Source organism: Schistocerca nitens, chromosome 2 (genome assembly GCF_023898315.1).
Source record: "Schistocerca nitens isolate TAMUIC-IGC-003100 chromosome 2, iqSchNite1.1, whole genome shotgun sequence".
NCBI lineage: Eukaryota > Metazoa > Arthropoda > Insecta > Orthoptera > Acrididae > Schistocerca > Schistocerca nitens.
In genome coordinates this window covers 82731172-82803260 of record NC_064615.1, presented here as the reverse complement: position 1 = coordinate 82803260, position 72089 = coordinate 82731172, and the positions used below count along the sequence as shown (strand labels likewise).

General features: G+C 42.1%; 1 long non-coding RNA gene across 1 annotated transcript; it reads left to right on the top strand.

Annotated features, from left to right (window-relative positions):
- The first annotated feature begins 12248 nt into the window (after positions 1-12248).
- Positions 12249-68175, top strand: LOC126235759 (uncharacterized). The gene is made up of 2 exons (XR_007544806.1): positions 12249-12576; positions 65572-68175. It is a non-coding gene; the product is annotated as an uncharacterized LOC126235759 (long non-coding RNA).
- The last annotated feature ends 3914 nt before the right edge of the window (positions 68176-72089 follow it).

Below are 72089 nucleotides of genomic sequence, written 5' to 3'. Positions count from 1 at the left end.
AACCAATGTATCATTTATTTTGATAAAAGCATGAAAACAGTCTTCCGATGAAATGTGAAAAATTCGTAACCAGTAAAGGTACTTTTTGAATCAAGTAACGAAAACCAATTTGTGGCTAGTTGCTGTACATCACCAAAAATTTATTTAATGTAATAGTCTCGGCCTCCAACCATGTCTTTATTTGACAAAATTACAAATACTTTTTTGTTTTTCCTTACAGGATCGAAAAAGTCCGCACCATAATTATCTACATACACTCGTGTGTCTTGTCAAAATCTGAGTGTCCTCATATGTGGGCAGGTTTGACAAGACAGTAGACTAACTGTAATAGTAAAAATGGTGTGGCGAGAACTGTTTCGAATATATAAGTAAAAACAAACACTGTATACATCTGAAAAAATTGCACTGAAGATGGCAGCAAGAAAATAGCGTTTTGAAGCTATGAAACGAATGTTTTTCAACGTACTGCAGAAAATGGTCACAGAAACAAATTTATGTCATACAATTATACGCGTTCTTGTCAATATAAACAGCAAAATGAACGTGACTGGAGCTGAAAAAGTGTTATTTCATAAATTAACAAAAATTACTCCTCCCGCGCATCATTTGCGACTGGGACAAGAAATAGACAATCTTCGTTGATCCATTATGGATCGTGGGACGACGGCTGGCACGAACTTCTTGATGCAATAATTTACCACCAGCCGTATGTGTTGTAGGAATTTATTTTATTTTATGAATTTCTATGTGCTACCAGTTTCGGCATTATATTGATGCCATCTTCAGGGCCCAGTACAATGAGTAGAAGAAATGTACTATTATAAAAAATATAGAACATACATTGACAACTGACAGGTATCATGTTAACTATCTAAGTGGCTCAAAAAACCTATTGTATATCACTAAAACTATATGTAGCATTAGGGCACATATGCCTCTGCCTCAGTTTTCACTGTTTTACTGGAATACATGATATATGGTTTTATGAATATTAGCGTATACATATGTTCATATATCATGCTATATTCGAGTAAAACAGTGAAAACTGTTAACAACAGCATGACATAGGCAGAGGCATATGTGCCCTAATGTTACATATAGTTTTAGTGATATACAATAAGTTTTTTGAGCCACTTAGATAGTTAACGTGATACCAGTCAGTTGTCAATGTATGTTCTATATTTTTTATAATAGTACATTTCTTCTACTCATTGTACTGGGGCCTGAAGATGGCATCAATGTAATGCCGAAACTGGTAGGACATAGAAGTTCATAAAATAAAATAAATTTCTACAATACATACGGCTGTTGGTAAATTATTGCATCAAGGAGAAATTGACAAAGTGACAGTGACACAGAGAGTTCCCTTCGCCACACTTGCGGAGTAGGGGCGTGTTAGATATATAACAAAAAAGATTGAAGGAACGTCTTGCGCCGGAACCGAGACGCGTACTGGAGCTGGGAAGGCGCCGCTGGTTGCGCTGGAGTGGAGTGCGTTACAGAGGATCGGTTACTTGCGTGTAGGCGCAGCGGCGTTCGGCGTTTACCCTGTGTGAGTGGCGAGGTGTGCACGGAACATGGGCGAGGCAGGAGCCCGCTGGCGGCCAACTGAGCCGGACCCCCGCGACCGTTAGGTTAGGCCCACAAAAACGCGGCCGCGGCCGGCCCGCCGCAAACAACAGCGGAGGTTCGGGCCGCCTCACCTCCCCTGCTATCCGCTTTAAGTCCCTCACCGACGGCTCCTAAGGACAGGTCGGCCACGGCCCTGCTACAGACCCGTGGAAACAGGTCGCAACCGACGGCTTGTTCTCGCCTTCCGCGATTCCACAGTGGCTTCGCGGCAGTAGAAGGCTGCACAATTTTATTTTGGGAGCTGCGTCGTGACCAGGCGCAGCAGTTGCTGTATTGTTGGTGAGTACGCCACGTCGGTTTACCGCAATGGAATTCCATTTCCATAGTTTCACTATACATTTCTAAATTATCAGTCGAAAGCCAAAAACTGAGACAAGTTCCGTTTCGTACAACAGTAAAACAGCTTTTACAGGATACACGGGGTGAGTCAGGAGGAAAGAGACATGCTTCGTGGGTGATCGTCATTCTCAACAAAAAAACTTCATATGGACATATGCCTATTCGGTTTCCTAGACAGAACACATATAATGTTCACTGTTTTTAATTTTCTGTATTATTCAAACGCTGTCGTTGTTTACTACTACGGCAGTGTAGCCGAACAATTTTATACAGGACATTTGTGGGCTATCAAGTCGGCAAACTACCTCCAGCTGACCTACGAAAACTACGTAAGGTACAGCGCATGCACGTCACGCGAGATCTTCAGTATTCTCACTTTTTATTCGAGCAAACGATTACTCACGCGGAAAAAAATGTGTTTTGTAGTAAATTTAGTGTAATTTAGTTCTGCAATGCGACACGTTTACATTGGATGGTCCGGTTTTCGAGTTATTCAAGAAAAACGTACAAAGGTGATATTAAACATGTTCAACCTTCGAAACCATTCGGAGGAGGGCATATGCCCATATGAAGTCGTTTGATCGTAACAAGGGAACCTCTCCATCGCACCCCCTTCAGATTTAGTTATAAGTTGGTACAGTGGATAGGCCTTGAAAAACTGAACACAGATCAATCGAGAAAACCGGAAGAAGTTGTGTGGAACTACGAAAAAACTAAGAAAAATATACAAACTGAGTAGTCTATGCGGAAGATACGCAACATCAAGGATAGTGTGAGCTCAGGAGCACCGTGGTCCCGTGGTTAGCGTGAGCAGCTGCGGAACGAGAGGTCCTTCGTTCAAGTCATCCCTCGTGTGAAAAGTTTAATTTTTTATATAATCAACATCGCTCTCCAAAATTCCGGGACATGTTCAGATTTGCTTGGACATATGCAGGATTTGACGGTCTACACGCGGAAAAATTTGAAAACGTTAAAAACATATGTTTTGACAGAGCACAGGGAAAACTGTGCGACTGTGAAACTGTTGCATTCATTTGTTGGAGTTTATGTGACGAACTCTTATGTTTTCATCACTTTTCTGAGAATGATTATCACATCCACAAGAAAACCTAAATCGGGCAAGGTAGAAGAATCTTTTTACCCATTCTCCAAGTGTACAAGTTAGGTGGCTCGACAACTTATTCCTGTCATGTGACGCACATGCCGTCACCAGTGTCGTATACAATATATCAGACGTGTTTTCCTGTGGTGGAATCGTTTGACGTATCACCTTGCGATCAAATCTTTTCGCTTCCCATTGGAGAGGCACGTCCTTTCATCTACTAATCGCACGGTTTTGCGGTGCGGTCGCAAAACACAGAAACTAAACTTATTACAGTGAACAGAGACGTCAATGAACGAACGGACAGATCATAACTTGCGAAAATAAAGAAAATAAACTTTTTACTCGAGGGAAGACTTCAACCAAGGACCTTTTGTTCCGTAGCTGCTCACGCTAACCACGGGAAAACGGCGCTCCTGAGCTCACAGCATCCTTGATGTTGCCTGTCTTGCGCATGGACTACTCAGTTTGCATATTTTGCTTATTTTTTTCATAGTTCCACGCAACTTCTTCCTGTTTTCTCGATTGATCTGTGTTCAGTTTTTCAAGGCCTATCCACTGTGCCAACTTATAATTAAATCTGAGGGGGGTCCGATGGGGAGGTTCCCTTGTAAGCATGTATTTTTCCTCTTGACTCACCCTGTCTGCATCTATTGCAACAACTCACATTTTTCTAAGGTTTTTGAATCTCAATTTATTAGTGACGCGTTTACAGACACTAGCGCACTCTTAATCGGGGATCAGGGAGCCTGCCAACACTAACAATATTTAAGTGCCGGAATGTAAGTTGCTCTCTGCAGCAGAGGGTGCGCTGACATGGCAGATCAACACTTCGTGCTGCGAGGAGACTCGAACTCGAGACCTTTGCTTAGGCAAAAATAGGCAACATTTAATATGTGGGCAATCAACACTTCGAGCTGCAAGGAGACTCCAACTCGAGACCCTTGCCTAGGAAAAGTAGGCAACATATAATATGTAGGCAGTATATAAGTGACCTGTAGGCCTTGATTCCTGACTTAAGCGTGGTTTTAAGCGCTAAAACCTCTAAACGGTAAAAAATTGATGTAGCAAGGTTAACATTCTTTAAAAAACTAGGCAAGATGCGGTACATGCCAATATCTCTTATTACAATGTAGGCACGCAAAACTAAGTTGCGAATATGGCTAATATTTGTGTTGATTGTTCGTTCTGTTCACTCTCAAAAATTATTACTGTTCAGATTTCGAAGACCTTTATCTTCAGATGGCACTATTCAATTTATTTACCAGTAACGAACAACATGTGTAGTCAAATGATCCTATAACATTATTGGTTGGAAAAATTAATTGTACAATGTACATACTGTTTCTATAGTGAGCAATGTTGTTCATTCAGTGCACATCTCGAAACATATTTTCATCGTCAGAATTTCAGCAGACTTCAGTACCAAATCACCACGACAGAAATGAGTACCTTTGGGAAATTATTGAGGATTTTAATGGAGAAATCGACGGAAATTGGATTGGATTGTATTACAATCATGGTTACTTGCATTTGAAGTAATGTCAACTTTAAAAAATAGTGCGTCTTGGTTAAAAACAGTATTGGTTGCAGTTTTAGTATTTTATTTTTGAACTACGCGTTTCGCCTTATTTAGGCATCTTCAGGTTATCTTAAATTGGTATTTCTTCGAAGGATCCTTTAGGGAGTGTAGCCAAAGGGCATCATCGAATACATCAGGCCAACATCGCCTTCGTTAAACTCAGTAAAAACTATGCTACACGGACGCGAGCGACACCAAGAGCTGCATAACGCGTTCCCGTTCACAGGAGCGAGTAACAGAATTAATCAAATTAAGATAACTTGAAGATGCCTAAATAAGGCGAAAAGCGTAGCTGAAAAATAAAAAACTAAAATTGCAACCAAGACTGTTTTTAAGCAATACTGTTAAGCACTGGTTTGCTGTATGCCACATTTGGATTGGAAGAATTTAAATAGTACGTATCTATTGAAAACAATATTCTTGTAGAAATAGTAAACAGCCAATCAATTGCAAATTGTAAGGTTTACGAAAACCACCTTACTATGATTTCAAGGTTTGTAAAAACGTCTTCAGAAGGAAAATATGGAAAACTGGATTACATGCTGTGGCAGAGGTATGTTAAAATGTAGACACCTTTCTGGTATATTTTAACGAACCCGTGCCACAGCATGTAATGCAGTTGTTCATATTTACCTTCTGAAGAAGACGTTTTTATAAACCTTGAAACTGCAGCATAGGGGTTTTAATAAATCTTCCAATATGCAACTGATTGGCTGCTTATTATTTCTACAAGAAGATTTCGTTCTACGGTTCTTGCTCCAGTCATACACATAATTCAATAAAAATAAAATAAAATGATGAAAATAACTCTACGGAGAAACTTCATTCTGATAACATATGCAAGAAAGTAACAACTTTTAAAATTCTCACTATGTTCGACAGTAATTTTTGCGCATTTATTCGTTGAAATTATTATAACCTTCCACTGATAAGTATATGCAGCGTTAACACTGCAGTGAAGGGCCTTTAATAGTCAGCAGAAAATTTGGAGGTAAATATCGTTGGCTGGTCGAAGGCTTCAAGTCGACGTAGGTTGCCGTAGTTATGCTGGAATGAAGAGGCTTGCACAGGCTAAAGTAACTTGGAGAGCTGCATCAAACCAGCCTTCAGACTGAAGACCACAACAACAGCGTCAAGAACAGCAGGCGTATTTTACTATTAATTTTCGTTCATTTCATTGACTCGGATTGCCAAGGAATGAGACTCGCTTCATTTGCCCAACTATTTCCAAATTTTGCGAAATTCCAGAAATAAACAACGGCGGCTGTGTGTTATAGGTGCCTATGGCCATTTGAGACTGTTCTGAAGGAGTTTAGACTGCGAAAAAAGTGAATTCAATCCCATGTAACTGAACAAAAAATTGCCACCTAAAACTGGAGACAATCAGTTTTTCAAAGAATCGCGGAATAAATTACTGAAGGGGACTGGTAGTTTTTTCATTGTTACACAACACAAATTTTTTTCTGAGTATTCATGTTACCATAAAAATCCACAAATAAAATTGTGGAACAATGGAACTGAACATTGTTCTCAAGTAAAAAAAAATTAGCATACAGTTATACAGCTCTCAGACAATTACATTGACATGTTACGCTGGCCAAGGGCGGCATTTTAATCTTAATTCTCCGAGCTTAGTTTTCCACTAAAGAAATATTTTCCCACTAAAAAAATGTTTAATACAAACGTTGACATGTAACTACAAAGCTGAAGTCTCAGTAAAGTGAACTTGCAGTAAATTCGTCATTTTTTTGTTTTCCGTTGTTCATTAGTTGCTTCTACATTCTTGAAGATGTAGTCCGTCTAATGCAGCTAAATGGAAGGCTGTTCGTATTGAGCCATATGCGTTTCGCATATTTTTATTTTTGAAGCATCTTCAGTGGTGATTTGTGATCTTATTAGTACGCATGTGCCGTCCTGAAGTTGTACTTAGTGGTTTTGCGTATCAAGGATGATTTTCAACTTCTGGCTGCAATTCCAATGTTCAGTGTGTTTTGGTTTGGTGGCAACGGCAGTGAATTCTTTATTTGTGTGGCTGTGGTGTCCATTGTTGCTGAATAATTATTTACGTTATCGGTAAAATAAATACACATTTTTACTTGCTTTGGCACTGTGGTTGGCAACGTAGCATAAATATGGTAGTTACTTATAAATCACGTTGAAATAAACGGATACTGCCGCAGTACCTTTAAAGTTCGCCTTCATTTAGAACATAGTCATCTCGGAAACTCTGACCGTCTTCAGATTGACGCATTGTTTTCCTTCGTCTTCCACGAAGTTAGCGACACATTGTCTGCTGATGTGTTTTATGAAAACTTATGTTACCCCTATTATCTAGAATAAAACCAATTTAAAAGACTTGTGTAGCGAATTTGTTTTACTATTGCTATGATGACAATTTTTGAAGCTATGGTAGGGGAATGTGTAAAGGCTGTGTAATTTCATTCACACACTACCCATCGTTTCAGACAACCGCTTAACAAGTAACTCAATGTCGCATGCCTATGTTTTCAGTAAAAGATTTTCAGTTCAGCAAAGATGTTAGTAAAATCTGGATACTACAACGTAAATATTAATGGAAAATTTAAAATAGTCAATATAAATTAACAAATTTCAGTGGCATTAACGCTCAGGATTAACTATTTAGGTTCGTTTTTCTTAAAAATATGCTTTTCTACAATAATCATCCTATTTTCGTTATTAAGCATTACATTAATTTGCTGAATGAAGACAAATTTTTAAGAAACACTTACTGTTCACTATTTACTTCAATATAGTACATGATTAATTAATTAGCGCAAGACAACACAATGAAAGAGGCAACTCTTTTGTACAAAGCTATTACATCGCTTTCACTAGCACGAAACATTTCTGATTGTCCTTTGCTGAACGTTTTATAGACAGTTTCGTAACGGGTTATTCGAATAATCATGCCTGCATCACCAAAAAAGTTTTTGTGGTACTTGAAATACGCTGCTTCCGATGATAATGCACTAATGCAAAAACAATATACAGCTGTTTCAGCTTAATATTTGCATTGCAAATAACAGAAAGTACATGCAAATGTATCAGATCACTGGTAAATTTTCTCAGTAAACAGCTTGTTTGTCTCGAGTGGACAATCTATAAACATGATGTGCAAAGTTCTCAATCCTGAAAAAGCCAGATATAGACCGGCTACCTAGAATCACCACTAGTCATCCGTTTATGTATTTAGTTCGGACTTTGTGCAGAGCATTAAACTCACACTGGCCTAATGCCAACTAATTTTTTGATACTCATTAAACTTTTCTGATGAAATTGTCTACAGCAGTGTTCGTGTTAGACCGTATCCACACGAGTGGATGCCCAGATTATAAACAAACGAGCAAACACCAAGTAAGCGAATGATGCTGCCGTGCATTTCAGTTATTCAGAAAGTCACACAGTCTTTTTTGACTACAAAAAAATTGAATAAAATTGGAAATATTCGCTAAATGTTTCATAATATTAGTAGCGAATTAAAAAAAATCCATCGTTACTATTTCGAGAGAAGCGAAGATGATTCTTTCATAAGTTCTAACTTAGAGGTCAAAGAAGAGAGTGCGTCTTCTTTAGCATTTCCTCATGATATTAACACAATATGAACGTTATTTGGTGTGTTGAAAGTGGCTCTTTTTTAAATAAGTGGCTGTGGCACTAACATATCAGCTAGAAAAATTATAAATTGTGGAACCTAAAGACGAAATAATGGTGCAACTTTAACTAAAAGAAAAATAGCTCTATCTTATACGTAGAAGACATTAATAATTGAAGTAGGTACTACTTTTTTATGAAGACAAACCTGGTAAATATCTGCATTCTTGGTATTGCTTTTTAACATAGTAATTTATAGGCTACACCATTAATGTTGTCATTTTCAGTTTCCCCAGTTCTCTCATTTAAAAACTATCATTTGTTTTGCCGCCTCAGTCGCACATTTAGTTTTAAGATATGACTAGTTTCGATCAGGGTTGATTATCTTCGGATCTATGTAGTCTGATGTGTAGTCCCATATGGATACGACGGATTGCTTATACAACTACATAGATCTAAAAACGATAAACTTGATCGAAATGGGTTATATCACGAAAGTGAATGTGCGACTGAGATGGCAAAATAAACGATAACTTTTAAATATCAGAACAGTTCCGCATCTTTCGCAACGAATATGTCGGCAATAGTAAAGTATGTCAATTGTATTAGGATTCAGATTCCGTCTCAAAAACTTACAGCCCGTGAGGACCAGCCGGCAGGATAGCATGTTATCTGCCAATACACTGGGGCACGTTTCTTGTGCATTGAGAATTAGGAAGTAAACATAGACCACCTGCCGATATCACTTGTACAAAGCGTGATGATGCTTTCTTATAAAACTCGTATCTCGATGTCGTGCATTACGCATAAACGGTGAGATGCTTAGTACAACATTAGGCTTAATTTGCCGGATAAACAGCGCTGCGGAATGTGTGAAAGAAGTTCAGCAAATGTTTAGGCATTTATTGTTTTTAATCAGCTGTATGTGATTTCTATAGGGTTCAAGCGCTGAAAAGATGGTACTGTAGAAAATTGAAACAATGCTATTGACAGGTATCAGCCTTTGCACTCTGTTGATAACACTAAAAAATAAAAGATGATAGTTCTCCTAATTACTACAGTAAAGACAGTGGAAAATTTAGCGGTGTCTGCCGCGAAAGCAACTGCCGATCACGCACATAATAAACAGCGATTAAATTCCTGCCTTCGAATGCCCTTTTTCGAGCAAATCTTTTTTTATCTTTGTTTCTATTTTGAAACTTTTTTAATTTAGTTTTGTAACTGACCAATAAAGCCAAGTACAAAACTCAGAAACATGAAGCAGAATTAAAACTTTGTTTTTTGTACGCAGGTCATCAACAAACTGAAATGTTAAAATCAATATTTGGAGACATTGTCTTCAAGAATATAAAACCAATGCACTTCGTATGAGTCAAGGTTAAATTTTCCCATAAACTTAGAAACTGAAGTAATAATTCATTTTTTTACGCTTCGCGTGATAAATATATTTCAGGAAATGAAATGGTGAAATGTTTGTTATTCCCATTCAACTGTTTCTTGTTCTGTACTACTGAAATCTTGTGCTCGATAGATCGTTGTAGCGTTGTAATATCTTTGGTGTGGTCAGATAAACCAGTGGAAGTACATCGGAACCACTGCCGTGTGTAGAAAACCCGGTCTTCGCTGCACTGTCAACTCGAAGAATCGCTGACAACGTACTTCCAGCTTTACTGGCTTCTGTGTTCTACGCTCAAGCGACACGGTTTTCAAATTTCTGTCCACAGGTGAACTCAATAACGAATTTAGCATCTAAAAAACCTAAGGATATATATATATATATATATATATATATATATATATATATATATTGTTGGAAAATCAGAAATTCCGAAGCACTATTCTTCTTTCAGGGGTTGTCAGTAGCTTAAATATAAAGAGAATCGGAAGACAACAAAATACGTAATAAGTTTTTTAGAGTTAGTTATTTAAATTATTAAAAGTTACTTAGCAATTTCCACTGATAAAAAGAAAACGTGCGTACAGGGAACTGCACTACGCGAAACAGAAATGTGAGAATAAAGACAACAAAAATTCGTCTTCAAACACAAATGAACAAGATATGTGTCTGCTTTTGATTATGCTTTTAGATACGGTTGTACTACTGTGCAGAGCAATGATTCAGAGAAGTGTACTGTTGAGCATTTTAAGTGTGTAGCATTGATTCAGATGTTTTCTTGACGTTCTCTGTTTGACCTTATTGGTGTTTTTCTACGACGTACAAATTCATAAATATGAATTTGTTTTGCGTTTATACAGATTCGCAGAGTACGTTGTGTCTTATGCATATCAGATGAAACACGAACTCCAACAATTGAGCGGATATGAAATAATTCTGAAAACAGGAAAAATGACAGAGAGAAAGGAAAAAAAACTGAATCTGTTTAGTGTGTGAAGGCCGCGTATTTCTGCTAGAAAAATGTTGATATAAAGTATGCAACGATTTTTTGTAAGCTCGCAATAGGTGCTCCTCGATACAATTATTAAGTGCTATCGCTTCCATTCCGTGCTATGTGTTTCAAGTAAAACTCGTTACTACCATGTAATATTTTCTGGCATTAACCATTTGTACTTTTAAAGACATTCATCGTCGTCTATAACTGTTAAAACCAGTTATTCCTAAAATCCAATAGCCTGTTGGCATTTAGGCCGTTCAGATGCTACCTGAAGAAAACTTGTAACCCAAGATCGCTAAGAGAAACATGGATGACTGCTTTCGACAGTAATAATGGGATATTATGCGTTTGAATTTTTGCGACATATTATCTATCAGTGATACAAGTCACTTCGCGATGCACACACCCCAAGCGACTCCTGACAATGGCCGATAATACTTTCTAAAAATTGAAAAACGTGAGATCCGTTGATAACATAGTTCTGACGAAACCAGTCGTCCAGTAAAAAGCTTTTCTCAGCGATCTTGGCTTCTGAAGTTTTCTTCAGTTACACAGCGCAGATCGCCCCGAGACTGACCATGTCAAAAATATATAAAAACTTTCAAGGGGAGTACAGCGAAAAATTTGTGCTTCTGCTCATGTCAAAATTTCAGTTGAATATACTTTTTCCAATTCAGGCTTGTGCTGATGCTCAAAATATTCATTTTACTTGTCGCATTTTTAAATGCGGTATGTTGTTTTAACAGTGAAAGGGGACTAGTGACTTTGTTTTATATGAGTGTCAGGTCCAGCCAGGTTATTTCTGCTATTTGTGTTGTATGTTGCGGGAAAGTGAAATCTCTAATTCCATTTCTTATCTCGTTCGTGTGTATATTTCCTGCCTGCGTGAGTTGTGCCCACCATGTGTTTGCGCTCAACTAATTAGATTCATAGTTTTGGGATTATTATTTTTTTATGTACTGAAATTGTTAATCTTTGTGGTGTTAGTGACTACGAAGAGAGCATTTAACTGCGGGTTTCGTATTTCTTTTTAGGGGACAAATCGAAATGAATATTTTTTCATCTTTTTTTTTTTCAAAGGAAAGAGTTTCGTTTTCGTTTTCTCAAGCCTCGTTGGTGTCGTTAGGAGGCGAGGTGGTTTTGTTTTGGTGATCAGCTGATCGCGCCGCTGTCCTCACCTGCGGCGACGAAACAGAACTCGAGGGCCTGGTGGGCCGCGTCAGCCCAGGCGGCCTCCATTTCGAAGCCTGGCGGTGCCTTGCAGAGCAGAAGAAGGAGAAGAAGTAGGAGCTACGCGGTAGTCGTTGGAAGGCTAGGGCCGGGCACGCACCGTATACGCAACTACCTGCAGGCTGAGCGCGCGCGCTGCCCGGCCGGGCCGTGGGAATGTTGGCATTGTCGGCGAGGCTCCGCCCCCAGCGCGCGAGGCCACGCCCCGCGGGCCGGCCGTGGGCGGGGCGAGGCGGGCTCGCCCGGCCGCTCCTCAAGACGCCGGCCTCTCGGGTATCGCGGAGGGGGGCCGCTTCTTCTTGAGGCGGCCGCGGCTGAAAACACCTTAGCCTTCTCTTCTCCAGTAGCCTGCCGGGGGCCCTTGTGAGACGTTGGCAGAGTGCGTGTCTTTTATCGGGCTCGGCGCAGCGCCGCGCCACCGCCGCGACGTCCATTTTTAATGACGCGACGTGACAGGCGGGTCGGCGCACAGAAAAATACAAGGCCCACGCCTTGTCCGCCCCGTCAAGGACGCTGCCAACGGCAGCCGATGGCCCGATACGCGGCGTTTTATTTCACTCACCATTCGCCGCTGCTCTCATCGTTTATTTTCTCAATCGTTCAATGTTTGTCGACATTGGAGTATCGTAAACGAGCAACAGCTCTTATATCAGTAACGGAAGAATGACGCCACTGCATCACATTAGGTATATGATTAGCAATCTTTCTCGTATTGATTTAACAAAATAATTCTATCCACTTCTATTGAACTTTGTTTCTAATTACGCATAGTTTTTACCCAGTAGCAAAATTTATCACACATCAATAAGGAATTAGTTTATTTACAAGAAAAACGCGTTTAGAAACTGCGAAATTCAACAATTCATCATAATCAGTTGGTTTCTGTTTCTTGTAATTTTATAGAATACTGAAATTGGAAACCATTAACGTTCATATTAACAGAATCTTCCGTCGGTTCTTGGTAGAACAACATTATAATAAATGAAAAGCACCAGTTTGCTTTTGTTCTACAATATTACTTTTATTGTTAACCGGTTTTCGGCTTACGAGGCCATTTTCAGACATTTACTGAGTATTATCACCAAAGAAGTTAACGTTCACTTTAATAATAAACTGATTTGAAATTAATTGGCGGCCTGTGGCTGTTCTAGGTTAAACAACTTGGTATATGGAAATAAAGTTTAGTGGAACATTTGTTAAAAAATCTGAGAAAATTTATTCACATACATAACTCAATAGTTCAATGTTCGTCAAAATCGCAGCATCACAACCGAGTAGCAGCTCTTATATTCGTACTGAAAGAAAAAAACGCTATGTGTATTACGTTCTGCATATAGTTTGTAAACTTCCTCGCATGTATTAAATAAAATCATGTCAGTTTCCATCGAACTTTATTTTTAGTTGCACAGTGACAACGAAATAACAGAATGTCGCCACAAATTAGTAAAGCCAATTTTATTTAAAAGAAAAATGGCCTTCGATTGAAAGAAAAATTCATCTACTCAATTCAAGCTGGTTTCTGGTTCTTCGAATTATTGATTCATTAGTTGTTGAAATTTGATACCAATAACAGTCACTTTAAAAATAAACTGATTTGAAGCTAACTGACGGACAATTGTTGTTTTGCATAAGTAGGAGTAATGTTTAATATAACATATTGTTAATAAAATGCGAGAAAGATTCTTTTCAAGTCCATAACATAATACAGATGCCAGTTTATGAAATGATCCGTTTATCTGTTTTGAGATTTTGTGTTACATCCTCTGCGATTTCGAGCGTTTGAAATAATCGCCTCTAGTGTTGCTTATATTTTAGACGAGTAACGACATTTCTTTAATAAACTACGGCAGTTAAAAACATTGTTTCAATAACAAGCATGGATCTCAGCAAACATATTTTGGTAAAGTAACATTATTAGTTGGTTTTCCCTTCACCTTTCGCATTCCTGAGGTTTTATCGACGCCATTGAGACATCGGACGAAATGATAGCATCTGCATCTATGTATTATTAATTGCTCGTTATGAGGTTAAACCTGAAAAGAACTGCGAGAGAGCGAGTTGCACAGTTCCTATCACACCCATTTTATCCTCCAGGCGTATAACTGCCCGTCAATCAGCAAAAAAAGTCTTGTGTTTGAATTGAAAGGCGACGCAACGATAATGGAGAAAGTGGTGTTCCAGTACCTGACCAAGGTGCATTTCTTTCTTGCACAGAGTAGTGTCATAATGTTACTGCTTTGAAACTATAATATAAAATGGTTGACTGCATTTTGTGGTTGGCGTTTTACAGATAATATTATCAGCAATAAACTGAAAGTTTCATGTTGTAAATACCTCCCTCTAATCTGCTTTGTTTTGTTTAAAGTTTTCATCGCTTCTACGCGAACGGAACGTTTTCGTACGTATACAATTCAAAGATGTAAATTGCGTTTGCGCAAAAAATATTACGGAATGTATGATATTGAATGTGAGTGTATAAGTAGAAACGTCGTACAAGTGATACCACTAGAATAAAGCATTAACGTAGAGGATGCATTTAATAAACTTTTTCGTTTATTTTTCTATACAATCAACAAACTCTGGAGTCGTTACGATAAGCGATGGCTTTTCGCTCAGCACTAGTTTCTACTTTTTCGTTCATTTTTTGGACTGTTCATAGTTTTTCGATATTCACTTATCGTAATCGGATCTCATGTAGATAATATTTTTCCTCTTCTGTAGTAATATTTATTTGATAACAAGTTTTTGTTTCTTGTGATTACTGTATATATTTCTTCTGTTTATTATGATAGAGGGCTCGGTGGAAATAGAGGTTAAATTTTTTGGTTAGTGTGCTCCTGATCAGATATAACAGTGCTATTTTCAGCACTCATTTTTTGCTTCTAGTGAGTGAATGATTGCTTCCGAACTGATCTCGTAGAATATTTGCAATGAAAAAGGAATATCCTAAGACAGCCCGGCTGCTACAATGAGCACCATGTCTTTCATACCAATGCTTCTATTTCTGTTTATCAATTACAACCCACTTTATACCAGTGCCCAACTTGCTCTGCGTATTTTTTATTTTTAATAAAACTAAACAAATACGAGATCTTTTGTTAGCAAGATATTAAAATGCACTGCGCTTTATGGACTGCACATATTATAGAAAAAGTAATAATAACGTTCATTTATAAGGGTATTTGCCTTTCGAATATAATTTTATTTAATATGAATACACAGTTTTTTCTGTGATTTTCGTTACTGTAACGCTTATTTAATGGGTTGTTTACATTTACCTATTATTCAGACAAAACAATGAGAGAAGCAATAAATGTGGGAGCTCCATTTCTTGTAGATATAACTTTGTTTTACGGGGTTACTTTTCCTGACCTATCAGTCTGATCAAAAGGAACAACAGTATATCTATTTATCCCATTACTTTTGCTGATAAAGGTTAGGAGAATTATTTCCGTAAGATTTCTTTTTTTATTGTCATGTGTAGAGTAACAGACAAATATGAAAAAAAATGGAGTTCCATTTTCATGCATCGCTTAAGAAACACTACCAATCTAGGAGCTGTTGTATGAGCTTAAACAATATTCTAAAATTTTCAGTTGTGAGTGCTAAAGGTTAATCCAAAATAAAATCGGACAGTTATTTTAGTTGACGATTTTATTGTTTAATCCCGGCCCACTTACTTTGTGAGCTTACAGAATAATTTCTGTGGGATTCAGCCACTACGGAAGAAGAAAACGAACAATAATTTCTTTTGCAGTTTATAGCGTAAGTGGTCGCAATAAAATATTTTTCCTGTCTCTACAGGATGCCATGGAGATTTAGAAACCCCATAATAAGTTTTGTGAGAAACGAGAAGTAATATCACTGCAACAGCCTAAAATATATGGAGCGTAAGTTGTAAAATGCCGGAGTATGCAATAATCAACGACGACATGCTGTCGGGATTGACAGACAAGTCTGGGTGTACGTCACAGTGTCATTACTCCAGTCGGAAGCGACAGCCGAACTTTTCTCTAAAATCTCCACCACATACGTGTACGAAGAGATTAGATTCGTATACTGTGCCGAGTACACCCGAAAAATTAACGAGTGAATGCGACCAGTGGTGAGAACTCACATTTCAGCTAGTTTTAAAACAGCAGGACTCCTCGTCAGACGGGTTACTGAATTTTTGTACTGCTCTTTGTTTCGCGTCTAACTCCTGCACATGTCGGCCTGTTCAGATAATGTTGTAACTCGGCAGACGTGGGTCTGTGATCGATGCTCTTCAGGTTTCTTTTCATGTCCTTTTTCCTAATTTCATCCATTAAGCTTTTTTGAGAGAAAGAGCGGAAAATAACGGTACGTCAACTGCATGCAGAGTAAGTACTGTAAGAACTGTGCGTTCTTACCAGAGATATTCTACAGTCACGGTCGAAAAATAGTCAAAATGGCTTCATATTCTACCTAGCTGCTGATTTTCCGTTTTCGTAGCCACACGCTTCGTTCTTCCTTAAATAGATCACTACTCAGGAAGATAATCAGAAACGGAAACTGTACACGAAGAAAGTTCTCCTGTTTTGTTCTCTTGTTTTGTTACAAAAATTTCTACTTGATACAATTACCAGGTAATTTTATTGTATATATTCGATATTATAACCCGTTCCATGTTGCTGAGTGGTTGCATTAATTTTCTTGGACTATTTTCATAAAAATAATTATATCTTTAGAATAAAGTTAGTGTCCTTCAGTAACAGTTATTGCTTTTCATGCTAAAAGGTTATATCATTACGTGTGTTTTTCAAATGAAATGTCGTATGTAATTAGACATTTCGGTTCTGGAAGTTGTAAGCAGCATGTAACATAAGGGCTTTGAAGGTGATGAATATTAATGTAAGTCCGTTTCAAGCTGGAGTGCAAAATATTTCGTGGTGGTGTTTTCACGTTCCTTATTTAGAAAGGATCATCACTTACTGTAAGGAGATATTATGGTGCATGTCATGTCAGAAATAGTTCTTTCCTACATGTACAAAACAGTTTAGTTCCTGTTTACGCGTGTTATGAAAGAGTTATGTACACTGATTTTTTTCTTTTCTTGTTATAACGTCGCTTAGTGCACCTTTTCACGCGAACATGGATGCGAAATAACTCGTCGATTGCAGTTTTGTTTGTCGTGTGCTAGTTTCTCAGGATGTCATCGATGGCACTCAACTTTCTGGCTATATGTTCATTGCTCCAAGTAAATCGCATGCTTACAATTCTTTCCATAGAGTAAATATCTCTGGAGTGAGCATTGCGTTCTGCGCATGTTGTCAACATTAAACCAGGATTGTCACGTGATCTCGGGACTTCGCTGTGCCTATGTGCTTTCTGCAGCGTTTGAAGTTTATAATACCAAGAGTTTTTGTTGTGTTTCACCGTTTGTTGATAGTGTAATAGCGATGGTGAATTACGTTGATGCTACGGATGGAAAGAAAAATATGTGAAAGGAGGGATAGTAATTTTTCATGGGTGCATTCCATATAGCTCTAATTATAGTTTTCATTTTAGTAAGAGACACTGTATACGTTTAAAAATTTCGAGACGCATTATAATTAAGACTTGATTCTGTAGACCTATTTTTCTACGATTTTATGACTATATGATAGATATTACGGCTTGTACAAAAGCTTACAAACAATCGCTTCCTCTCGTAAATTTGCTAGTGGAACAGGAAAGGCAAAGGTTAGTTGTTTCAGTAAATACCACCCTCCATGCATTTATCAGTGACTTGTCAATTATGTATATAGATTACTCCGTCTACTATTTATTTAATGAACTGGGAGCAAGTACTTAAAATGCGTTAAATAAATACCTCAAAGTGCCAACAGTAAGAAAAATTGTGCTTTAGGTCGCAAAAACGAGAAAATAAATACGCAGAAATACAAGAAAAAAGGACGAATTAGCAGGGATATAATCGCTAATGTGTGGTAAATTCGGTGTTTTTCGGACACTTGCGAAAGTACTAACGTAGTGTCAAGTCGTTTTGCAGGACTATCACTGCAAAAATGTACTTCAGGCTCTGTAATACTATAAAGTGCGGTATCATACCAAAAACTACCAACAATCGAGTGCATCTGAACTATGACACCTATCGCAAAGAAGCTGAATGTAATATCACTTGCCCTTAAAAGTTACGTAGCTGGTTTATTCCCGGTATCAAATGGATACTGTTAAAATGTCTTCGCAACATATATAAACAATCCACGACACGTACGAAAAGAATCCGTCTGTACTAGGGATGTAGTGACATTCTAAATATACAGGGCGCTATACGAACAAACACACGACGTCCCAAGATCACGTGACCAGGCCGGCAATGTATGTTGACACCACAAAATCTGTTCTGCGCATGTGAGTGCTTACTCCAGAGATATTTACTCTATGATTCTTTCCAGAGACATTCTCGTTTCCGCACAAGTCGATGCGTTTGTCGCTTGTCAATTGTTTCGCTTCACGTGTGTGATTTTCTCTACTTCCGCGCGCTATCAGTTTTCGTGTCTGACGTTTAAATGTTTCCTTGTTGTTTGAGTGTGTGTCGCTTCTCGTGAATTATGTGACTGCTTGGAAGCACATTTTTATGCTTTTGTAAGTAGCCTGCTGTTTTCGTAATACTGCAGTTATATCATCAACAGTAATGCCACTGTATACTAATTGACTTCACTGTGACTGAAACGTTATTTGAATATAAACTTATGGCTATGTTAGGATATAATTCACATAACTTTACTTTCCATGTGGGACATGTTACTGGCGGGACAATGTTGCTCAGCGCATACAACAATTTATAGAGAGAACCAATCAGTTGTGCATAGCGCCTGAAAGAGAGGAAAGCGATTAACTAGACGAAAACATTTACTATAATTTGCCAAACAACTGACGACAAGTTGAAGACCTTAGTCTGGTTGTGAGACATGCGGGCATAGCGCACTTATTCCAGGCCGATTCATGGTTGCGTTTGTCGCCAATGCCAATTGTGAACTTGTTATATAGAATCAATATATCTAATAAAATTTTGAAGATTTCTGCTGTAGACTTGAAACATTGTTTTTAGCCTAAATCAGTTTACATTTGTAATAAACTTCATCAGCATTCAGAGATTCCTTAAAAATATACTAGTGATTTTCCGTTACCATTGTAAGCTAAAGCCTGCATATTCTGGATACTTTTCATGGAAAGTTAATTTCCTTACAATGGAAAACGTTTTCGACTGGAATTTCTAACTAAATACTGCCTAGACATTCCACTTTATGAATAGCTTCATCAGGAAGTTGACGTTCTATCTGAAGATATATTAAAACACAAGAAAAATGGCGTATTAAACTTTGGTTCAAAAGGGTGCTGAATTTCAGACAGTGTGATTTCCAAATGTTGGATACTTACTTATTTTGCTTAAAATTAGCGACTGAGGTCTCTGCACTTACTTATGGAAAGGTCTGATTTTAGACCAAGCGAAAGGCGTGTTGTGGCTTGTGATTTACATAAATGTCCATAATGTTTAGACAGTATTACAGAACGGAAAAGAAGCAGCACAGTTTAAACAGAAAGTAATGTAATTAGCGTTTTAAGTCTTTCATTGTTTTAGTTTTTCACTTTCATTTATTTTGCTTCTTTGAATAGTTCACTTTTACAGATTTTTCAGCTATTTCCCTCCACTCCTATATTTTTAACAGTTCGTAAGCGTTCCTCATAATTCGCTGCAGATCATGGGTCCAAACACCAGGAGACATGTAAAAGAAGTGAAAAATGCCATAAGATACGATCTTCAGGTTTCGGGTATCATACAATACAAATATTCTGTATTTCAAAAACAGCAATGTGTGATTTACATCACATATGCAGACACAGATAAAAAACAGTACGATATTCAGTCATAGTACATGTGTTCTGATACATGAATAACTGTCGTTATATAAGTTTCTCTGATACTGAACTTGTTTGTCAAACTACTTTGGTTACTATATCATACAATGGAAGTTTCTCTCATCTCTGGGCTTTTCCCACAACAATTTGTAAAATAACATTCTGTTACCACATTGAAAGAGTTCACTAACCTGCTACAACTTCAAGCATATCTTTGACCAAGTTGATGCAATGCCTTGTACTGTCACAAAAATTCACAAAATCTTATCATGAATAAAATGAGAGGTAACATTTTAAAATAACCTAATAGTTGTTCACAAGATAAGTAGCACTGACTCTAAATATAAAGCGAAAATTTTAACATTTGTTCAGTGGGAATAAATAGAAGCTTATTATAATAGTATGGTGAAGGTACACATTTACTAAATCGACAATGTAAAAAATATGTCAAGCAGTGCGCTTTCATCTGATAAGTGTTTTAAAAATTATTTTTGAAGGTGGCAGTTCACCAGGTTAACGTGAATTGGATACGAAGAATTTTATTCTATAGTATTTATTCGGTATGCACCTCAATAAAGCTAACAGTTTTTGTTTCTGGATAATGAAAATGGGATCTAAAAGCAATTTTAAAGGAAAGCTTATCTATGGGCTGTACATATACATTTACACATCTAAAGCAGGGTGATAAATAGTCATAGATAGGGCCTACTTCTGTTTAGTCTCCAAAATAATTATTGGGAAAGCAGGAATACCATTTCAGACAAAAAATTCTAATCTAATTTTGTCCATTATAAATCGTTTTTCTGAAATCCTGTTACTGTGGAAAAAAACCATGGAAAAATGTTACAGATGAAACAATTAAAAAAAAATCTTCAGTACGGATTCCATTCATAGAACACTCACTGCAATAACAGAAATTCCTACTAAGCGTCACTTTCAGTTTTCACAGACGCACTTGCACGCACTGACTTAACATGTCCTATTTGTGAGGGGACAGTCAGAGTCTCTTGTCTTTTTACAAAGCACCAAGCCTGAATCCTTTCAGTGATCTACAGTGCTCTGGCTAAGGATAACTCCAATTTTCCGCACGTGCAAATGAGCTACAATTAACATCCAGTCTACAACTCATTCACTCATCACATTCATATTCCACATTCACTCTAATAATGTAACTGAAAACAAGCTGCTAAAAAATATTAAATGAAAACTGTAGAATAAAAAAAATGAAATTCATCATACTGAACGCTCAGTTCAGTGTTTTAATACGGGATCTGATTTATAGAACAATGGAAGTGCAAGAGAACCAAATATTCAGTTCACAGTGTAATTATACACAAAGAACTCTGTTGTAATGTGTTGCATACGATTACAAATAAATACAGTTTACTGATTAAAATAGCCAGAACTATCTAGATGACAACAATAATAATCTCCATCATAAACATTGTCTATTCTTAATGGCAGAAAACAAATTTTATGTCTACATGACCAACACAGATGGCACCACACATTTCTCACCATAATCACACAGAAATCTCATATACTGTTCTGTATACCATTTACACCACAGCAGGGTATGCAAATGATGACCAAAATTTCTTCAGTAAACGCTCGAAATTCAGCAAAGCAATGACACTTAATAGATCATAATACAGTAAAGACATGATAAAACACTGTTATCACTATTCATGCACCTCTATGCGTATTCAAATATTTTACCATCCACTCATATTTTATGCATTTACATGTCACACATATTATTTAAACCTATTAATTTTTTTGGACTGAGGATAACTCGGTTTATAGGCGTTCCTTATTCTGGTCACATGATTTTTCTTTGTTACTGACACTAGTTCAATGTCAGACCTGTTCTGTTTTTCTCTTTACATTCTGCCTTTACTTCCTTGCCTGCATTTCTTTAACCACTCTGTTCTGTTTCCTGTTGTGTAATAATTTCTCATGCTAAATTTGAATTTCTTGGGCTTACAGGCAAATTATTTTCATCCCCTGTGACTGTAGGGACAGCTATCTTTGTAAATCTAATTATTCTCTAATGTGATGTCATATCCTTCTTGTATCTTCTTAGTCATTTCATCTAAGTATCTCCCAGTCTCAGATAGTTTTCATTAGTAATCTCAACTTATGACATTGTCTTTCTTTCATAGTTAAAAATTGAATTTCCCCAAATTTTTCTTCTAATTTATTCATTGCTGACAAAAAATCAACTGCATCATCAGTGATTACATCATTTTTGCTGTCAGTGCTCACTCTAGCGTTAACAGCTTTATCACAACTCACTTCAGCGTTAGTACAGATTAAATTTTCACCATTAACAGCAAATCAGCAACAACATAAGAAATGTCTTGTATCTGTGAAACCGTAGAATTCTGAACAGGATCAGTACTCACTTTTATCGCTCCTGCATTCAGACTCTCACACTATTATAGATTATTGGATTGCTGCCAATATCCATAATATGGAATATGTAGTTCCTAGCCTGAGATATCTTCTGTCGATCTCACTACTAACCAAGCAACTCAGCCTATGCAGTCCTATGACTTATAGTGTCTGACTTTGCCAATTTTCGACATTACGAACACGTTTAATAACATATTTTCATTGACTAGATGCTGCTCGTAAGGTTGGCTCCTTGATCGCTAATAGACTACTTGATTTCAGCTATTTGTCCTGTCACCTTCACTAGAGCATGCGCTGTTAAATTTACGTAATACATTTTCAGTTCATACTTTTCATTGGGCCCACACTGAGGCATTATTTCATTGATTCATACGTCCACACTTGAGAATGCATGAGGAAATGAAGCAAAGAAAGATACATGCAAAATCTCAGATATCTACAAGAGAGAAAACTGTTTGCCACATAGACACCGCTGCCTTCTTTCAGCTTTGTGATGGAACACCGATGTCATCGGGATGCGCGGCAGTTCGCAACTGTATCACCGATTGTGCATTCGATAACATCACTTACTTGAAATATCTGAAATTAAGAACCCATCCGAAAATCGGTCATTTTACTTTATTTTAATTCTCGGAAAACAAAAATTCATGTAAGTAGCGTATGCTGTGAAATTATTCTCACACACTGCAGGCCTTCAGAATTGTTGAGATCGTTGTTATACAGGGTGTGCATAAAGTCTGGGAACACTTTCAATTATTTATCGCACAAGAACCAAACATTGTACAGATATCATACATATGTCATTTTGAGGAGAAACCCTGGATTTTTTTTTCATTTATACCGCCACAGCGTAGTTTGGTAATTTGCCGACAGTCAGCACCAGTCGCAAAAATGGCGAGTTCAGATGTGGAGCGAGCTTTCTGTGTGTTGGATTTCGACAAAAACCCGTGGTAAATGGCCTGCCCTGTTGGTGGCTTCTTGCCGTACTTGGTTCTACACATCCGTTCAACAGCTGTAGCACACTTGTTGTTGTCGGACTCCAACACGCAGAAAGCTCGCTCCGCACCTCTCAAAAATGACATATTTACTGTATCTGTACAGTGTTTGGTTCTCTTGCAATAAATAATTGAAAGTGTTCCCGGACTTTATGTACAGCCTGTATATGCCTTTTCTTACGTAAATATTAACAGTTTTTATTTTGTCACAAATAGATTTTCAGTTACTTAGGTCATGAACAGCTGACACGTAACAGTCACTGCTGCAGAGGAAATATGCGTAGAGTCGTCAGAGGTACAATGTAACAACATTTCCAGTTACAAAGTTGATCTTTTAAACATTGTAAAGAGAAGAAAGAAATTGATCTTGCATTTATTTTTCTGTGTTTTGTCATATGATACACCTAAAGCACTTTGCTGCGAGAAGCTAATTTAACAAAGGGAAAAATACAACTGTGTTCATATGTTTAAAACTAAAATCGGAATGTGATTACTTTCACTTTGAAAATGTTTTCTGCGTCATGTTCCTTCTTGTGTTAGGTGTAGCAGCAGCAGTACAAAAACAGCTACCTGTGGTGTGTACTGTTCAGTTACTGAGACACATTTCAAAATATATGCCTCTCTCTCATGCACACTGCGGTATTTTTTGATTAAGGAGAGGGGGTGTAAGTGGTCAAATTCAGAGAAGTAATTTGGAAAAATACCACTGCTTAATCAGCAAATCATCGTGATGACAGCACACAGGTAAATTCCAAGTGGCAGTCTTAGGATGTATTTTCAGCTCTTGAAAGCAATTCTTCTGGAAACACTCAAAGTGCGGAGTGATTGCTCACAAATGTTTTCATATAATAGTATATTATACATTTAGGGTGACCCCAGACTAAATATGTCCGTAATGAAAAGAGAAACAACTCGTTTTTCTTCGTTTCTTGAACTCGTAGTTTCCGCCGATATCACTTCCCGCGGATGTTTTTCCCACGATGTCCTTTACCATTATACACGGTGTTTCATAATTACTGTTTCAGGTTTCTAGGGGTCTTGGTAGACAAAGTCTTCATAAGGAATCTATATCCGAAAACGTAGTGTTTGGATGTAAAACAAGTTTGCAAATCGGATCATTTTTAAACTTGCCGCTTCCCGCTTCACGGTACGCACACAGCGCAGACAATTAGCCTTCACTAGCTGCTGCAAGTGGTGACGCAGCTGCTAGTTGCACGAAGTGTAACCGGAACGCATGCTTTCATGTACACAGTTCACAAACCCTGGTGCATGTCCGTAGGGCACCAAAGTCAACAATCATAGCTGCGAACGAACCAATTTCTCGCAACCGAAAACGTTCTCGATACGTACGTTCTGCAACTCTACCATTAGTAACGAGATCTCAAACTGATCCGATCTTCAAACTTATTTTTTATCCAAACTGTACATTTCCGAACTTGTGTTCCTTACCAAAACTTTAGCTACTAAGTCCCCTCTATAGCCCGCGACATTATTTTATAGGAATTGTGCACTATCCTCTGTATGACCTTATAGCTACTTAGTATATTAATTTTTTATTCAGCGATGTGTTTAAGGAGTGTCATTATATCTCAGAGGAGAGAACTACCAATGCTTTGTGTATATGTTGTACAGATACAGCTACGTCATATTTTGAGTCTAGAAAATACGTACCAGTTTGTAAGCTGCTGGAATCGTAATTTGGTAGATATTGTGACGTTTATTTATATTATTTATGGTCCATCGCCTAAGTAATTAATAAGGCCTACAGACAATTTTGTGCTAATTGCAAATAATTCGTATAAATTTTAGAACTAGGTCACATCCTTAGTGTTATTAGCGCAAGTGATCATTGTACTTAGTGGCTGTTAAAAATATTTGTTGCGACTACAGTTTCGATATTTTATCACTGTCATGCATTGTGGGATGTAAAAGCCGACTCTACAGTGTTAAGTTCTAATATGATGCAACATAGTTCCCAGCAACTGAAGCCGGATTATGGTGGTATAAGCATACCGGCTCTTCCATACACCACGTGTGCTCGGACAATGTGGCAAGCAGCACGGTAACAGTAATCAGGTTGTTTTTCGGTTTATGTTGTGGGTGTACTTTCATTTTTATGCAGGCTGATTGGTGTTTATCAAATGGCTCGTGCTTAAGTGGTGTTTGGAAGAATGGGTATCATTATACCACCACACTTATTTGGATTTCACAATGTTTGACAATGATTAAATGTACAAACTGTAATCGTAATAAATATTTTTAACTGCCGTATGTGGAGTGACTACGTTCAGGTTTATAAAATTTTTACTGTTGTTTCAAAAAATTTCCATTGTGTTGTTCAAATCTCATTCCTTGCTGGCGGATGTGTGCTCCGTCAGTGCATGTCGATCAGCAATTCCTTCTTCAGAGAAGTCTATGACACGTAACTTATTTCTTACTGCTGATATATTTACCTTTATAACTACCCACGATATAAAATTAGAAAACGGAAAAAATGTGGTATCAACAATAAACAATCTAATAACAAAAAATGACAGAGAGAAAAAGAAGGATAAGAACGAAAGTTACCGCTATTACTAAAATACGCACGGGAGGCGACAATTAACAAAACGATTTCTAAATACTCTTAATTAGTCGCAGAGACTACGCTTCTTTACGTCCCGTTTCCTTTTCGCTCTAGCCTCGAGTACGTCGTGACTCCGAAAATAAAACGGTGTACTGGAGTTTTTTCTTGTTCAACACCTATGTGACAGGTTAGGTACTGTTGATCCACCCTTCATTTGAAATTCGTCTTCGAACTCGTAAAAAATTAACTCGGCTTCGGAACCAGACACAAGCTGATTAGATCCTGGACTTATTTCCCGTATCCCTTGCTCCGACTAGCCCTTGCACCTTATATCCGTAATTATTTATTCGGTGTTGTATAGCCTCTCCACACAAGTTTTTACCCTCTACAACGTCTTCTAGTATTCCCTGGCGCCTTAGTCCATGTGCTATTATCCTGCCTTTTCCTCCATATCTTCTTTTTTTCGCCGATTATTCCTTCTGAAAGACTGGGAACACTTTAGCTAGTTTGAGTCATTTCAGATCCGTAAACCTTATGCCTTTGGGACTGGAATGCTACTCAGCGAGTTTACAAGGCATGAAGACATTAGATTCTGGAACTGTGATCGATGCTTAAATGACATGAGCCCTACCTATATTTCTGTCGTGCGCGAAACAAAACTGAGAACAAGCCACACGATGCGGAAGATTTCCTTAAAGGTGAAATCCTTTTCCAACGTCAGTGCTACGCTGTTTAGTTTTTAATTCTAAAAGGAAGATTTGGTTGCTAAATTCTTAACAACGGTCATCATACAAATTTTGAATTGCAGCTTGAGGAGTCTGTAGATAAGATAGTGCAGATTTGTAAAATTTCAGTTAATGTTTGTTCTGGGTCACTACAAGAAAGGTAGATTAAAATTTCTTATGGTAAATATCCCTCATTAAGAAAAATTCGCCGACATTTTGTCTGTGCAGTTCACGTTTGCCCTGTATATTTTGTTTTCGGTGCTAGCTAATGCACAGAATTTTGAATCACATTTTTTTAGATACACAAAACTGCTATAACAATTTAGAATAATACTACAGCTTATTATTTCAACAATGGTTAAGAGTTGTCAGTCATAGTGGACTGTGGATCAAAGATTCGCGTGTGAAAGTCTTTGACAGTAGGTACTTAGCAAATTAGTCTGAAACCCAGTTTAGGAGGACTCAAATCTTTGATCAAAGCCCATTACCTTGGACAATGAATACATCTTTTCAACACTGTTCGGTTTGGTGTGACTTATAATAACAGGAAAAAGGCATTGTACAAAACTGGGACTATCTCAGAGAGATTTCCGCTACTCTTATTAACTTAATTAAATCAAAACTCGTAAATCGACACATGGCGCTTTTACGTTTTTCATATTACACACATAAAAGAAAATTGACATCACCCCAATTCCTAGAACTCCGGAAGACAGACGTTGACTGAGGATATTGTATCACAGACACAGTTCCTTTGACTGTTCAGAGATGTCGCTAAACCCGCGCAAAGATAACCATGCATGAGCAGGGACTATTTGACGGAGGGGGTCCGACAGCCGATCAGTTCCAGTCATTTCCCCAGCAAGGAGGTACACGGCTCGTGTTGTCTGTAGTTCAACCATGCCTAGAGGGTCAATACCGCGGTTCGATCGCGTCCGCATTGCTACTTTTTGCCAGGAAGGGCTCTCAACAAGGGAAGTGTCCAGCCGTCTCGATGTTGTTCGGACATGGAGAAGATACAGACACACAGGAACTGTCGATGAGATGCCTCGCTCAGCCCGCCTAAGGGTGGATGACCGCTACCTACGGATTATGGATCGGAGGAACACTGACAGCAACGCCACCAAGTTGAATAATGCTTTTCGTGCAGCCAGAGGACGTCATGTTACGAATCAAACTGTACGCAATAGGATGCATGAAGCGCAACTCCATGGCGAGGTCCATCTTTGCAACCACTACACCATGCAGCGCGGTACAGATGGGCCCCACAGCATGCCGAATGGACCTCACAGGACTGGTATCACGTTCTCTTCACCGATGAGTGTCGCATATACCTCCAGCCAGACAATCGTCGGAGACGTGTTTGGAGGCAACCAAGTCAGGCTGGGCGCCTTAGACACACTGTCCAGCGAGTGCAGCAAGGTGGAGATTACCTACTGTTTTGGGGTGTCGTTATGTGGGGCTGACGTACGCCACTGGTGGTCACGGAAGGCGCCGTAACGGCTGTAGGATACGTGAATGCCATCCTCCGACCGATAGTGCAATCGTATCGGCAGCATACTGGCGAGACATTCGTCTTCATGGACGACAATTCGCGCCCCCATCGTGCACATCTTGTGAATCACTTCCTTCAGGATAACGACATCGCTCGACTAGATTGGCGAGCATGTTCTCCATATATGAACCCTATCGAACATTCCTGGGATAGACTGAAAAGGGCTGTTTATGGAAGACGTGACCCACCAACCACTCCGGGGGAACTACGCCGAATCTCCATTGAGGAGTGGGACAATCTGGACCAACAGTGCCTTGATGAACTTGTGGATAGTATGTCACGACGAATACAGGCATGCATCAATGCAAAAGGACGTGCTACTGGGTGTTAGAGGTACCGGTGTGTACAGCAATCTGGACCACTACCTTTGAAGGTCTCGCTGTATGGTGGTACAACATGCAATGTGTGGTTTTCATGAGCAATAAAAAGGGCGGAAATGAAGTTTATGTTGATCTCTATTCCAAATTTCTGTACAGGTTCCGGAACTCTTGGAATCGAGGTGATGTAAAACTTTTTTGATATGAATGTCTCGGAAATACAAACAATGGCAGAAAATGTGATCACTTGCACGACGGAAAAATTCATTCAAAGATATATTTATTGAAGATCTACAAAACGTGTTAATGTGCATCTGCTAAGGTTTTCTTGTACGTAATTGTTTGTGGACACGAATTAAATCTTGCTATTACAGCAGTGGAACCATTTTTCGGGAAATATCTTTGCTAACATTTGTTCTTTTTTATTGTGCTTACTTGTGTACACTATTCATACCTTCAGCATACGACATGCACCAGATGTTTATACACTATAGGCATTATATCTGATTCTACAATAATCATTTTTTCTTCACTGTCATACACTGCCAACACACATAAGAAGTTTCATTGACGGGTTGAACTCATACTAATGATCAGAGAGCCTGCACCTGTGTGCGGATTCAGATTCTGTTTATCGTATTTGTATGCAGCTGTACTCGTAAATTACGTTACCTCGAAGAAAATGTCTTCTAACTACGTATTTTATACAAATGTAACATTGCCTCGCAAACAGGCTGCTCTCTGAACTGATATTAATCAGCATTTCATGTAGAGCGTAGGAGTTGATCTTTTTTTAGTGTAAGTTATAACACTTTAATTGTGAAAAACACGTTATATAATACGGTGCAGAGGTGAAACACAACGAAACTTCCAGTTATACTGCCACTGGTGTCTCGTTTGAGACTAAATTTCATTTCGGTGACTTTCTTACCTCCTTTTATCATCACTGAAAATATCTGTACAACAATGGCGAATGTTGAAGGTATGCACAGCGTGTCTCGTTTGGAAACAACCTTGTCTCATTCACGCACGATAGTTGCTCTAGACATCAGTAGTGCCCCCTTCAGTCTCCGTCTCAAGCTTGCATTGTTGTGTTCTGTCTCGAGTTTAATTTTGCGGTAATGGTAGGCACTACGTTGATAACGACGCACAGCAGTATCGATAGGTTTCTTGATGAGGAGCTGGCCGATTTGCATCTTGTGTATGGGTTCACTGAATGCAAAGGGACAGCGGCACTACGACGCCATTCTGAACTACATTAAATGTATTCGGAATTGCGAATATAAGCAACCATCAGCTGTATAATGGAATGGTAGCACTGAAAAGCTGTGCCGGACCGCGATTCGAACCCAGATTTTCCGCTTATCGCGAGCGGTCCGCTTACCATTTGGCTACCGGAGCACGACTCACGGCTAAACCCAAACTTTCATATGTAGTCAGACTTGTGTCTACCTCCTTTACTGCAGTACAGCACTGTGTATTAAACAGGCCCTGCAATATAGAATCGTAACTACGCTGAACTGAACAGTTCCCGCATCACTTCTGCAACTGTACATACGCGCCTGTGAAAACCAGGATGCTTCCGTGTTAGAATGGAAGATACTGCCCGTGCGAAGTACGCCGTAACACCCGATGCATTGTACAGGGTACTTAAGCGTAGCCGTCGCAGACTTTCAGGAGAGGTAGAGTACACGTAGACCAGTGGTTCCCAGCGTTTCTTAGACCATTACCCTTGAGTGCAAGCAGACATTAGCTAGTACCCCCCCCCTCTCCTTCCCTGGTGCCTGTTGTCCCCCTTTACCCCCCCTCCCCCCCTGCGCCCCGTCCACCACATTATCACCATCTTTAGCACTTTACGAAACTGCAGAATGAATTACTTTTCTTGGAGCACTTTTATGATGAAAGATGAATGATTGTGTGTGTGTGTGTGTGTGTGTGTGTTGGAATGAATGACGAAGCGGAAGTGCTATCCACAACTCCTTCCCAGGTAAGAAAGCTAACTATTCACAGTCAGGGTTGACAGTTGTTACAGAACATACTTCCCCTGCATTACTTCTCCCCATTGCGGCAGTTGCTTGAGCTGCACACCGCAACCACATTAAAATCATCCAAGTTAAAATGCGTGCACTATACTTACTGTTCGAAAAATCACTTGATTGTTACACTCCTTATTAATGAACAGAGAGAAATTGGAAGACTTCAGGCTGTTAATGGTTTGTATCTGTCCACAGCCACTAATAGTAATAGTAATCACAGTAATAATAATAATGTACAGCACTGTAGTAACCGTTATGTAGTTACTGCTGTGTCGTGCTGTCAATTAATTCATTTATCTGTTTCGACCCGGGTAATGAAACAATTTCTGGACTACTAGAGGTACTATCTACAACTCGAGAAAGACATTGAGATATTAGTATTTCTAACGTATGTCTCACTTTTATCATCAGCGACGTACGGGACAAAGCACAACATATATATTTAGACGAGGGACTATGTGAGGAAACTGTAACCTCCATCACATTAATGCTGCTAACTGAGAAAAAGAAATTGTTGATAACTTACGTAATCAGTATTTGAGTCTTATAAAATTATGATAATAGTAAAGATCTTTTGAAACTAGTTCAGTTTCGTGACTGAAACAGTATCGAATCGCTTAGTTTTTATCCCTCATAAAATTTCATTTTACCTCCCAAGGGGTAATTACCCCGAGGTTGGGTACCATTGACCTAGACGATGGAAATCACATAGCAATGCATGGTCGAAAACACTTTCCTGGCGTGGTAGTGACGACACGAAACACAGGAAAGGACGTATTGTGATGGATTATCACAAATGAACTGGTTTCTAGACAGGAGATAAATGACACGATTATTGCACGCGTAAAATGTTAGAAATGAAACACATTTACAGTCAAAATGAACGCTTATTTTTTTCTGACACAAGTTCTTCTTTACTGTAGGTCAGAATGTAGGTACATTTATATGAACTGGTAGGAACAGTCTACACTTGTGCTGTAATAGGCTCTGGTTGGTAATGTAACTCGAAGCACTGTTCGGCGGAAACTCTTTCTCGTAGCACTATTCAAGAAGAAGTTCGCAAACATGTACAAGGACTTGCATATTAACTTCAAGAGTCTAACTAGTTGTCATCAGACACGAGACTGTTCCCAATGCTTACTGTGGACTAGGTGGTCACTAGGACGTAGAACAGAATTCGTGTTCGTGTGTCGGTGTGTCTCGGTACTTTCTTCTCATGGCTGTGACCAGCAATGCTCCGATAGCAAAGAACATCTTTGTGGATTCGATATCAGGCGCCAGTGCTGCGCCTATTGACTACACCACAGGAAGGACAGGAATAGGGTGAGCAAATATATTTATTATGCTTAGTACAGCAGAAACCCAAGAAGTAAGAACAAAAACAGACAACGATCGTCATCAAAGAAGGTGTTCGAAATTAGGAGGCCGAACCATGATGCGGGCCACACGTCTCCATCGCGTGTGCTCTCAACAGAAGCCACAGTTTAGGGTTTGTCGTGAAGAAGCAGCAGAATAAGGAATAAAATATTGTCGTTAAATTAATAACGCCAGCTAAAAAATTTGGTTTCCAGTCAATGGAAATGTGAAGTATCAGCTTTCTTATATGCTTACGATAAAATAGTCAGCAGTGTTGGAATGCGGAAATAGTATGCTACAGAGTTTAGTAACATAGATCAAATGACTCTGAGCACTATGGGACTTAACGGCTGAGGTCATAAGTCACCTAGTACTTAGAACTACTTAAACCTAACTAACCTAAGGACATCACACACATCCATGCCCGAGGCAGGATTCGAACATGCGACCGTAGCGGTCGCGCGGTTCCAGACTGCAGAGCCTAGAACCGCTCGGCCACTCCGGTCGGCTAACATGGATCATATTACATGTCATTATATATAATTTACCTACTAGGACTATATTTATGACCGAGTAAAAGAAGATGATTTGATGAAATATGATGTCATAATAAATAACATTAACAATAACAATAAAGTAGAACAAAGCAAAACAGGAAAATAACCAGACGCCATCTACGAATTAAAGTTGCATCCGATTAGAAATGTTTGATTATCACACGCACGTACTGCCTACAGGTTCGGAGCAGCATCTTATTTTGTAACAACTGTAATCACCATTTATGTTTGCGATATAGTCCACATTACAAGTGGGTCTGACCATTACACATCCTGACAAACGGCTGAGAATCCTCTCAGAAGTTTTCAAAGGAAATCTGTCATCTCAGTAATCTTTTTGTTGATCCTTACGTCATTTTTATTCTTAATAACATTCCACATAGAGCATTTGCTCGACAAAATAGTCACACATTAAACTGCTTGGGTGCCTTCACCACAAAATCGGTAGATGAAATAATAATAATAAATGATAATAATAATAACGACAACAACAATAATAATAACGAATCTACGGAAAAGTAATAATAAAGAGTATTCAAGAGGATAGACACCAACTTTAGAGCACATACGGACACGACGTACTACATAAATAGTGCTGCCCTATCTTCACGACCAATGGATGTCTCAAGGGGCCAATAATATGTGCTCAGATCATAAATGGCAAATATTCAGGACTCCAGAAGAATCAGACCTCTCCAACAAACGCTAGACCTCCAGCTGTCATGACAACTAGATGTAACAATAGCCTGTACGATCAGCAAATACGTATCAGCCGAACGGTAACATCTGTCAAGCCTGATTTTGTTGAATGTCAGCTAGATAAAAGAACATGTCTCTTAATCGATGACTCATGTCCGTGTGATGGGAACTTTAATGATAAGGCGTATTAGAAGAAACTGGAACATAAAATTTTGTTCATCACTGTTCGTCGAATGTGAAATGTTGAAACAGGTATCAGACACGTCATCGTTGGTGCCCTAGGATCAGTACCATGTAACCTGAAGAGCGCTCTGTCCAGAAACACGAGATAAAGTAAAGACAGTGAAACAGTGTTGCTTGAAACCCCTTGTATTTCGCGTGAAGTGTAAAATCACTTCTTTACTGACCAGTTCTAATCCTTTGGAAGCAGGGAGAAACTAGTGCAAATTTGACTGTATCTGAATACGTAGTTTGTGTTGTGGATGAATAATAATAGTTGTAGTAGTAGTAGTAGTAGCATTGTCTGGGGTTCCAAGCACGACCTGCCAAAATGTGCAGATGATGAATTGTTGCTAGAGAGAAGCTCGAAGGTACAGAAGGTTTTGGATGGTCATGCGGTAATCAAGGATCTGAATCTTGAATACAGGAAAGAGTCTTGGCTATAAAGGAAACGGAGGAGGAAAGAGTGTTTCAGCGATTGTATTTCTGGCAGAGAGAATTGTATAGCAAGACAAAAAAAGTTGACCGCATGCTGTTTCCTACGTTGTGCTAATTTCTGGACTTGTGGAGAAATCAACGAGAGATGTTTTCATAAACCAAAGAAATGTTATGGATAATTCTCTCTATGATACTTGTGTGCAGAACACCCGTTACCCATAGACATCGCGGTAAGTCTCAGGTAAGTAAACGTCATTTATTGAAACTCAATACATTATGTTGACAATCGAGAACTGAAATGGTGCTTTAATGAACTGCATCAAGTTCACTCAGCCGAAAAACAGCTGGTATGAGTTTCCGAAGAATGTGACTAGCGGAACCTCGCAAAATAGATCAGTGGAAGTGATGCACGGTTATAGCAAGAGAACACACAAAGAAGTTGACGGAAACAATTCTGTATTAAGTAGGCGACCAGTAGTAGAGTCACATGAAAAACAGAGATTGTTATAATCTGCGTCCAGGACCTGCGGAAAATTTTCCTGCAACAAGTTGTCAGCACTGAGAAACCAACATGGAAATAGTGAAAGGTACAAAAATACCGCTTTCGTTCGATGCATACTGAAAAGATCATCATTGATCAGTTGCCATCTAATCCATCTTATAATCTATAGCCACGTCAAGACGTCAATAAAGCGGAAATCATGACTTGTAGAAACCAGATGGCTGGATGTTGTTTTGTATGATGAAGAGCAACATATTGACCGCAATTTTTTTCTAACAATCAGTCATATTTATCGTAACTTAACGAAGAATTTATCCACCCTGACAGATTCTTCTGCACCGCGTGATCGAAATAAAGTCTTGAGGAGCAGAAACCTACAATACATAAACCTAGGGACGTGAGAGCGAAAATGCAAGGTTCTCCCCGTGACAATAGACTACCAACGAAGCAGTGTGCGTTACCTGTGGGAAAAATAGCCTATGATTCCTGGATGTGAGGCAGTAAGAAACACACAAAAGTTGGTGCAGTTTGAGAAGCTTTCTACATCGCGAATCATATTTCTGAAATTATTCATCCTTATGGGACCTGCTATCAAGGATCTGGTGTGCCATTGGCTGAAATGGCTTAAATGGCTGTGAGAACTGTGGGACTTAACATCTGCCGGCTGGTGTGGCCGTGCGGTTCTAGGCGCTTCAGTCTGGAACCGCGTGACCGCTACGGTCGCAGGTTCGAATCCTGTCTCGGGCATGGATGTGTGTGATGTCCTTAGGTTAGTTAGGTTTAAGTAGTTCTAAGTTCTAGGGGACTGATGTCCTCAGATGGTAAGTCCTATAGTGCTCAGAGCCATTTGAACCAACTTAACATCTGAGGCCATCAGTCCCCTAGACTTAAAACTACTTAAACGTAACTAACTTAAGGACAAAACACACATCCATGCCCGAGGCAGGATTCGAACCTGCGACCGCAGCAGCAACGCGGCTCCGGACTGAAGCGCCTAGAACCGCTCGGTCACAGCGGCCGGCTGTGTACCATTCAAATTATTTTGAGTAGTTGATAATTCCTCACAAAGCGGCACTGTAGTAGTGATATTAAAAGATTTACTGTATATTGCATTCATCTCGAAGAAGTAGGGAAACGTACATCCTTCTGTCGAGCCGGTTATTGCTCTTGGGTGCTGTTATGATCGTGGCTCGCACATTTTGCGACTGTAATATTTTCTTTAGGATGCGCTTTAGAGCTTTTGCAAACGGCATTGTTATTTTTATTTCTCTTTAATGCTCTTTGATAATCATAAATGAACTACACTTCTAGTACATTAACAATGACAAACAAAAAAAAGTAGATAAGCAATAAAAGAAACTGAGTAGCTCTAAGTCACCTGAATGGTTGCCCTATTGGAACATGTGCTGTGTTGTTGTTGTTGTTGTGGTCTTCAGTCCTGAGACTGGTTTGAAGCAGCTCTCTCTCTCGAATAATGCGGCCGTGTGGGTGTATGGCGTGACGTGAACACATGATATTTGAACAGTCTGTTAACAGACAGGCGTGCAGCGAACAAGGAGACACGTCGCGAGTGAATCAGATTTGGGGGGGGGGGGGGGGAGGAAGCGAACTCCGCGTTCTGGCCCTGGTGAGCCATTCGGAACTGACCAACCGCCGTGTGAGTCTCTCCGCCGATGGGGTCATTAAATGCGATATGGAGGAACCGCTCTCTTGGTCGTTCTTGACCTTAGAACCGCTACTTCTCACTCAGGCAGCTCCTCAAAGGGTGTCATAATGCCGAATGCACACCTGTTCAGCCCTCCCACCAAGGAAAAATCTCTGGCCGTAAGGGAATCGAACTCGGGTTTTCAGCATTACAGCCAGATGCGCTGATCACTGCGCTACGAAGGCAACAAACAGCTTCGAACGTACAGCACGAATGAGTCATAACATATCGAAGATTGCACAAGCGTTCCGGTGTCTAAAGTTAAAAGTCTCTAGGCTGGACATTTGGTGTCGCAGCCACGATGTTTCTACTCGCTCAGCCGTCCTATGTGGCCGAGCGGTTCTAGGCGCTGCAGTCTGGAACCGCGCAACCGCTACGGTCGCAGGTCCGAATCCTGCCTCGGGCATGGATGTGTGTGCTGTCCTTAGGTTAGTTAGGTTTAAGTAGTTCTAACTTCTAGGGGACTGATGGCCTCAGAAGTTAAGTCCCATAGTGCTCAGTGCCATTCGAACCATTTTTTTTCCTACTCGCTCGCGTGAACTACCCCACAAGAAAACGGCAATGTTTGACCAACAACAGACACCTTACGCTATGTCGTGTCGCGTTGCACACCCCGCCCCTCCCCTGCTCCAGCTATAAGTGATAAGTGCCGATCAGCGGTACAATGTGAACATATTTCTCCTATTTCTACCTGTACGAAGCGAAATGCAACACATAGGCTTAAGCAGCCAACGACCGAGGTCACAACCACTGCCTTCCCATGATTCCTGGTTAGTCGATGTAAATGAAATGAAGGATGAGAGAGAATGCAAGCGAGGCATCCTTTTCAAACTGACTGGGTCAAACTCTGCCTCGAGGAGGGAACCGCACTGAAGCAGTGCGCCGCAGTACGATGCGGCCCGGGTTAGCGCATTGGAACCGCAACGCAGCGACCGTACGCAGCAAATTTTGGATGTAAGTCGTTCGGTAACCTCCGAGCAACATGGAGGAAAATGACGTGGATGTGATAATAATTGTTCGTTATATGAGGAAAAAGACTAAAACTTTATACAGGGTATTCGTAAATTTCCTTTACAAACTTCTAGGACCTGTAGAGGGGAATGAGTACATAATATTTTGAACAGGAACTCGTGTCCGGAAATGACATCCAACGAAGTTACAGAGTGTCAACGTTATAGGCACCGGCGCCTGTAAGTGTGTACGCAGTGTGATTCCCTGATGGTGTTGCAAGTTTTCAGGAATGGTAGGGAAAGATAAATGCATCAATTTGAGGTAAGGTTCCCTTACTGGAAAACAACGAGTCGAAATTTATAATCGAAAATCGTTCTGAAACCTCTGACAGTGATATATACACTCCTGGAAATTGAAATAAGAACACCGTGAATTCATTGTCCCAGGAAGGGGAAACTTTATTGACACATTCCTGGGGTCAGATACATCACATGATCACACTGACAGAACCACAGGCACATAGACACAGGCAACAGAGCATGCACAATGTCGGCACTAGTACAGTGTATATCCACCTTTCGCAGCAATGCGGGCTGCTATTCTCCCATGGAGACGATCGTAGAGATGCTGGATGTAGTCCTGTGGAACGGCTTGCCTTGCCATTTCCACCTGGCGCCTCAGTTGGACCAGCGTTCGTGCTGGACGTGCAGACCGCGTGAGACGACGCTTCATCCAGTCCCAAACATGCTCAATGGGGGACAGATCCGGAGATCTTGCTGGCCAGGGTAGTTGACTTACACCTTCTAGAGCACGTTGGGTGGCACGGGATACATACGGACGTGCATTGTCCTCTTGGAACAGCAAGTTCCCTTGCCGGTCTAGGAATGGTAGAACGATGGGTTCGATGACGGTTTGGATGTACCGTGCACTATTCAGTGTCCCCTCGACGATCACCAGTGGTGTACGGCCAGTGTAAGAGATCGCTCCCCACACCATGATGCCGGGTGTTGGCCCTGTGTGCCTCGGTCGTATGCAGTCCTGATTGTGGCGCTCACCTGCACGGCGCCAAACACGCATACGACCATCATTGGCACCAAGGCAGAAGCGACTCTCATCGCTGAAGACGACACGTCTCCATTCGTCCCTCCATTCACGCCTGTCGCGACACCACTGGAGGCGGGCTGCACGATGTTGGGGTGTGAGCGGAAGACGGCCCAACGGTGTGCGGGACCGTAGGCCAGCTTCATGGAGACGGTTGCGAATGGTCCTCGCCGATACCCCAGAAGCAACAGTGTCCCTAATTTGCTGGGAAGTGGCGGTGCGGTCCCCTACGGCACTGCGTAGGATCCTACGGTCTTGGCGTGCATCCGTGCGTCGCTGCGGTCCGGTCCCAGGTCGACGGGCACGTGCACCTTCCGCCGACCACTGGCGACAACATCGATGTACTGTGGAGACCTCACGCCCCACGTGTTGAGCAATTCGGCGGTACGTCCACCCGGCCTCCCGCATGCCCACTATACGCCCTCGCTCAAAGTCCGTCAACTGCACATACGGTTCACGTCCACGCTGTCGCGGCATGCTACCAGTGTTAAAGACTGCGATGGAGCTCCGTATGCCACGGCAAACTGGCTGACACTGACGGCGGCGGTGCACAAATGCTGCGCAGCTAGCGCCATTCGACGGCCAACACCGCGGTTCCTGGTGTGTTCGCTGTGCCGTGCGTGTGATCATTGCCTGTACAGCCCTCTCGCAGTGTCCGGAGCAAGTATGGTGGGTCTGACACACCGGTGTCAATGTGTTCTTTTTTCCATTTCCAGGAGTGTATGTAACGCTACTGTTGTTGCTAAGAGTGTAGAGTAGGCAACTTTGATATGTGGCAATACGGGCCAAAACAAGAAAAAAGTCTAGTAAACAGGGGCTCTAAAACTCATACCTTAAGAACTATGAGCGTTTGTTCAACACAGGAGATGTGTTTTACACTAGCGAATATGAACAAGTGCTCACAGTTTCTCAGATACTAATTTTAGAGCCCATGTTTATCAGACTTTTATTCTTGTTTTGATTCATACTACCACCACTGAAAGTTTCCTACCCTACAAACTTAGCAACAACAGTACCGGTACGGGGTCGGAGGTATCAGGAAGGTTTTTGCTTATAACTTTCGACTCGTTTCTTACCGGCACAGGGACGCTTACCTCAAATTGATACACTTATCCTTGTCCACTGTGTTTGAAAGTTCCTATCTTCATCATGGAGTCATCCTGTGTATACATGCATCTACAGGCGTCTGTAACTTTGACGCTCTATAGCGTCATTGGATGACCTTTCCGGGCATGGAAAATATTATGTACCTACTCTCCTCTACAAGTCCTAGAAGTCTGTAATGGGAATTTCCGAATATCTTGAATATGCGACTTTTGGTGACTTCGGAACGAACAGCCATGCGGGGACCTTTTCACGGTCAGATTTAGCTACAAAACTTGAAACAAATACCTTGAATATACCAGGTCCAAAAGAAATACTTGGCACGAGAGTTCCACTGCCTCACGTGATTGGTGGAGACGAAGCTTTTCCACTGAAAGCCTCTTTGATGAGACTTATCCTGGAAAACAATTAGATGACCAATCGACATATGTATACTGTTTCAGATATAATAGAGCCCGAAGAATTTCAAAACACTTTTGGAATATTGTGCCAAAAATTTAGGATTTACTATCGCAAGATCTGTTTCATTCCGGAACATGTAAAGAACGTGATTCTTGTCATTTGTCTTGCACAAGTTTCTCGAACACGGTACAGTCTTGTTTGACAATGAAGAGGCTGAAGAGATAAAATTAAGAGACGTTCCTCATATAGGAGGCAGTTTCGCAAATTCCAGATACGGGATGGATTCGAAGACCATCCGAGTTCCCTGCAAGGTTCAAATGGCTCTGAGCACTATGGGACTCAACTGCTGTGGTTATCAGTCCCCTAGAACTTAGAACTACTTAAACCTAACTAACCTAAGGACATCACATACATCCATGCCCGAGGCAGGATTCGAACCTGCGACCGTAGCAGTCGCACGGCTCCGGACTGCGCGCCTAGAACCGCGAGACCACCGCGGCCGGCTCCCTGCAAGGAAGTTTGGTCTAGCAAAACGATATTGTAAACATGGGATGTGGGGGAGAAAATAAGTACCTACTAAAAAAAAAGTATAGTGAGCACATTGTCATAAAAGGTTTCACGAAAAAAATTGTGATTTTTAGATATTCGTAAGTTATGTTTCCTCCTATCTTGTTGACAGTTTCTTTCCAAATGATGATTTTTCTCATACTGTTAATATAATGTTCATTGTGAAGGTCATGTAACTTTGGTATCCGCTTGTAGAGGGTGTCTGGGAAGTAGGGACGAGTATTAAAGTATTACAAAACATACAAAATCCATTGAAAATGTCTTTTTTTTACGAACACATTAAGTAACTTCTCCTAGTTATGTATGAAAAACTATATCCTTCATATGACCACCCAAGGCCGCGCGGCAACGAGCAGTGCGTTTATTGAAGTTCTCGATGATGCGTTCTCAAACATCTCTTGCGATGCCGTTAACTACCCTTTTAATTTCATCCTCCATTTGATGTATTTTTTGTGGTTTGTTCTCGTACACTTTTGATTTCACAAATCCCCACAAAAAAGTCACGCGACGTAAGATTGCATGATTTGGCAGGTCATTCCTTGTTGCCACGCGAAGAGATAATTTTTTGAGGAAACTTTTCATTCAGCAGAGCAATCGTTTCACGGGATATTTGAAATGTCGCACCATCTTGTTGAAACAAAAAATCGTCATTTTCATCAATAAGAGGGAAAAACAAATCAGAAAACATGTTTCGATAACGGGAGCCGTTCATAGTGACGGCACCTCCGTCATCATTTTCAAACAAGTACGGGCCGATCTCTCTCCCTTTCCAGAACCCACATCAAAAATGGTTCAGATGGCTCTGAGCACTATGGGACTTAACGTCTGAGGTCATCAGTCCCCCTAGACTTAGAACTATTTAAACCTAACTAACCTAAGGACATCACACACATCCATGCCCTAGGCAGGATTCGAACCTGCGACCGTAGCACCAGCGCGGTTCCGGACTGAAGCGTCTAGAACCGCTCGGTTACAGCGGCCGGCTGAACCCACAGCATACAATCGTGCTTTGTGTACGCCTCTCACCTTCCACAGTCACTCCCGTATTTTCGTTACCCCAAATTCTACAATTCTGTTTACTGATGTACCCACTCAGATGGAAGTACGCCGTGTCTGAGAAAATTATTCTTTTTGTGAAGTTATCGTTCTTCACTTGTCGAACCAAAACCCCCTGAACAAATCGATGTCTCTTTCCATGATCTGCAGGTTTCAACTCTTGTGTAGGTTGAATCTTGCACGCATGCACTTTCAGATCTTTTGAAAGGGTTTCATGCAGTGAAATTGGTGATAAATTCAATTGTTCAGCTCGTCGGCGAACCGATTTTCTGTGGCTTACGGTCACATTGTCACGCACGACAGCAGTGATTTCTTGTGTTCGAACAGAACGCGGTCGTCCTGTTTTCTTAACGTCTGAAACAGAACCCGTAGTTTCAGACTTACGCATCAACTTCCAAACCGATGATTCGGTTGTATCAGCATTACGTCAGAGTGCCATACGCAATTTACGAACGGTTGTCTTTGGACTTCCATTCTTTTTGTAATAACTTTTCATCACTTGGATACATTGCTCAGTTGTCATCTGCTCCATGGCGAAAATAAACATCAAACAACAATATTCACCACACAAAAGCTTATCAGGCTACTAATGGGAAGGATCGCAGATAACAAACATGAAAAAAAAAAAAACACTGCTGCCAACCGTCACCTGACAAAAGAGCGCAAAATTCAAATTCGTCCTTACTTCCCGGACACACGTTACATACTAGTAACTTTTTCTCGTCTAACACCATTTTGGTAAACAAACTTTCGTTTCGCACCTCGAAAGAGCTACGATTTGAATGGCTTGCAGTGTGGCGACACATGCAATAGGCGTACCGCACTAGCGACAACGCTACTAGGCGACGCCTCTAGGCTCGTAACAGTTGACCAGCTGGTCAACTCTGCCTTCCAGTGTTGCACCATGCAGCCCTGTTGCCGCGTAGTGCGTTCTGTCTCATACATTTCGTATAAACAATATTTGGTAGCGTGCAGCCGCGCCGCTCTGCTGTTGTGAAGTTACGCTCAGTGTGGTCTTACCTTGAAATGGTAGATCGTCACCAGAGCTGTCCGCCCCGATAGCTGAGTGGTGGTCATCGTGACGGATTGCCGTCCTACGGGCCCGGGTTCGATTCCCGGCTGGGTTGGGGATTTCCTCCGCTCAGGGACTGGGTGTTGTGTTGTCTTTATCATCATTTCATCCCATCCCGCGCGCAGGTCGCTCAATGTGGCGTCGAATGTAATAAGACCTGCACCAAGGCCGGCCGATGTGGCCGAGCGGTTCTAGTCTGGAACCACGCGACCGCTACGGTCGCAGGTTCGAATCCTGCCTCGGATGCGTGTGATGTCCTTAGGTTAGTTAGGTTTAAGTAGTTCTAAGTTCTAGGGGACTGATGACCTCAGATGTTAAGTCCCATAGGGCTCAGAGCCATTTGAACCATTTGAAGACCTGCATCAAGGCGGCCGGACCTGCCTCGTAAGGGGCCTCCCGGCCAATGACGCCAAACGCTCATTTCCATACCCATCACTAGAGCTGCTTACGCTCCACCAGCTTAATACCTGTCTGATTGTCCCAGAATTTTCTATCCAACCTGTGAGCGAAAGGCCCGTCGTTTGGCGTCCAATGGCACCGTGCTATCACTAACAAACTGTCAATAGAACGGCAGGTTGTTCACGAACTTATAAACTAAAAGTTACAGGAATAGGAACAAAAAACAAAAGAGGAGCGAATGACAGCCTGCTTATTTTTTTGAAGTTCCCCACCATCAGTACAAAAGTCCCACTGTTCATCAGGAAGACCAACCTCGCAGCAAACGCTTCACATTTTATTTCTTTGGTGGCTCGCCAAGTCATAAATGTACGAGACGGCAACCAATAGAGGACCTGTATCCTGAGGAGGTTCATGATTGGTTACGTCACTGATAAGAAGTGTCATCCAAATACAACGCAATTCTGTGCGGTATTCTACTGTACTACTGACGATAACAGTCATCACTTTGAAGAGTTATTAAATGCTACATATAGTTTATCATTAAGGGCTCTTGCAGTAATACCTTCGGTGATTAAATGAAACTATATGGCTCCAGAGACCTTTTCCAGTCTCAGACGTCTATGATGTATATGTGCAGACCGAAACGGCGAATGAAAATTTCTAAAAAGCTAGGAAGCTGGGATTCGAACCCGGGTCTCCTGCCCTGTTTCAGGGTGACATAGTGGTTAGCGCATCTGCCTGGGTTTGAATCCCGGCCTTTGTACAAAATTTCATTCTGCACTTCAGTGTGGCCGCGCGGGATTAGCCGAGCGGTCTGGGGCGCTGCAGTTATGGACTGTGCGGCTGGTCCCGGCGGAGGTCCTCCCTCGGGCATGGGTGTTTCAGTTTGTCCTTAGGGTAGTTTAGGTTAAGTAGTGTGTAAGCTTAGGGACTGATGACCTTAGCAGTTAAGTCCCATAAGATTTCACACACATTTGAACATTTGAACTTCAGTGTGCATACATACGATTGGTGATGTCTATCCTCAAATGTGGAACGTTTATGAAAGGAATGTTCCGCTTATATGGGATGTTTATCAAGATACTGAAATTTTGATTTACTGGGCCGGCCGAAGTGGCCGTGCGGTTAAAGGCGCTGCAGTCTGGAACCGCGAGACCGCTACGGTCGCAGGTTCGAATCCTGCCTCGGGCATGGATGTTTGTGATGTCCTTAGGTTACTTAGGTTTAACTAGTTCTAAGTTCTAGGGGACTAATGACCTCAGCAGTTGAGTCCCATAGTGCTCAGAGCCATTTGAACCATTTTTTTGATTTACTGCTACTGCTTAGTAACAACAGTTTTGCAGAGAGAAAAGCTGTAAGCAAAGAGCAAGAGCGACATAGCTTCCATCTTTACGCGCCATCTCTGTGGCCATCCCCGCTCATAAACCGCCAGTCCCAGTCTACGTGCACACACTCCATTATACGTCACCTGAGCGCGGGCTACCTGTTTCACAGTGCGCTGACAACGTAACGGCGTTTCTGCATTGTTTGGAGGCTGGCGATGTACTCCACTGCGGCCGCAGGACCGTGTGTTTCCTGCAGTGGAGCGACGAGGTTATCGACAGCGTTCACGCTGAGGCTCGATCAGTAGGCACAGAGTTTACAAGGACAGCGGCAAGCCTGATTCGCTGCGTCTGCTTTCCACCACAACTCCTCCGATTTCTGTGCCCTGTTTGTGAAAGCCACGCCCTTCAGATAGTGGTACACGCAGTACAGTTTTGGCTATCGCTGTACAGGGCTCACGAACAAACGTACGAAGATCAGAAGATATGTTTACGAGGTGCGGCTAGAAAAAAACCGGACTGATGCTGGAAAAAACATTTATTTACAATTATTTACAATTTCATGTTATCTCCTTCAATGTACTCTCCTCCTCGGTCTCTACACCGCTCCATACGAATTTTCCACTGTTCATAGCAATGCTGCAGATCATTTTCGGTAAGTCTATAGATTACTTCCGTCGCTTTTTCTGTTACTGCTTCAACAGTCTCAAATCTAGTTCCTTTCAAAGCTGACTTGACTTTAGGGAAAAGAAAAAAGTCACAGGGGGCCAAATCAGGTGAGTAGGGTGGATGATCTAAGATGGGAATGTTGTGTTTTGCGAAAAACGTCTTCACTGACAACGCACTGTGAGCTGGGGCATTGTCTTGCTGAAGGATCCATGACTTTTTTCTCCACAAATCGTTCCGTTTTCACCGTACTCGCTCACGTAGGGTAGCCAGGACGCTAATGTAGTAATGCTGATTCACTGTTTGTCCCTCTGGTACCCAATCAATGTGCACAATCCCTTTGATGTCAAAAAAAAAAAAATCATCATTGCCTTGAATTTCGATTTTGACATTCGTGCTTTTTTTGTCGTGGAGAACCAGGAGTTTTCCAATGCATCGATTGGCGTTTAGTTTCGGGATCGTAAGTAAAAAACCACGATTCATCGCAAGTAATAACATTTTGTAAGAAGGTGGGATCACTTTCAATATTTTCCAGGATGTCAGAACAAATCATTCTTCGGCGTTCCTTCTGTTCAGTTGTGAGACACTTTGGAACCATTTTTGAACACACTTTGTTCATGTTGAAACTTTCATGAAGAATCTGCCTAACACTTTCCTTGTCAACTCCTGTTAACTCAGACACTGCTCTGATTGTTAAACGGCGATCTTGTCGAACAAGTTTACCGATTTTTTCAATGTTTGCATCAGTTTTTGCTGACAATGGTCTGCCAGTGCGAGTGTCATCACTGGTGTCTTCGCGGCCATCTTTAAATCGTTTAAACCACTCAAACACTTGTGTTCGCGATAAACAATCATCGCCGTACACTTGTTGTAACATTACAAACGTTTCACTTGCAGATTTTCCTAGTTTGAAACAAAATTTGATGTTAACACGCTGTTCTTTCTGTACACTTAACATTTTCCGACGCACAGACAAAACGTCAACTACTTAAAACAGACGCCACGGGCAGACTGAGTGCAGGAGGCAGATGAAACTCGAGCAGAAGGCGGAGCGAGAGTCACGTGACAGGCCACGCGACTTTCAGCCTTATTGCATTCGTTTTATTGTTTCACCAGTACTAGTCCGGTTTTTTTCTAGCCACACCTCGTATACCCGTATGGGTTTGTGTCCATGACTAAGTTATTTTTTGTCCACGTAACACACTGCTAACATACTTTATACATTCCCTTCAGCTGGAACTTTAGTCTAGGTATTACCTGAATCTGGACTGAAATCCTTTCTTTTACGGATAACAGTGAGAAATGTGCTGTCATCAAAAAATGAGATGTCCAGTTGCGAGTACCGGTAGGGTGACGTTTCAATCCGTTGTGAAATGTAAAAACAGCGAAACGTTCGGTGGAGACTGAGGGTGTAATTCTGTATTCCTGACTCTTATATTTTTCCCTAAATATTCTACATTACATGGCCAACAGAGGGGTAACGATCATGGCCCGACTGGAGATAGAGGGCCGAGGACAAACATAAACATAGACAGTATCACTGTGTTACGGCTATGAAAGAGCGAATATTTCCTTATAGGAATAAACGTAATAGGAAGCAGTTTGAAACAGTGTCCTGCTTATATCTACCATGCGAGGCATGTAGGTCGTAGACTGTGCGGCATAATGGAGTGGAGGTGGAAAGGCGTTCAGTGTTGTGTATGATTTGTACAAGGGGAAGGCAGCCAGCTGCAGATACTGTCGCGGAGGTGCATCAGATGTCCGTAATCAGGAAGTTAAGATGTCGACTATTAGAGATGTTTTTAGCGATCGTATATTCGTTTGAACACCTCAGTTGTCTACAATGAGTGGCCCATTTGTAGGTTGTACACGTATACTTTTGCCTTTCTCTGACCTTTGAACGAATTTTCTCAGCAAGTAATTGTGGTAAGGGAAATAAAACGTGACGTGCAGTCAGGACATGGTGTATCTATGCCACTTTCAAATTGACATACACACTCGATCTTGTCGAAAGTAAAGGTGGAATTAAGTTCCAAGCGAAATAGTCCCCAGGACTACGCAAACATCACATTCTGTTCCTCATTCTTACCAATTAAGGTTTATCTTATTGTTAACAGTCAAAACTATATCTATACAGAGAGTCTTCGTAGTTTCATTTCTACGTGTTACTTCTTCACTTCGTATAGATAACAGATTTCTTCATTATTGTGACTGCACATACAAGATTCTACATCTACATCTACATCCATACTCCGCAAGCCACCTGATGGTGTGTGGCGGAGGGTGCCTTCTATTCCATTCCCGTATTGTTCGTGGAAAGAAAGATTGTCGGTATGCCTCTGTGTGGGCTCTAATCTCTCTGATTTTATCCTCTTGGTCTCTTCGCTAGATAAACGTATGAGGGAGCAATATACTGCTTGACTCCTCGGCGAAGGTACGTTCTCGAAACTTCAACAAAAGCCCGTACCGAGCTACTGAGCGTCTCTCTTACAGAGTCTTCCATTGGAGTTTATCTATCATCTCCGTAACGCCTTCGCGATTAATAAATGATCCTGTAAAGAAGCGCGCTGCTCTCCGTTGGATCTTCTCTATCTCTTCTATCAACCCTATCTGGTACGCATCCCACACCGGTGAGCAGTATTCAAGCAGTGAGCGAAGAGGTGTACTGTAACCTACTTCCTTTGTTTTCGGACTGCATTTCCTTAGGAATCTTCCAACGAATCTCAGTCTGGCATCTGCTTTACCGACGATTAATTTTATATGGTGATTCCATTTTAGATCACTCCTAATGCCTAGTCCCAGATAATTTAATTAACTGCTTTCAGTTGCTGACCTGCTATATTGTAGCTAAATGATAAAGGATCTTTCTTTCTATGTATTCGCAGCACATTACAATTGTCTACATTAAGATTCAATTGCCATTCCCTGCACCGCGTGTCAATTCGTTGCAGATCCTCCTGCATTTCAGTACAGTTTTCCATTGTAAGAACCTCTCGGTATACTACAGCATCATCCGCATAAAGCCTCAGTGAACTTCCGATGTTATCCAAAAGGTCATTTATATAGATATATTGTGAATAGTAACGGTCCTACGACACTCCCCTGCGATGGGGTAGCTTGCATGCCTCAGTGATACAGCTAGTCGTCCCGTAGATGCAACCACAACGGAGAGCTTTCTGTGAAGAGACCAGACAGATAGGTGGTTCCTGAAGCTGGGAAGCGGCCTTTTCAAGACTTGCGGGGTCAACATTCTGGATGACTGATTGATATCACCTTGTAACATTAACCAGCGTGGCCTTGCTGTGCTGGTACTGCGAGAAGATGAAAACGAGATGAAACAAGAGCTGTTATATTTTTTCCTTTATGGCTTAATAATCATGGCATCTTTCGGGTAAAATTTTCCGGAGGTGAAGTAGTCCCCCATTTGGATCTCCGGGCAGGGACTGCTCAGGAGGATGTAATCAGGAAAAACGAGACTGGCATTCAGTGCATCGGAACATGGAATGTTAGATCCCTTACTCGTATGGATAGGAGAGAGAATTTAAAAAGGGAAGTTAGATGTAGGGACAATACATAAGTGTGCTGGCAGGAAAATATGACTTGTGGTCAAGGTAGTACGGGTTATCGACACAAAATCAAACGGGGAAGGGACGAGGGGGGGGGGGGGGTAATGCACGAGTAGGCATAATAATGAATAAGAAAATTTGAATATATGTAAGTTACTATGAACTGCCTGATGAATACATTATCATAACCAAGACAGCCATGAAGCCAACACCCGCCCGCCACATTAATACTAGTTTACGTGCCAACTAGCTTCACAAATGATGAAGAAATTGAAAGGCTATATGATATAAAGCAGGACGAAAATTTGATTGTAATGTATAACTTGAATTCATAGTAGGGAAAGGAAGGGAACTGAAAAGAGATGATGATCATGGAATGCGGCCAAATAATGGAAAAGGAATACGCCTGGTAGAATTTTGCACAGAGCATGATCTTATTATCGCTTGTTTCTAAGAGTCATGAAACATGGTTGTTTGCGTGGAAGAGATCTGGGGACATTGGAAGGCCTCAGATTCTTTATATAACGGTAAGGCAGAAATTTCGAAACCAAATTTTAAACTACGAAAAATTTCCAGCGACGTAATTATGTGGACTTCGACCATTTTGTTAGTTATGAACTATAGATTAAAACCGACGAAATTACAAAAAGATAGGAATTAAGGATATGGGACCTGGAGAAATTGAAAGAACCAGAGTTTCTTCAGTTTCGGAGAGAGCATCAGGGAATGAGTGAAATAGGCAAAAGGAACACAATAGAAAGCGAATGGTTACCTCTGAGAGATTAGTGAGGGCAGTGGAGGATCAAGTAAGTATGAAGATAAAGTCTCATAGAAATCCTTGGATAACACAGGAGGAACAAAAGGAGAAGATATAAAGATGCAACAAATAAAGCAGGGACAAAGAAATAGAGACGTCTAAAAATGATACTGGGGGAGGGCATATTACAAGTCAGTATTAAGCAAAAAAAGTAAAGCTTAAAGTTAGAAGGAATATGAGGAAGATCAGTGTAAGGGGAAGAGACTCGAGGATAATAATATAGAAAGAGCAAAAGGAGTAGATGAAGATAACATAGGAGACGTGATATTGTGAGAAGAATGTGACAAAGGAAGACCTCCATAGAAATAATGTCCCGGGACTAGAGGATAATCCGTTACATTTATTGAGAACCTCAGGAGAATCAGCCATTACAAAATTATCCAACTGGTGTGCGACATATATGAGACCAGGAAAGTATCCTGACACTTCAAGGACAATGTGCACTGATTTGCCAGAACATTATGACCAGCTGCCTAACAGCCGGTATGTCCACCTGTAGCGCGTATAACAGCGGTGACGCGCCGTGACATGGAAGCAATGAGGCCTTGGTAGGTAGCTGGAGGGAGTTGACGCACGTCTACACACACAAGTCACCTAATTCCGTTAAATTCCGGGGAAGGGCCGACCAGCTCTGAATCCATCTTCAGTCACATACCAGATGTGTTCGATCAGGTTCAGATATGGCGAATTGGGAGGCCAGCACATCAACTGGAACTTGCCACTGAGTTCCTCGAAAGACTCCGTCACACTCGTGGTTTGTGACAAGGCGCAGTGTTATGTTGAAAAATGCCACTGCTATGAGAAAACATGATCGTCACGAATGGATGTACGTGATCGGCATCCATTGCAAGATACTCTTTCCCCATCATGGTGCCTAGCACGAGCTCCACTGGACCCATGGATGCTCACGTGATTGCTCTACTGGGCATAATGTAGCCACCACCAGCTACTCTCCAACCCACAGGTGTCAAGGAGCAGTTCTCCTGGAAGACGACGGATTCGAGCCCTCCCATTGACATGATGGAGAAGGTATTGGGATTGATCAGGCTAAATAATACTCTGCCATTGCGTCAACGTCTAGTGCCAACAGTCACGTGTCCACTTCAGTCGTATTTTTGCCGATGCCGTGCTGATAACATTGACATATGCGTGGGTCGTCGGCTGCTGTGACACATCGTTAGTAGTGTTCGGTGCACTGTGTGTTCAGACACACTCGTACTCTGCCCAGCATTAACCTCTGATGTTAGTTCTGCCACAGTTCGCCATCTCCCATATGTAAATTGTCTGCCCAGCCTATGACATCCGACATCTACACTCCTGGAAATTGAAATAAGAACACCGTGAATTCATTGTCCCAGGAAGGGGAAACTTTATTGACACATTCCTGGGGTCAGATACATCACATGATCACACTGACAGAACCACAGGCACATAGACACAGGCAACAGAGCATGCACAATGTCGGCACTAGTACAGTGTATATCCACCTTTCGCAGCAATGCAGGCTGCTATTCTCCCATGGAGACGATCGTAGAGATGCTGGATGTAGTCCTGTGGAACGGCTTGCCATGCCATTTCCACCTGGCGCCTCAGTTGGACCAGCGTTCGTGCTGGACGTGCAGACCGCGTGAGACGACGCTTCATCCAGTCCCAAACATGCTTAATGGGGGACAGATCCGGAGATCTTGCTGGCCAGGGTAGTTGACTTACACCTTCTAGAGCACGTTGGGTGGCACGGGATACATGCGGACGTGCATTGTCCTGTTGGCACATCAAGTTCCCTTGCCGGTCTAGGAATGGTAGAACGATGGGTTCGGTGACGGTTTGGATGTACCGTGCACTATTCAGTGTCCCCTCCACGATCACCAGTGGTGTACGGCCAGTGTAGGAGATCGCTCCCCACACCATGATGCCGGGTGTTGGCCCTGTGTGCCTCGGTCGTATGCAGTCCTGATTGTGGCGCTCACCTGCACGGCGCCAAACACGCATACGACCATCATTGGCACCAAGGCAGAAGCGACTCTCATCGCTGAAGACGACACGTCTCCATTCGTCCCTCCATTCACGCCTGTCGCGACACCACTGGAGGCGGGCTGCACGATGTTGGGGCGTCAGCGGAAGACGGCCTAACGGTGTGCGGGACCGTAGCCCAGCTTCATGGAGACGGTTGCGAATGGTCCTCGCCGATACCCCAGGAGCAACAGTGTCCCTAATTTGCTGGGAAGTGGCGGTGCGGTCCCCTACGGCACTGCGTAGGATCCTACGGTCTTGGCGTGCATCCGTGCGTCGCTGCGGTCCGGTCCCAGGTCGACGGGCACGTGCACCTTCCGCCGACCACTGGCGACAACATCGATGTACTGTGGAGACCTCACGCCCCACGTGTTGAGCAATTCGGCGGTACGTCCACCCGGCGTCCCGCATGCCCACTATACGCCCTCGCTCAAAGTCCGTCAACTGCACATACGGTTCACGTCCACGCTGTCGCGGCATGCTACCAGTGTTAAAGACTGCGATGGAGCTCCGTATGCCACGGCAAACTGGCTGACACTGACGGAGGCGGTGCACAAATGCTGCGCAGCTAGCGCCATTCGACGGCCAACACCGCGGTTCCTGGTGTGTCCGCTGTGCCGTGCGTGTGATCATTGCTTGTACAGCCCTCTCGCAGTGTCCGGAGCAAGTATGGTGGGTCTGACACACCGGTGTCAATGTGTTCTTTTTTCCATTTCCAGGAGTGTATAATGAGGGGTGGTCGCCCAACCCCGCGACGTCTGGACGTGGTTTCTACTTGACTTCGTCTTGTTGAAGACACTCAGCACAGCACTCCTCGAACACCCGACAAGTAGTACAGTTTTCGAAATGGTCGTGCCGAGCCTCTGGGACATCACAATCTGCCCTCGGTAAAACTCAGATAGGTCGCGCGCCTTCTCCATTCTACACACGGACAGCACCCTCCTCCAGGAACAGTGCTTGTGCCTGACTAGCAGTTATTCCTCGCTAGTTGACGCTGCTTTCGTCTGGCCGGGTTTATATCGATAGTAAGTCGGTGGTCATAATGTAATGGCTGATCAGTGTAATAATTCAGTACAAAAGAAGGCAGGTGCTGACAGTTAAGAATACAAAAATACTGACATTAACTACATTCTTACACAAAAAAAGCAAAAAAGACACACGACGAAGGAACTGTCCATGTGGGCCTGAAATCAGTAGATGTGATGTACTTATACAGAAAAAAATGATTACAATTTCAGAAAAATTGGATGATTTATTCAAGAGAAAGAGATTCACAAATTGTGCAGGTCAGTAACGCGTTGGTCCACCTCTGCCCCTTAGACAAGTAGTTATTCCGCTGGGTACTGACATAATTGCTGGATGTAAAATGGTTCAAATGGCTCTGAGCACTATGCGACTTAACGTCTGGTGTCATCAGTCTCCTAGAACTGAGAACTAATTAAACCTAAGGACATCACACACATCTATGACCGAGGCAGGATTCGAACCTGCGACCGTAGCGGTCGCTCGGTTCCAGACTGTAGCGCCTAGAACCGCACGGCCACTTCGTCCGGCTGCTGGATGTCCTCCTAAGAGGAGGTATCATGGCAAATTCTATCCAATCGTCCAAATCCCAAGATGGTTAGAGGGCCCTGCCCGTGTCGCTCCTAACGTTCTCAGTTGGGCAGAGATCTGGAGATCTTGCTGGCCAAGGTAGGATTTGCAAGCACGAAATTAAGCAGCAGAAACTCTCCCCGTGTGCAGGCGGGCGTTAACTTTCTTGCTGTAATGTAAGCCCAAGATGGCTTGCCATGTTGGGCAACTAAACGAAGCGTAGAATATCGTAAACGTAACGCTGTGCTGTGAAAGGTCCAAGGATGACAATCAAACGGGTCCTGCTATGAGAATAAAGGGCACCCCAGACCGTCAGTCCTCGTTGTCGGGCCGCATGGCAGGCAACAGTCAAGTTCACACTCTGCTGCTCTCCATGACATGTCCAGACACGTCGTCGCTGTCATCGGGCTCAGTTGGAAGTCGGACGCATCACGGAAGAAGATTCTGCTCCAGTCAATGGGATTCGGGCCGAAGACATATCATGTGACGCGCCAGTTGGTGGCGGGATACCAACCTCGTTGTCACCCTCCACACGGCCCGACAATCGGGAGTGATGGTCTGGGGTACCATTTTATTACATAGCAGAAAGCCTTTGGTTGCCACTCGCGACATCCTCAGGCACAGCGGTATGGCGACGATGTTCTACGCCCCGTTTTGTTGTCCTTCATGGCATGCAATCCTGTGCTTACATTTCAACAAGATAATGCCCGTCCGCACACGGCGAGAGTTTTTATTGCTTGCCATATCCTACTTCGGCCAGCAGGGTCGCCGGATGTCTCCCCAACTGAGAACATTTGGAGCATTATGCACAGGGCCATACAACCAGCTCGGGATTTTGATCATCTAAAGTGCCAGTTGGACAGAATTTGGCATGATATCCTTCAGGAGGACATCAACGATTCTGTCAATGCCAAGCCGAATAACTACTCGCAGTGACTTGGCTTGCTCGACTGACTTGCTCAGTTTGTGAAACTCCTTCTCCTGAATCAATCAACCAATTTTTCTGAAACTGTGCATGTACATCAGACCTGCCGATTTCCGTCGGATAATTCCTGTACAGTCTACTAGCGGAGCTTGCGAGCTTGTCACCGATAGGCAAAATCCCAGACATGTTTTCCAGGTGGCATGTCAGTTTAACACGCAGGTCATGAAGCGAGAACAAGTCATGCAAAGAACAAGTTGTGATTATACTTTGCAACATGTGAACGACCACCATGTGCAGGAATGCACTGAACCAAGAGTACCTTTTCGAGCTCGTTGTTGACATACTGGTGAGTTGTGTGCCATGCCTTACTGACATCAAGTTCAGTGTTCTCTCGGTGTTCTGTGATGCACCTTTCATTGAACAGCATTAAGTCTCATATTAGCTGCTATTTTACAAAATACAGAATTCACAATGGTCAACCATTCCCAGCAGTTGTAAATCCATAACCTGTTCACGCGGAACCTTTGAAGCCGACGAGGTGTGGTGATCCCTTATGCAATTTTTCCTATGGCATTGGCAAGACTGAGTACTGCTTAAGACACACAGGTTGTGTGTTTGGGAAGAGGTGGGTTGAAATCTCCATCTGAAAGCTGATTTATTGTCTCCCTTCTTTCCCTGAATCACATCTTTGAACAACGTCATGGATGATTTCCTTCCCTTGTCTTGTTACGCCAGTAATTCGTCTCTCAGTACATTCGATGTTTCAGAGATAATACTTGGGGAACGCAGGTTGTATTACTTGGTTATACTACTCACTGACGTGTCACAATACACAGCTACAGTTTTCCAACTCAGTATTAGTGAAACGAGAGAGTATTTTTAGAAGCTCCTCTATGTGTTTCCCTCTCATAGTGCCTAGAACCATTCAGTCACGAATGCTGACGGTTTAATAACCCTAATACTCAGCCTAAGAACATTTCCTAACTTACGTAACATATACATCATAACGCAAGACGAGCACTTGCGAACAACGGAATTCGAGACGGGAGAGCTCCTGTGTCTTGTTTCGCTCCCATCAAATAGTTTTCATTGCTTCTCGTACAAGGACAAGCCGTTAATTGAAACTTCCCGGCAGATTAAAACTGTGTGCCGGACCGAGACTCGAACTCGGGACCTTTGCCTTTCGCGGGCAAGTGTTCTACCAACTTTTTTTTTTTAAAATCTTTATTATTGAACAAACGGAGAGTACATATATATATACACAAAGCAAAAGTTCTTCAAGGTACCAGTTAAACATATACAAATGAGTGTTAGGTAAACAAATTATTAGAAGAACATTAAATACAACAAAATAGAACATATCCTGTTTTCCTTTTTTTTTTGTTCTTTTTGTTTTGTTTTTGTTTAAAAATTTGTATTGAACAAACTAAAAGTACATATATATTCACCATGCAAGAGTTCTTCAAGGTACCATTTAAAAATATACAAATGGCTGTTAGGTAAACAAAAAAAATATATATAGATATATATATATTAGAAAAGAAAAACAATAATACAACAAAATATAACATATTCTGTCTTCTTCCTTTTTGAAAAAAAAAAATTTGGTGTTTGTTTTTGGTCGATGCATAAGAACGTGGATAAGGGTGTTGCATCATGTGACAGGTAGGCATGGTACACCCCAACTTTGAGGGGGATCAAGGAAGACGCTGCGGAGATAACCGGCAAAAGTTTGTCGGTAAGATGGTTTTCGGGTGAGGGTGTCATGCGCGGTCACAACTTTGTACCAGAAGTCAAGGACTGTATGTGGACCACTCTGAAAGAGATATTCTAAAGCTTGTCCTCGAAACCAGATTAGGGTATGGTGCTTAGCAAGAGGGTAGTGAAATGTCTGGGGCAACAGCAGGAAATCCGGGGTTACCGTCGTTGGCGGGGCACGGAGGTAAAAGCCCACGATTCGTTGGATGAGGAGCCATACGTTTTGTTTCAGGGGGCACGTAAGACGGTGCTCGTCGGTGTCTGCGAGCTGACAGTCAGGGCAGAGTGGGGAGGTGGCCAGTCCTATGCGATAAAGTCGACTATTAGTCGGGAATTTTCCATAGACTAAAACATACCAGAGTGCAGACACAGACGACGGTAAAAAGGGTGCATGCACACACCCCCAAACCGTGCGCCAGTTTATGTCAGGATGCTGTAGCACCATGGGGTCGCAAGGGTAGGACAGGATAAACAAACGATAATAATCTTTTGTACGGGGAGGACGGGTGACTGGAAGATCGGCCCGAACGTAGCTGAGTTCCATGAAACAATTGGCGACGTAGTACAATAATGGAGAAATAGGTGCCACATTGATCGGTGGATCGAGAGAAGCTGGTCGGAGGATATCTAAGAGACTGCGTGTTAAGGACGGGACCGGCCCCTGCCAGTGCCGCAACAGAGTGTGGACAAAGAGTGCAGAAGAGCGTGCCCGCACGTTGATGAGTCCGAGGCCACCTTTTGCAGGAGGCAGTGTTAGAGTGGTGTAGCGGACTTTGGAAAGTGCCCCTGCTGACACGAAATATCCAAAGGCTGATTGGATGCGGCGGCCAAGGAGTAACGGCATTGGGAGGATCTGGGCGACGTGTACCAGTTTAGGGGCGACATAGATGTTGACATAGGACACACGTTGGAGCTGGTTTAAGTTACGGTGCACTTGACCGCGGACATGGAGCCGAATCGACTGCAAAAGCCGCCGGTAAGCCAGGGCCACTGTGCGGTGTGTGGAGCTCGTAAATTCGATACCCAAGTAACGAAGGGTGGCACTGACTGGGAGTGGGGTCGGCACCATAGCCGGGAGGCCGCGCCCAATGGGCATCATAGTCGATTTACGGACATTAAGAATGCTACCAGAAAGACGTCCATACTGGTGGATCCACTGGATGGCGTCGTTGAGTTCTGTGGAGGAGCAGGTGAGAAAGAGGAGATCGTCCGCATAAGCCCTACAGTGAAAGGTGTGGTCACGCAAAGTGAGGCCCTGCAGTCTAGAGGTAAGTCCAGTGATGAGGGGCTCAAGTGCAATGGCATATAGTAAAGTAGACATAGGGCATCCTTGACGCACAGAGCGGCGTATAGGAATCGGTCCTACAAGCCTCCCATTGACTTGTACCATCGAGACCGCGGGAAGTAGTAACCGGCGAATGGCATCGACAAAAAGCAATGGGAACCCCATACGTGTCGCCACCATGAGGAGGAATGGGTGTCGAACGCGATCAAAGGCACTCGTGAAATCGACGGATGCCAGTGCTGCACGAAGGCGACAAACCGACGCCAGTGCAATGAGGTCACGGCATTCTCCTAGGGCTGTTTGTAAGGTGGCCCCACAACCACGTGCAGTCTGCTCAGGTGAAAGGACCGTAGGTAAGACGGTGCGTATGCGCGCTGCTAAGAGGCGTGCATAGATTTTATAGTCTGCATTCAAGAGTGTAAGGGGGCTATAGGCAGAGACATGAGACCCTCCCTTCGGTTTAGGCACAGGTAGAAGAATGCCAGTGACGAATTCAGGTGGAATTGGGAAGGACGGAGTAAAGAGTTCCTGAATCATTTCCGTCCAGCGAGGAAGCATTAACGTGGTGAACGCCCGGTAAAACTCCACTGGGAGACCATCTGGTCCGGGTGATTTGTTCTTGGCCCCTTTGTTGATCGCATCTACCACCTCTTCTGCGGTGATTGCAGACATCATGGACGTTGACTCCGCTACGGTGAGGGTCCGATCAGGGGAAGGACGGAGATCATCAGGAATGGGAGTCGCCATCGGTTCATCATCATAAAATTGGCGATAATGTTCAGCAAAGGCAGACACGACTGCCGCCTGTGTTGTGTGGTGAACACCATCGGAGGTCGTGATGTTGGGGACGAAAAGCCGACGTCGACGACTATGGTCGGATGCGGCATGGATTGTGGATGGGGTTTCGTCGTGGAGGAGGTCTTGTCGTCGGGAACGCACCACGACACCATGCAGTCGTGCACGTTGAAGAGAGAGGAGACGAGCTTTAGTACGTTGTCGTTCCCTGTGGGTGTCTGGTGATGGAGGGAGCGCATCGAGCTCACGGAGGACGGCGTAGTGAAAATTTGTGGTGTCTCGACGCCATGCTGCTGCTTCCTTGCCACATTGTATGAAGGCCTTTCTTATCGCAGGTTTGGCACATTTGAGCCACCAATGGAACGTGGATGTGTACTGCGGAAGGCGTCTTTCGCAAGACGCCCATGTAGTGGCAATACATTGTCGGCAGTGTGGATCATTAAGGAGGGAGGTATTAAGCTTCCAGTAACCTCTGCTGCGCCACACTGACTGAGGTGGCAGAGCCAGGGAGCAAATGACGGCGCAATGGTCCGAAAATGCAAGGGGCCATCGTTCAGCTTGGGCGACTTCATTGCCGAGGTGAGCAGAGACATAAAACCGGTCCAGTCTGCTCGCAGAATGTGCTGTATAATGGGTAAAACCGGGGGTATTGCCATGAATTTTCTCCCAAACGTCCACTAGATGAAAATCGTTGATTAAGGTGAGCAGCGCCGGGCATGGCGAATAACCAGGCACTTGGTCCTGTGGATGGAGGACACAGTTGAAATCGCCTCCCATGATAAGGCGACCATAGCGTCCAGAAAACAGGGGCGCCACGTCATGTCCGAAGAAAGTGGACCGCTGCCGACGGTTCGTGGAGCCAGACGGAGCGTAGATATTGATGACGCGCGTGTCGAAGATGGTAACAGCCATGCCTCTTCCACAGGGAAGGATTGTCGTGTCCGTGAGTGGGATTCCTTCGCGTATGTAGAAAGCCACTCCACGCCCTGATGGATCACATGTGGACGTGTATGAGTCGTAGCCGTAGACTGGTGGTAGTGTGGCAACGCGTACTTTCTGAAGAAGGGCGACGTCGACGTCAGAGGCCCGAAGCATGTCACATAGGAGTTGCAGCTTGGGTGCAGTGCCGATCATGTTGATGTTCAGTGTGGCAAACCGGTACGTTTGTTTCAGTGGTGGTGGACGCGCATCTACCATCACCAAGGGAAGTAAGAGGAGGGCACCGACAGGAAGTCCCGTCCCATCAGCTGCAATGCCTCGCTTTTGATGTTAACAGGCAGCCTCGTCCGGCCGAGGCAACTCATCCGGAGGAGGGGGCGTACCTTCCTCAATGTCGTCGGTCCATGCTCCTGTGCCGTGGGTCTGTCCAATGTCCATGGGAATTGCGTCGTGGTGAGAGAGATCTGGAGTTGTCGGCGGGGAGACAGGCGTCTCAACCGGCGCACCGATCGTTACATTGTGCGTGGCGACCTCCATAGTGGTCCCGTCCTGCGGAACGTCTTGTTCATCGTGAAAGTTGTCCGCCGACCTCTGCGTGGAAATGTCGGCTGCTTGGGTGTCGTCTTCGTCGTCGCGGGTGGCAACGCTCTGAGAGCCCGTGGGTGAACGGCGACGGCGTTTGCGCCTACGTGGCGAGCGTTGTTTGCGCACGTGTTCCTCAGTGTCGGACGACGGCAAGGAGGAGCGTCGACCTGGTTCGAAGGCGTCGGTGGGTACAATGAAATTGTCAAACAGGTGTTGTGAAGATGTACTGGTCTCCTCAGCGTCCGGTGCGGGAGCCTGTTCGGCGGCAAGGTTGTCAGGTGGGACGTCTGCACCGTCCGTTGGTGACTGGGACGGTGGGACGTGCCGATCGGAAGGACCGGGCGACGGACTGGACGAAACTGTAGACGTGGCAAGAGCCGCTGCGTAAGTGACCGGTAGTGCGGTCATCGTGGGTGTGACGGACGCTTCCGACAACGGGAGCTGCGCGACACGTCGTTGAATGCATTCAGACCGTAGGTGACCTTCTTTCCCGCAACCGGAACAGGTCCGAGGTTGGCCGTCGTACATTATAATGGCACGGCAGCCTCCGATACGTAGATAGGAAGGCACGTGTTTCTGCAACTCGATGCGGACCTGTCTAACACCGTTTAAAACTGGATAGGTCTGAAATTGGACCCATCGTTCGGCAACATGTTCCAGAACGTTGCCATAGGGACGGAGCGCCTCGATGACGACGTCTGCAGGTAGTTCGAACGGCAGTTCGAAGATCCTTATCGTCCGTGTGCCGAGACCTGCGTGATCGACGGTAACGGGTCCGACGTTGCCGTCGGAATGACAGAAGCGCAGTCCACGTTTTGCCTCTTGAAGCACCTTGTCGCACGCCGCATCGTTGATCATTTTGACGTAGACGGTACTGCTAACTATGGACAAGTGGATACCAAGTAGATCCGTTGGTGGTATTTTAACTTCATCGCGTATAAATCGTTCTACCTCCAGGGCCTTGGGTCGGGCGAAGTCGGAACAAAAGTTGAAACGTAATGTCTTCTTCCGATAGTTGTGCGCCATGGTGGTCTAGAAGGAAAACGGCACTTACAGCGGCCGAAGTAAACACAAACACACCGTGCGCGCCTCGCCCGCAGCGCTCTGGCGCGTGACCGCCTCGCAGCACTGCCGGCGGCAGACTGGCAAGTGTTCTACCAACTGAGCTACCCAAGCCGTTAATTACACGTCTTAGAGCTTAATAAAATTTCAGACAAGTGTACATCATTTGCGAAAGAGATAGAAAGAGGGAGGGAGAGTGAGTGAGAGAGAGAGAGAGAGAGAGAGAGAGAGAGAGAGAGAGAGAGGGAGAGAGAGAGAGCGAGACAATTATTTAGGCTTTCACTTCGATACTCCCTGGTTTTTGAGAAAAACGACATACAAGATTTGTCCGTAAGTTCTAATGCCAAGAACAAATATATTGGCGAGCTGATCCTTTGTTAGACTCATAAAGGCGTCACATTCCAGGTTAATTGATTCATTTTTTCCCGATCCATAGGAAAGATTTTTCCACAAAAATAATTATTTTTAAATAATCCAATAATTTTATTTGTTTGATGTGGAAGAATTTACAACGCAGATAGCATCATCCAGTTATTGCATTTCATATTTCTTCCGTTTTTGGGACAAGTTTTCGTTGAATTTTTGATACATTCAGAACATGTTAGGTAGAAGTTAAGTTAGTGTGTATATTATGTTTATTACAGTTATTGTAGTACAGAAGTACTGAAAAAAGTATTAATTGCTAATGAAATGAAAATCTGAATTTTGATTACATTTACAACTCATTTGACACGAAATTAATACCAATATAACAATGAATGTTGATTATTTCTTTGAAAAAGTGAATTTCTATAAAAAATATTCTTCGATGTGGAAGGGCAGTATTGAAACAAATTCTTCTGTTTTATTCAAATAGTGAATTAGCTTCTTTTTTGTTTGTCATTAAATAGTTCTTCCCTGTGTAATACAATGTTCTTTCTTCTCCTTCATTCCGTCTCTTTCTACGTTTTTTTAGATGCATTCATAAGTCGTATGAATTGATAACAGTAATAATGTTGGTATTCCGCTCTTACTTTTTTTTAATGGTGCCAAGAAATCTAATTGGTGATATGTTTTGAGGTCGTGCCGAAATTTTTACATGTATGTGTAATGCTTCACGATTCTGCTTTTCATCTTTGCAAAAATATCCTTCTAATTGTAGTAAGAAGGTTCTGAACACCAATAAAGTGTGTAATAGTTGAAGTAAATATTAAATATCAAAGAAATAAAAATGTGAAATTTTTACTATTAATGATTTATTTTTCATCAGATAAATGAAACTACTTACAAATTTATTTACAGGAGTAAAAATGTTTCCATGAATTCGAAACATGTACTCTAATCTGAGTCCACAGAGCCAGAATTTGCCACGGTCGCCACCTGCCAATTGGCTGTTGACTCGATAACACTTACAGGACACTCAAAACTATGTTGATTTTATAAAAGTTAACCTACAGTTTTCGAGCTAAGAACCGAAATAGGCGACCTTTTTCTGTGACAAAAATAGCTATTCACGAATTCCGTTGTAAGTAACACCATAACGACGTTCTTCACATTGACCTCAGGTGGTTACTCTTGCAGATACTTTCGAGTCTGATGTGTCAGTGATGTCATTCTCCTTTTGTCTCTTCTCCGCAAACCTACAATTACACTGAGGTTGCAAAAGCCCTGGGATAGCGACATGTCCATAAACAGATGGCAGTAGTGTGAAAGAACACTCCATTGACGGAGCTGTTTTTTGTACACAGTGAAAAGGTTTCCGAAGTAATTATGGTCGCACGATAGACTTTTAACGCGGAGTGGGACTTGGAGCTAGACGCGTGGCACTTCCATGTCGGAAATCGTTAGGAAAATCAATATTCTGAGAGCCACAGCGTCAAGAGTGTGCCGAGAATACCAAATTTTAGGCATTACCTCTCACCATGGAAAACACAGTGACCGACGGCCTTCACTTAACGACCGAGAGCAGCTGCGTTTGCGTAGAGTTGTCAGTGCTAACAGACAAGCAATATAGCATGAAGTAACCGCAGAACTCAATATGGGACGTCCCACGAAGATATCCATTAGGGCAGTGCGGCGAAATTCGACGTTATTGGGTTATGGCAGCAGACGACCGACGTGAGCGTCTTTGGTAGAAACAGGATATCACCTGCGACGCCTCGCCTCGGCTCATGACCAGACGACTGGAAAACTATGGCGTGGTGCGATGAGTCCCAATTTCCGTTGGTAGGAGCTGATAGTAGGATTCGAGTGTTGTGCAGACCCCACTAAGCCATGGGTCCATGTTATCAACAAGGCACTGTGCAAACTGGTGGTGGTCCCATAATGGTGTGGGTTGTGCTTACATGGTCCAACTGAACCGATCATTGACTGGAAATGGTTATATCCGTCTACTTGAAAACCGTAGGTGATCATGGACTTAACGTTCACAAGCAACGATATCACCAGGCCACAACTTTTCTAGACTGGTTTGAAGAACATTATGGACAGTTCGAGTCATTTGGCCACCCAGATCATCTGACATGAAACTCCTCGAACATTTATGGAACATAATCGAGAGGTCACTTAACCCGCCAGGATAGCCGAGAGTGCTAATGCGCTGCTTCCTGGACTTGGGTAGGCGCGCCGGCCCCGGATCGAATCCGCCCGGCGGATTAACGACGACGGCCGGTGTGCCAGCCAGCCTGGATGTGGTTTTTAGGAGGTTTTCCACATCCTACTAGGTGAATACCGGGCTGGTCCCCGCGTCTCGCCTCAGTTACACGACTCGCAGACATTTGAAACACATTCACATTATTTCACGATTTACACTAGCCACTGACAGCTGGGGTACACTAATTCCCTCCTGGTGGGTATGGAGTGGCGGCAGGAAGCGCGTCCGGGCACCCCTTAAAATTAACCATGGCAATTCCGTACTTAACCCTGCCGACCCTGCACACAATGCGGGATAAAGGCAGTAGCAAAAAAAAAATAAATAAATAAATAAATAAAATAAAATAAAATAAAAATAAAAAAATAAATAAAAATGGATGGCTATAGATGGAGATTGCCTCAATATTTCTACAGGGGACTGCCAGCGACTTGTTGAGTTCATGTCACATCGATTTGCTGCACTACGCTGAGCAAGACGAAGGCCGACACAGTATTAGGAGGTACCCCATGAATTTAGTGACCTCAGAGTAGTTTGATAAGGGAACTAATTCCTTCTGTCCGTGTTTAGCCCATTAATCAGCTTCTGGGACCTTGCATTTATGGGGTTTTCAGAGACTTGCATTTTTTCATATAAATACTTTCTGTAGACTACTGCCTTCGCGAATTATGCATGCTTCGAATCATCATCAGTACCACCACCGTTATAAAGCATTTGGCATGAAATGGTGGATAAAGTTTTGCTCTGGAGTTTTATATGTGTTACGTTCTTTAGGTATACGTATGCACAGTGTCCGCGTGCATCTTCTCGTGTGTCTTCCACTTCTGTTCCAATAGGCTGCAAATGGTTCAAATGGCTCTGAGCACTATGGGACTTAACTTCTGCAGTCATCAGTCCCCTAGAACTTAGAACTAGTTAAACCTAACTAACCTAAGGACATCACACAGATCCATGCCCAAGGGAGGATTCGAACCTGCGGCCGCAGCGGTCGCGCGCTTCCAGACTGTAGCGCCTAGAACCGCTCGGCCACCCCGGCCGGCAATAGGCTGCAGTCACGGTGTTTTCCTGTCTTCTGGATTTCGCTAGATTCTGTTAACAACACATCTGTAAGGAGTCCACAGAAGCTGCTTTATTATGTCGACAGTTGGAATTATTCTGAAGGGATATCCTTCCTTCAAGCACTGGGAGCGTCACTACTTCCTTGGTCCGTCTACCACCCGCACAGTTGCTAATGTGTACCTCTAACCTTAATTTTCATTGCGATTTTCTCCTGTCTTTTCCCTGTTTCATTTAAGTACAATACAGGAAATTTTATCAAGCACAAGTATAGCGTGCATCAGAACGCTTCCTTTGGATACTCAAACACCAGCCAAGTTCTGTTACATATCAAATTACTGTAAGTTTTCTATATACCCCCCAAGGTAAATGAACAGTTATTCAAAAGAGCACTTGACGTCTACAGGTAACGAAGATCACAACAGAAAACTGAAATTCTAAATGTCTTATCATTTCCATACTTTCGACGATATTCTCTCAAGAATGAGATTTTCGCTCTGCAGCGGAGTGTGCGCTCCGCTGCAGAGTGAAAAGCTCATTCCGGAAACATCCCCCAGGCTGTGGCTAAGACGTAGCTCCACAATATCCTTTCTTCCGGGAGTGCTAGTTCTGCAAGGTTCGCAGGAGAGCTTCTGTGAAGCTTGGAAGGTAGGAGACGAAATACTAGCAGAAGTAAAGCTGTGAGGACGAGGTGTGAGTCGTGCTTCGGTAGATCAACTGATAGAGCACTTGCCCGCGAAAGACAAAGGTCCCGAGTTCGAGTCTCGGTCCGGCACACAGTTTTAATCTGCCAGGAAGTTTCATATTCTCTCAACGTTGGAAGGTATTCAGGTCGTTGATTTACGTGCACATGAATATTTAACATCTTCTTTCAAGGGTCATTATTGGTTCACGTTGTATCCTTAGTTATTACACTGAGGAAGAATTTCATTTCTGTCAGTTCTCCTCTGCAGTTACAAATATAAGAATTCCTAAATAACATTACATTCAAGTAATACTGCAGAGTCCACAACACTACGAAGTGGTTGTGAGGACGGGAGGGCATTTGCGCTTAAAGACACCGAAGTGGGTTCGGTATCATACCGCATTTAGTTTTATGCATGAGATTCATTCATGTGGTCCTCGTCTGCCATTCCAGGAATGCAGGAACCTGCGGTCCTCATCTGCTAATAGTTGCAGGTTTTGCACTACTGTCTCGCTGAACAGTTACTAGCCCCACATAAACGCTCTTATAGCACTTGCAGATATCTATTCCCATTGTTTGTTTTTTTATAAAAAGTTCCTTGATATCGCATATCTGGACTTTTTCATGTTTCAACACAAATCTGGGGATTTATTAATTCACTACAAATAATAGTAACGATCCTTTTACAAAAGCGCCAATGCGGATCATGGCCTCATATGATAGAAACATTTTCTGAAACACTTCTACCCTCTCACTATGCCATTCCAAAAACATTTCAAGAAATGCTGTACTGCAGAAACAGTCTGCCGGTACGATTTCCGAAGGTACTAAGGGCCCACTTGATGAAGCAGCTTCTGTAGACTCCTTGTGAATGTGTTGATACCATTATCATCATTATCGTCTGTTCACAAAAAGCTAGTATTTCTGATTCTTGTGGACTAGTGACACAGTAAGTTGCTAAGTGTAATGACGTCAGCCCCTGAAAGTTTTGGTGTTACATGAGTGCTATGCTCAAAGTTGCATCATGCTTGCACAACTGTCAAAGATTTCCAATCCTACTTCCAATTCACTATTGTGACTCTCTGTTGTTTGCTTAGCTAAAATGCTTTATTTTAATTTGCAGAGAGGAAAATAAGTAAAAAAAAATATTGCGTATTTACCTCTTTAGTTTTAATAATATCAGTCAAATATTTTATAGTTAACTAAGAACTAAGCAAAACATTAGTCGGCACTAGAATGTACTTTACGATGTGTAAAAGCTACATTCTGAACGTTACGGAACGTGATGCAATGTTCCATTTACTAGAATCGGTAACACTTTCTTCACTGCTGTTCTCACCTTGTTTTACTTTGTGTCTTTGTTTCAGATGCAGGACTTGACACCGCAGACTCTTCTACATGTGTGGCGCCATCTCAGAGGCATGTGCTTACAGCTTCTCAGGAAAAATCTCATTGCTTCTAGGATAACATGGACAAACATAAAAACTTTGAAGAGTGCCAGTGACATTGTAATTGTACCATAGACAACAAAATATTTGAATTGAACAGTATCAACAGTGTCTTGATAAGATATTACGTAACGTAATGTAATCGAATCAAATAATGTGATGTTGAGGGAATTAGAATAGAAAATGAGACACTAGAAATAATCGGACACCAAAGAAGTGAACATTGCTGAAATAAATTACCAGCAGCAAGAAAACATTTCCGAAAAAAAAGTGAACGTCGAATATAAATGTGTTGAGAAGGTTTGTATTAAGGTATTTTTCGGGAGTGTACCCTTGTAAGGAATTCACACATTAAGTGGCAAACAGCTCATAAGTAAAGACAATAGAAGCTGTTGAAATATTGTGCTCCGGAAGCATTCTCAGGATTACACGAGAAAGTCGAACAACTAACGAAGAAATACTAAACAGAACTGGGGGAAAATAAATTGGTGGAGGGAGTTGGAGTCATTCTGCAGAGGCGAAGTGGCTTGCACAAGAAAATTATCCTTAAGAGCTACATCAAACCAATCTACGGACTGAAGCCCACAACTATAACGAAGATGTGGAACGCCAGACACGATAAGGAACAAAGATGAGATAGAACACTGGTAGTTGCAGTGCGTTACACTGTGTAGATGAGACTGAGGAAGAAAATTCTAAAATTGCAGTCCACAAATGCAGATACCGAGGTCAGCCTAGGACTACCCAACACAGGATCAGCTTCGAACTGAAGATATCTGAAGAGAGATCTTTTTTTTTTTTTGACGCTCCGGCAGAATTCTCAAGATTACACGAGAAAGTCGAACAGCTAACGAAGAAATACTAAACAGAACTGGGGGAAAATAAATTTGTGGAGGGAGTTGGAGTCATTCTGCAGAGGCGAAGTGGCTTGCACAAGAAAATTATCCTTAAGAGCTACATCAAACCAAACTTCGGACTGGGGCCCACAACTATAACGAAGATGTGGAACGCCAGACACGATAAGGAACAAAGATGAGATAGAACACTGGTAGTTGCAGTGCGTTACACTGTGTAGATGAGACTGAGGAAGAAAATTCTGAAATTGCAGTCCACAAATGCAGATACCGAGGTCAGCCTAGGACTACCCAACACAGGATCAGCTTCGAACTGAAGATATCTGAAGAGAGATCTTTTTTTTTTTTTTTTTTTTTTTTTTTGACGCTCCGGCAGAATTCTCAAGATTACACGAGAAAGTAGAACAGCTAACGAAGAAATACTAAACAGAACTGGGGGAAAATAAATTTGTGGAGGGAGTTGGAGTCATTCTGCAGAGGCGAAGTGGCTTGCACAAGAAAATTATCCTTAAGAGCTACATCAAACCAAACTTCGGACTGGGGCCCACAACTATAACGAAGATGTGGAACGCCAGACACGATAAGGAACAAAGATGAGATAGAACACTGGTAGTTGCAGTGCGTTACACTGTGTAGATGAGACTGAGGAAGAAAATTCTGAAATTGCAGTCCACAAATGCAGATACCGAGGTCAGCCTAGGACTACCCAACACAGGATCAGCTTCGAACTGAAGATATCTGAAGAGAGATCTTTTTTTTTTTTTTTTTTTTTTTTTTTTGACGCTCCGGAAGCATTCTCAAGATTACACGAGAAAGTCGAACAGCTAACGAAGAAATACTAAACAGAACTGGGGGAAAATAAATTTGTGGAGGGAGTTGGAGTCATTCTGCAGAGGCGAAGTGGCTTGCACAAGAAAATTATCCTTAAGAGCTACATCAAACCAAACTTCGGACTGGGGCCCACAACTATAACGAAGATGTGGAACGCCAGACACGATAAGGAACAAAGATGAGATAGAACACTGGTAGTTGCAGTACGTTACACTGTGTAGATGAGACTGAGGAAGAAAATTCTGAAATTGCAGTCCACAAATGCAGATACCGAGGTCAGCCTAGGACTACCCAACACAGGATCAGCTTCGAACTGAAGATATCCGAAGAGAGATCTTTTTTTTTTTTTTTTTTGACGTTACTGAACACTTTAAGTGAAGATAGGTACAGTCGACAATCATGCCTGTTCGTATGTCTTGATAAGCTCGTAAACCTTCAGTTGTGTACAGCTGCAGCACTGGGAACGCAACACGCACCGGAAATTGTAACGATTTTACTTATAGATCGTTTTGATTTTCTGTAATTGAGTATAATTACTGCATATTGTTTTGTATATACATTGTAACACTTACGTTTATCTGTTGGAAACGCTGAGATGTTTCAGCCTCGAATGTGCAAATGAGAATAGAGATGAGTCGTTACGTTGTAGCTGTATGGCAGCGTTTGAGGGTCTGGGTTTTCCCCAATGTAATTATGTTTCGTGTTGTTACATATTAACCCTGTGGATTACTAATTGTTTCCTTTCAGTTTTGCTGTTACGATATGTTTTGTTAATACTTTTCTTGTGAAATGTTATGCTGTTTTTCTATTGTACAATAAAATGAATGTTAAATGTGAACTAGTCGTATTCAGACACTCTGGCGTAGTCGGGGTTATGTATTGCTGTCGAAGCTGCTATCACATTATCGCTGGGCGTGCGAACTCGCCGGCAGTACAGTGTAAAGCGGTGTTGACATGTCAACACTCAAGTCGAGTCGAGTCGCGTACGGGGAACGGTGGAGAGTATAGTGATACGACGTATGTGTTACGACGTGGTCGTAAGGCAGCGGTGCTAAAATACGTAATGCCTCGGCGGAAGTTTGACGTGGCCAGGTCCAGTATAAGGCATTATGTGGGCACGGGACAATCACTGCAAATGGATACTCGTAGTAGCTAACATGAACAGTATTGTGGAACCAATTTTAATTACTGGAACTGCAAGAAGAGGAGCCTGTGCCACATACTGGCAACGAACAATGCCTTAACATGCACTGACGGCGACTCAACATGGAGATCTAAGTAATTATTGGATCAGACTTGTGTAGCTAATTTTGTAACTGAATAACAGACAGATATTTCAAAGTATCGATTGTCAGTTCTACCTAAGACAAAGTAAGTTCCATCCCACCCATTATCATTAACCTGAGAAAGTCCTAATAAATGAGAAGCAATTGCAATGTTTCTCTCTAAAAGAATTAGGTCAGATAAAATAACTTAACAGTAAGTTACGTTCTGCTATGCTGAGAGGGTAACAGTAATTAAAGTTTTAGTGGTTTGCAACATAGTAATTTACCAAAGTATTTACACCTAGTAATTTGAACACTAATCTCAAAAGCAATACTTAACAAAGTAAACTTCAGCAAAAGGTACTTTTGCGTATTTTTCAATGATAAATAAGTTTTTATTTTACGCAGTTGTAATCAGTCAAAAGCCTTTAAATCTTGAGTAAATAATGGTAGTAACTGTACAAAGTGATTTTCACTAACTGTTAATGAATAATAGCGAAAGTTGCACTTATTTGCGATCAGCAAACCAGTAAAAGCATTTTTCGAATTTTGACATACTTTTGCAGTTGAAAATTACATTTGCAGATTCCGTAAATTTGAATTATACGAAAGTGATTATTGAACACGGCTGTTATCATTACGACGTTTTCCAGTTTAAGGGGATACGGAATCGGATTTTGGGTTAAAAAATCGAATTTTTTTTTATTGGCGTATTATATTCTGCCATGTTTCCTCTTTAAAATGACGTATCATACATAGCTCTACTACAATTATAACTATTTTATTTTTATATATTTGTGAGATCGGGTATTGCGCTCTTCACAGTGGTATAATGTTCGCTATGTCAAATATCTGGGAGATGGTGACTCTAAAGCATTCAAAGAAGTTTTGGAAAGCAAACCATATGGGAACAGTGTAAATATAAGCAAACTTGAATGTATAGGACATGTGCAGAAGAGAATGGGTGCCAGGCTGAGAAGGTTAAAATCAGTTATGAAAGGGAAAAAACTAGATGATGGGAAAACCTTGGATGGCAGAGGAAGATTGACTGATTCCATAATAGACCACATTCAGAACTGCTATGGCCTTGCAATCAGGCAAAATACAGGCAATCTTGAAGAAATGAGGAGAGCTATATGGGCTTTATATTTCCACACCGCATCCACGGATGAGCATCCACAACATGGTTTGTGCCCCAAAGGTGAAAACAGCTGGTGTAAATACAATAGGGGACTAACAACAGGAGAGAAATACATTCACCACCACAGTCTACCATCAGCCATCATGGCAGAAATAAAGCCCATTTTCAGAGATCTGGCTGACAGAAGTCTTCTGATGAAATGTCTTCACGGAAAAACGCAGAACCCCAACGAGTGCTTGAATAGTGTGATATGGCATCGTCTCCCAAAAACAGTGTTTGTCGGAATTAATACACTACATTTTGGTGTGTATGATGCTGTGGCAACCTTCAATCTTGGAAATATAACTAAATGCCAGGTCCTTCAAAAGTTGGGTATGTGTGTTGGTTCCCGTACGGTACGTGCTATGTTCTTTTTAGATCAGCACAGACTAAGGCATGCTGATAATATAATCAAGACATTAGTGAAAAAAGCAAGACAGGTGCAGAGGGGTGCCAAAAGAAGACTTGAAGATGATTATGAAGACTGTGAAGGGGGTATTAGCTACGGATCAGGAATGTTTTAATCTTCTTTCTCCGTTTCCCGTAAGTTTACTTTTTACTTCATCTAGGAACATTATCTCAGGTACTGGTCAACCTAGAAGTCTGAAATTTTTATGACGTAGTGACATAGGTCCCTATTACATACTGAAACAACGATTTTTTAATTACTTGATTTACAAAAGACTTAGGGGTGATAGTCTAGTAAAAAGCGATGGAAAAAATTTACTTAAAAATAAATGTACAATATCTCTGTAAGAAAATACTTTGACAATAAACTGTTGTTTCAGTATTGTTGTAACATATGAATGCACATACAGTAAAATTTTTACCTCTCTGTCTCCAGTAGTTTGTGAGAAAATGTTCCCTATAGTAGGCATATATTAACATTGCGGGGATAGGTGATTCCGTATCCCCTTAATTGAGAGCATTTGGTAATGAATAAACATACATGCCTTTTGCGCAAAACTAACGACAATAGCATTACAGGGAGTGGACATCACGAGTTTTGCATTTTACGTAACGTTCCACAGGTAATAAAATTTATCTGTTCTATGTTCATTACTAAATTGTTTCCATGCTGGAAAGTATTTCACCATTATGACATATCCATTTGGAGTTGTGTTAACGTAATATTTAACAATTTTGTGCTATTTTCGCCTGATAACATTCCAAGTATTCTTACGTAAGTTTACCAGTAATACAAATAAGTAATTACAGAATCAGTAATTTTGCTCATGTACTGAGCTGGGGACTGTTAATATTCTTTATTCATTAACTGAATTCATAACATTATTTTCCAAATTTTGCTAACTACTGCGATTCGATTTCATTCTTTCTGCTCATTTTACTTTAACCACAATTTATTATCTTATCGTCAATGCTAAAGGCAATGAGCATTGTCGATTCGGTTACAGCAGCACGAATTTCATTTATTCTTTGGAGTAAACCCATGTGTAATGCTCCCTCGAAAAGAATAGTTAATTTGAAAGGAAATTATTGAAATTTAATCCTCCGAAAATCAATTGCCCAGAGCTGGGATATATCTTAGTGATTACAGTAGGAGTGCAATAAAGAAGTGTGTGTCATGAAAATATCAACGTTCATTAATATCAAACCTTCTACTTGGCCAAAACGCCTGTGTTGCTTACTATTATGATTTTTTCCTTGCAGTCAGGTGGAGAGTCGTATATCGAAAAAGCTAGATAAAGGCGCATCGTAATGATGTAATGTATAATGCAACGGAATGTTTTGCATTACACAAAAGCGGTAGCTGGGCTTCGTGACGAGAAATTTAGATTGCAAGATTCGAGTTATAAAGAATGCAAATGTGCATAAAATGGTGCACAGGTGGCTCGTAATTGGCAACTCATCAAACCAGTCGCTTGCCAACGTTACAGAACTTGGCTGCTCATGTTGGCTTGCTTATTTTGTGAGGTTGCAGGATATAGTTTGGACTCGTATGTACTCTGTTGTTTGTATCTTGAAGTCCAGCTGTACTGCAAAGACATTGTATCTAAGTATGTTCCTGTTACACGGGAAGCGTCCCGTTTTACAGAGACCGTTTGTAGCATTTTCCATCGTCACTGCTCTCAAGCAGGGCGCTACGAATAACCTTCTAAACAAAAATGTGGTTATGACTTGAGCTGACAAGGGACCAGTCCTATCCGACATGTCAAAACTGCTGTGAAATTTTTTTTAGATGAAGATTAAAGTAAAATAAACACATTGTCAGAATTGTAGCTGCTAAGAGACGCTGCAAGTATTTTAAAAAAAGTTGAAAAGTGCCAAATTCGTAGCTTGTCGGGT